Here is a 72,089-nt window from a genome sequence, read left to right as displayed (position 1 = left end):
GACACAAAATACAAAACATGGAATTTTTAAATTATTCCTTCACAGCCCTGCCTCTGGCAGAGCTTAATAGAAGCCTGTCAGAAATACTATATACTGCAATACATTAGTATTGCAGTATATAGTGCAAGCGATCCAACGATCGCTGGTTGAAGTCCCCTAGGGGGACTGATAAAAAAAAGTTAAAATTAGTGAAATAAAGTTGGTTTTTTTTATGTAAAAAAAAATAAAAAATGCAAAGTTAAAAAAAACCTTTTCCCATTTTCCCCCTACAGCATTGTAAAATAAATAAATAAAATAAACATAATTGGTATCGCTGCATCCACAAACGTCTGAACGGTGAACGCCGTAAAAAAAAAGATAAACGCCAGAATTGCAATTTTTTGGTTAACTCATCTCCCACAAAAAATGAAATAAAAAGTGATCAAAACCTTGCATGTACCCCATAATGGTATCATTAAAAACTACAGCTTATCCCGCAAAAATAAGCCCTCATGCCACTTAATGAAAAAATAAAAAAGTTATGGCTATCAGAATTTGGCGACACAAAATAAATTACATTTTTTACACTTAGGTTTTTACTTGTAAAAGTAGTAAAATATAGAAAAAAACGATATATATATTTGGTATCGCCGTAATTGTATTGACCCGCAGAATAAAGTTAACATGTTGTTTTAATTGCACAGTGAATTCTGTAAAATCGAAGCGCAAAAAACAATGGAGGAATGAGTTTTTTTCATTTTCTACCCCACAAATAATTTTTTTCGCATTTCCTAGTACATTATATGGCACAATAAATGGGGCTACAAAAAACTACAACTCGTCCCGCAAAACTCAAGCCCTATAGGACTATATCGACGAAAAAATGAAAAAGTTATGGCTTTTGGAAGGTGGGGAGGAATGTAGCCGGTTTCAATTAAGCAGTAAAGGGTAGTCTTTCCGTCACATTATTTTAATTTGTCCCATTAGACATTCCTATTTTGCCACACATCCCTTGTTCATACTTGGCCCACTTTACGCTATTGTGAAGAAAATTAAATGTTCGTTTATTTTTTGGGTGCGGCACATTAGTTGCAAAAGTACACAAAAAAAATATTATTTTCTCTCCAGATAATAACTGTTTGTGCTTACAAACCAACTTTGGATTCCAGGAAAAATCTGTTTACATAATAAAATCCTAATAAGAATGTGGTCAGTTTTGATAACTATTAATCTTATACATATTATGTAAACTGCATAGAAAATGTTGGTAATAACTACAGTTGAGGGGACAGCTTCAAGTTCCGCCTTGACGTTGTACTGTGAACAATCTGAACACCTACTGATAATATAAAAACTTCCTCGTTTTGGTAACATCAGATTTGATTCAGTCTGCAAATTGCAAATCAAAAGTGCCCCAGTTGCCCTGAAAAGTCGCGTATGACATTTTGAGGTCTCCTAGGCCTGTATCCAAACCCTTTCAAGCTCTTTAAGTCAATGTCCAAGTAACAGTAACATTTATGACTATGGGTAAACATATGGTAGCCGGTGGTAACTGTCAGCCTATTTAACGCAGAACAATTATTGGTGGCCCTATAAGATATATGCAACACAATGAGTGACATCATGCCCATGACATCTATTTCAGAAGAAAGCAGTACGCTATCCCTATTTCAGAAGAAAGCAGCACGCTATCAGCACCAGGATTAATATTATTTAACATTTGTGAATGATGTGGTGAAGATTGGTGATTCACAAATTAATGTAAGAATTGTATAGCTGCTGCAGCATTCACCCACAGCAATGGCTGCCTGTCTAACTAACAAACTCCTATCTGTGTCTAAAATTAAACTCTCTATCAAATTATTGTAAATTTAACTATCATTTCTCTTCCACTAGCTATGAAACACACTTACTTACACTAATCTACTATCTATCTGCAGCAACATTTCCAGTTTGGGCTGTTTATAGTGGCTATGACTCATATGACTGTCATACAGTGGCTCACCCCTATACCCCTCATACTTGGCTGTGCTAGACGGAGGGCTGCCTGAAGGGTTGGCCTTCGATCGGATGTGCCCTGTGCGGAACTCTCTATTGCTGCCCTCCACAAACCAAAAATTAACCACATATGCAGACACACACATAAATGAACATATATACTGCTCATACATATATATATATATATATATATATATATATATGTGCAGTATGTATGTTCATTTATGTGCGTGTCTGCATATATATATATATATATATATATATATATATACACACATTAATATTCTGGAATATATACATGCATAAAAGTAAATATATAGACACACAGACACACACACACACAAAGGATCATAAATACACAGGCAGGGACATATACAAATACATAAAAGGCACATATATACAAGCACAAAGACACATTCACATACAGACCCATATATGCCCACAACGACTAGGACTTTGTATAGACTGTTGTTTGGCCAGCTGCCACTCCGCTATGGTGGTACGGCCTAGTGGGTCCACATACCCACGGATCGTGACATTGTTTACATCTGATGGAGCGAAACGTGCAGTATGATTGCCCAAAAGTTTCAGATTTGTGAAAATCATATTATACAAGCTGAAGTACAGTTATGTTATATGTCGCCAAGGAATTAATATCGCGATCGCAATTGCCAGAAAAATGTCAAAATGTGCATTGAAATATTCACCCTTTTTGCCACGGTTTTTGCAGTGCATTAACCCCTTAGTGACCAGCCTATTTTAGGCCCTAATGACCAAGCTATTTTATTTGTTTTTCTATAGTCACATTCAAAGAGCTATAACTTTTTTATTTTTTCGTCGACATAGCTGTATGAGGAATTGTTTTTTGTGGGATTAGTTGTACTTTTTAATAACATAATTTTAGGGTACATATAATTATTTTATTAACTTTTATTAACTTTTTTTGGGGGGATTATAAAAAAAAACTGAAATTCCACCATTGTTCTATGCGTTTTAAATTGACGCCGTTCACTGTGCATAAATAACACATTACCTTTATTCTATGGGTCGGTACAATTACAATGATACCACATATGTAGAGGTTTTTTATTTTGCACAATAAAAACACTTTTGAACTAAAATTATTTGTTTTTGCATGGTCGCTTTCTAAGAGCCATAATTTTTTTATTTTTCCATCAATGTAGTGATTGTTTGGGCTTGTTTTTTGCGGGACGAGACGTAGTTTTGATTTGTACTATTTTGGGGTGCATGGGACTTATTGATTAATTTTTATTATGACTTTTTTGGGGGGCAATGGAAAAAAATTGCAATTTTGCCATTGTTTTTTGCGTTTTTTTTTTACGGTGTACACCTTGCGGTTTAAATTACAAATTAACTTTATTAACTGAGTCATAACGGTCGCAGCGATACCATATATGTGTACTTTTATTTATTTTTTACACATTTACTAAATAAAACCACTTTTTATGGAAAAAAAATTGATTTATTTTTTTACTGTAATTTTTATTAATAATCTTTATTTCACATTAATTACTTATTTTTTTAGTCCCACTAGGGGACTTTACGATGCGATCTTCAGATCGCTGCTATAATGCTTTGGTATACTTTGTATACCAGAGCATTATTGCCTGTCAGTGTAAATCTTACAGGCAATCTATTAGGACGTGCCTCTGGCAAGTCCTAATAGGCATATGTCCATGGCAGACCTGAGGGTTTTTATCAGACCCCCGGCTGCCGTGACACCCCATCTATACCTCCCAACAGTCCCGATTCCGGCGGGACAGTCCCGGTTTCTCACCGCTGTCCCGCTGTTCCGCCGGTCTTCAAAATGTCCCACTGGGCGCTGCATCAAAACAGCTGATCACTGCTGACAGCAGCAGCGATCAGAAGAAGGTAGGAGTCTTGCGGTGGTGTTCTCACTGGGATCGATGCCGGCCCGGGAGTGTACCAGTCCAGTCACTTTACCTGTCACTTGACCTGTCATCTGACCTCACCGGTAAGGTGACTGGACTGGTCCACTCCCGGGCTGGCATCGACACCAGTGAGAACGCTGCTGCAAGACTCTTGCCTTCTTCTGACGGTGAGTGAAAGCAGAGCGGAGAGTGGCAGCAGTAGGGCCGGCTAACTCTACCGCTCTCCGCACAAAGTATAATGGGCTGTGTGTTGCGCTATCTACAGGGGGGCTGTGTCTGGAGCTATCTACAGGGGGGCTGTATCTGGCACTATCTACAGGGGGACTGTGTCCGGCGCTATCTACAGGGGAGCTGTATCTGGCGCTATGTACAGGGGGCTTTATCTCGCGCTATCTACAGGGAGTCTGTATCTGGAGCTATCTACAGGGAGGCTGTATCTGGAGCTATCTACAGGGGGCTGTATCTGGAGCTATCTACAGGGGGCTGTATCTGGAGCTATCTACAGGGGGCTGTATCTGGAGCTATCTACAGGGGGACTGTATCTGGAGCTATCTACGGGGGGCTGTGTGTGGAGCTATCTACAGGGGGCTGTGTGTGGAGCTATCTACAGGGGGGCTGTGTGTGGAGCTATCTACAGGGGGCTGTGTGTGGAGCTATCTACAGGGGGGCTGTGTGTGGCACTATGTACAGGGGGCTGTGTGTGGCACTTTGTACAGGGAAGCTGTATCTGGAGATATCTACAGGGGGCTGTGTGTGGAGCTATCTACAGGGGGGCTGTGTGTGGAGCTATCTACAGGGGGGCTGTGTGTGAAGCTATCTACAGGGGGGGCTGTGTGTGGAACTATCTACAGGGGGGCTGTGTGTGGAGCTATCTACAGGGGGGGCTGTATCTGGCACTATGTACAGGGGGGCTATGTGTGGCACTATCTACAGGGGGCTGTATCTGGAGCTATATACAGGGGCTGTATCTGGAGCTATCTACAGGGGGCTGTGTGTGGAGCTATCTACAGGGGAGCTGTGTGTTTCACTATGTACAGGGGGGCTGTGTGTGGAGCTATCTATAGGGGGGCTGTGTGTGGAGCTATCTACAGGGGAGCTGTGTGTGGAGCTATCTACAGGGGTGCTGTGTGTGGCACTATGTACAGGGGGGCTGTGTGTGGAGCTATCTACAGGGGGGGCTGTATCTGGCACTATGTACATGGGGGCTATGTGTGGCACTATCTACAGGGGGCTGTATCTGGAGCTATCTACAGGGGCTGTATCTGGAGCTATCTACAGGGGGCTGTGTGTGGAGCTATCTACAGGGGAGCTGTGTGTTTCACTATGTACAGGGGGGCTGTGTGTGGAGCTATCTATAGGGGGGCTGTGTGTGGAGCTATCTACAGGGGAGCTGTGTGTGGAGCTATCTACAGGGGGGCTGTGTGTGGAGCTATCTACAGGGGGGCTGTGTGTGGAGCTATCTACAGGGGGGCTGTGTGTGGAGCTATCTACAGGGGGGCTGTGTGTGGAGCTATCTACAGGGGGCCTGTGTGTGGCACTTTGTACAGGGAAGCTGTATCTGGAGATATCTGAGATATCTACAGGGGGGCTGTGTGTGGAGCTATCTACAGGGGGTCTGGGTGTGGAGCTATCTACAGGGGGGCTGTGTGTGGAGCTTTCTACAGGGGGGCCTGTATCTGGCACTATGTACAGGGGGGCTGTGTGTGGCACTATCTACAGGGGGCTGTATATGGAGCTATCTACACGGGGGCTTTGTCTGGCTCTATGTACAGGTGGGCTGTGTGTGGAGCGATCTACAGGGGGGCTCTGGTGGATGATTTTTCCATTGACCGGTAGCAGAGTTACACAACTGGAAAAAAAAATCCCCATCATGTAACTCTGCTACCTGTCAATTGAAAAGTCATCCACCACAGGGTCTCCCTCTTGACTTTCATTGTTCTCAGCCTTTTGGTTTGTCCTGCAGCTGCCGCCGCCGTGGTGAGCAAATGTTATACCCAAGATAGGAAAAGTAACATAAAGACGATATAACCGGATCCATAATATCTGTGATATCCAGACAGTCTAGAGATCCGCAGTGACAATGCGCGCGCGTTATTTGCAGAAGGATCTGGCCGTGATTTGATGTGATTATACGGGATGTTGGGCGTGGTTGGGGGCGTGGCTTAAAATTTCCCTCTTTTCCGAATTCAAAAGTTGGGAGGTATGCCCCATCTGAGACCCGCGATTGCATTTGCGGGCCGCCGATGGGTGACAGAGGGAGCTCACTCCCTCTGCAAACAAGTTAAATGCCGCTGTCGCTATGGACGGCGGCACCTAACGGGTTAAACGGCCACAATCTAAGTAAACTTAACGGCCATTCGTGCTGCATGGGAATATACCCTTCATGGCAAAGGAATCAAATCTAACTTGTTGTAACTTCCTTGTCACATACATTGTAAATTAGGCCTCTTGCACACAAGCATATTATAGTTCAAGCATGTTTTACATGTGGATTTTGATATGGATTTTTATGCAGACTTGGCCCAGACTTGCAGCGCATTTCACCCTTTGAATGCGGATATTCGCATATAAATCTGCATTGAAATCTGCAAATAAAACATGCAGATTTTGTGGCGGATTCACTGCTGCCAAATAAGTGGCAGAAAAATATACCACATGTGAATCCAGCCTTATACATAGGCAAGATTACGTAGTTAATAGGGCTAGGCACATGTTCTTTTATTTCAATGTTCGCATTCCCATACAAAATCCTCATTATTTTATAATGCAGCCTGTTCCAGATATTGAACTGTGTTCTCCTCTTGAAGCAACGATTTTAGTACTTAAAGAAGAAAAATCGATCCATGAAACGGAACCTCACTTAGTTCAATATAGTTCATTTTTTCATCTTAATTGTAGTAAGTATTGGGAATTAACTGAATTTCTTTTCTTAAGCTGCACCACACATGCAGGTTTTTATAAGGTTTGTTTTTTTATGCAGTTTTCCATGCCACAACGAGCAGTGGATCCAAGCAATAGGAGAAGAAGTATCTGTCATTTATACTTTCTTTCGCTTTATGAACCACATTTGATTTTGGATTCAAAAACTGCACAAAAACTGATCAAATCTTGCACGTGTATAAGCACCCTAAAAATTAATGACACACGGCTTAAAAATTTTAAAAAAGTTAGTCCGAAATGGTGCTATTCCAAAATACAATTTGTCCCACAAAGAAACAAGTTCTCTTGCAGCTACATCAATGGAAAAAAATAATTATGGCTCTAGGAATGCGATTATGCAAAAACGAAAAAAATTAAAGGCCCAAAATAGGCTACGTGCTTAAAGGGCTTGTCCAGTAAAATAAAATTAACGGCCTTTCTTCAGAATAGGCCATCAATATCTAATCAGTGGGGGTCTGACATTTAGCACCCTGGCCGATCAGCTGTTTGAAGCTGTTTCATTGCGTTCAAGTACTTGGTAAAAAAAATGTAGTACTGTGCTCCGCGGCTAAGAATGAATCGGAGTTGTACAGTATGGAGCTGTGTACACAATGAAGGAGAAGCCGCACTTGCCGGAGCGCCACGACCCCTTTAAACAGCTGATTGGCGGGGGTCAACCCCCATCTATTTAGATATTGATGACTCATCCTGAGGATGGGCCATTTATTTTAAATTTACTGGACAACTTATTTAAGGGGTTATAACTATTGTGTAATCCTTTAGAAAAACAAAAATTGTTTAACTTTACAAATTTACCATATGTCTGACATTTATCTTTTAATAAAATAATCTTCATTCTGTTTACTATCACAACAAAATAAATTTGCAGCTCTCGTAAGAAGACATAAATAATATAGCTGGGCTTATTGAATGAAGGCCAAAGCTTATATCTTCGAACTTGAGAATATATGGATAATTGTGTGGTGGTTTATGCCTAAAACAATTCTCATTTAAAGTAAGTTTTTATCGCTTTAATCCTACAGAAATCGTAAATAGTGTTTGTTGTTTTTTTTATAAAAAGGTGTATCAATGTGGAAAATAAAGGGGTAGTTAGGTTAGAGAGGGGTAAGAATTTATTGGTGGGGGGAGAAACAGACTGTGGGGAGAGGACTAGACAACAGGATAAGGAGATCCTTTTGTTACAAAACAGCAGTGAAAATAAAAATGCCCAAATAATGTCAAATAATCACATTTCTGATAATAAAAGTGAAAAACTGAAAGGCAAGTTAAAGTGTATGTTTACAAATGCCGGAAGTCTAGCAAGCAAAATGGGGTAGCTAGAGGCCTTGGTACTGGAAGAAAATATAGATATAGTTGGTGTTGCTGAAACATGGCTAGGCTCTTCGCACGACTGGGCTGTAAATCAACAGGGTTTTACACTTTTTCCGGAAAGACAGGATAAATAGGAAAGGTGGTGGTGTATGTCTGTGTGTGAGAAGTGATATGAAGGCGAGTGTGAATGAGACAATAGTGGGTGAAGACTGTGAGGAGGTTGAAACCTTGTGGGTGGAACTAGAAAGGGAGGTAATCAGTAGTCAGCTATATAAAGAGATGGAGAGGGCTGCACAGGCGGGTACTGTAGTAATAATGGGGGATTTTAATTACCGGGATATAAATTGGTGTCATGGTTTGGCTTCAACTGCAAAGGGGAGACATTTCCTCAACCTGTTGCAGGAAAATTTTATTTTGATTTTCATATCCACTTTGGGTAATTATAAATAACAGCATGCAGTGTCAATCAGCTGCTTCAAAGGCCAGCAGGATATTGTCATGTATTAAAAGAGGAATGGACTCGCGGGACAGGGATGTAATATTGCCACTTTACAAAGCATTAGTGAGGCCTCATGTAGAATATGCAGTTCAGTTCTGGGCTTCAGTTCATAGAAAGGATGCCCTGGAGTTGGAAAAAATACATAGAATAGCAACGAAGCTAATAAGGGGCATGGAGAATCTAAGTTATGAGGAAAGATTAAAAGAATTAAACCTATATAGACTAGAAAAAAGATGACTAAAGGGGGACATGATTAATTTATATAAATATATTAATGGCACATACAAAAAAGATGGTGAAATCCTGTTCCATGTAAAACCCCCTCAAAAAACAAGGGAGCACTCCCTCCATCTGGAGAAAAAAAGGTTCAACCTGCAGAGGCGACAAGCCTTCTTTACTGTGAGAACTGTGAATCTATGGAATAGACTACCGCAGGAGCTGGTCACAGCAGGGACAGTAGATGGCTTTAAAAAAGGGTTAGATCATTTCCTAGAACAAAAAAATATTACCTCCTATGTGTAGAAATTTTTCCCTTCCCTTTTCCCGTCCCTTGGTTGAACTTGATGGACATGTGTCTTTTTTCGGCCGTACTAACTATGATTGGCGCAACTTTGGAATTACATTTTATTAAAATTTATTTTTACTATTTGAGATACAGCTGCTTTGTATCCTGTATACAGAGCAACTGTATCTAGGACTGAATCCTGTATCCGTCAGGTCAGCGGCACTGACTGGTTCAGTGTCGGGAGGTCCTGCCTGTGAACGTAGTGTTGTCGATCTCATCTATGTTCATAACTTAGATGTGATCGATAACAGGTGGATCCTGTGTGTCAGAGATCCAGATCAGACGATTTTAGTGCACGATACAGCTGCTCTGTATACCGGATACAAACATTGCAGTCATAAAATTGTTCAAACCACAACGCAGTTGTTTGTAATGCAAAAAAAAATGTAATGCAAAAAACACCATTAAAAACGCCAAGAAAAACACACACCGCTATATAGGAAAGGATAATAGTTTTTCAAACTTACCTATGTTGCCCATGTCAGTCCATCGTTAACCATAAACAAGTGCTTTTATTTCTCTGGGCGGCGTATGCAAATGAGCACAGAGGAGACCTGCAATCCAGGAAACCATGCAGAAACCTTTTAGAATGCAGGACAATTACTACAGTGCTTTTATTCCGCTGCAGCCAATCTGAGGTATCAGCGGTCAAGTGTTAGGGTATGTGCACACGGTAGCAGGCTTTTACGTCTGAAAAGACAGACTGTTTTCAGGAGAAAACAGCTGCCTCGTTTCAGACGTAAATGCTCCTCCTCGCATTTTGCGAGGCTTCTCTGACAGCCGTAAATTTTGAGCTGTGCTTCATTGAGTTCAATGAAGAACGGCTCAAATTACGTCTGAAAGAAGTGTCCTGCACTTCTTTTGATGAGGCTGTATTCTTACACGTCGTCGTTTGACAGTTGTCAAACGACGACGCGTAAATGACAGGTTGTCTGCACAGTACGTCGGCAAACCCATTCAAATGAATGGGCAGATGTTTGCCGACATATTGTAGCCCTATTTTCAGGCGTAAAACGAGGCATAATACGCCTCGTTTACGTCTGAAAATAGGTCGTGTGAACCCAGCCTTATATTTCTGGCATTATGCCAGAAATACGATTCATCACCACTGAACCCTCTGATTGGCTGCAGCATTCACATGTGCCGGATTGTCAGTGGAAAAGATAGGTGAGTACTGATTGTTTTTTTAATTCATGTCATTTGCAGCCATTAGTAAAAAAAAATAGGAACTCTGATAACCCCTTTAACTGGTTGCCGACACAGGACGAGTATGCGCGTTCAAAGAGGGGGGACTGCACATTGATCGCGTCACAGAAAATAAGTATGACGCGATCAAAGCCCACAACTCGTATGGCCAGACAGCCCAGGGTCCAGTGAAGGACCCCAGGGCTGTCTGAACATATTTCCTGTTATTAGGGCATACTGAGGTATGCCCTAACAACTGCCTGTGTACAATCAGTACAGAGGCTAATGTACTGGCATATAGATCTATGCCAGTACATTGCAGTTACAAAATCAAAATGATAAATCCCTTTATGGGATTAAAAAAAAAAGTTAAATGAATGTAAAAAAAAAATAATGGTAAATAAATAAATAAAAAGTAAATAAAATACACAGAAACACACATTTTTTATAATAAATCAACTTTATTAAATATAAGTCCCAAAACATGAAATAATATAGACATATTTGGTATCGCCACGACCGTAATAACATGTAAAACAAATGTATAACATTATTTATGATGATCGTGTATGGTGTAAAAAAAAAAAAATTAAAACTGCTGCGCAAAATGGTACGTACATAAAGTACAACTCGTCCCGCAAAAAACAAAGTCTCATACAACTACGTCGTACAAAAAATAAAAGCGTTATGAGCGTCGGGATGCAAAGAGAGAAATGTAAAAAAAATTGATCTGTCCTCAAGGCCAAAATTGGCCGTGTCCTTAAGTGGTTAAATGTACTGTCCTGATGTTGATGAATCAGTATCATAACAAATTCAGACACTACAAATTTAATTAACCCCTTAACGACCGCCCACCGTCTTTTGACGTCGGGCGGTGCATGTACTCAGTCTACAACGACGCCTTTTGGCGTCGCTGTAGTAGAGTGGGTTTAACGGCACCCTGGTCAAGTCTGCACAAAAAAACCGGCTGTAAGTAACAGGTCCGGTTCTTAGTGCAGCCATCAGGACCTGCCGATTTCGTCGTAACAGCATGTGACCGCTGTGACAGCCAATCACAGCGGTCACATGCTGTTACTGTGTACAGAGCCGCCGGGAGTGTCTAAATGACAGCTCCTGCTCTAAGAACGAGCTGTTGCTACCAGCTCAGTTCTTAGAGTAGTGATCAGGAGCCAATAGTATTGGTTCCTGATCTTTTGTGTTCACTATGAGATCCAATCATAGTGATCACTACTGTAAAATAAAAGTAAAAACATGTATCTGTTTCTCCTCACTCTGTTCTAGCTGTGGAGAGAAACAGATACAAGTGTGTCAGTGTCCCCTCACAAAATCACTTGTTCCTCACACACTTTAAAAAAACAACAACTTTTCTTCAGTATTTTATAGTATATAGTATATACATATATATATATAAATATAAATATATTTACTGTATATACTAAGAATCGTACTATATACGACTTTGTTTTTAGGGTACGCTGTTAGACGGCGTGTACGCTGTTAGACGGCGTAGGGTGCTGTTCTGGGCTTGGGTTTACAGTTTGTGTTAGGCGTAGGGTTTAGGTTTAGGTTTGAAAAAAAAAAAAGTTTATAAAAAAGAAAAAAAAAGTTTCATTCCTTTACTGTGATTAGTTGATAAAAAAATTGAAACCGCTAGTTATGTTTATTATTTGCGGTTTAGACTGTATAATCATCAGAAGATGGGACGTTGAGGAAGCCTATCAGATGCTATGCTCCAATACGGATTCTGCATCTGAAGTTGAGCTTTTACTTGAAAGCGACAGCGAAAGTGTCGCTTCAAGGGATTCTATGGATAAGAGACCCAGCACCAGTTATATGGGAGACGGCGCAGTTGCCACAACGTCCGTTCAAAGTGCAGCCCCTGACATTGCACAACCCCAACAAACCGATTTAGTGTGGGAACCCACAAGTCTATTTTCTCCCACCATAAATGACTTTATTGCTACTCCTGGCATAAGTCCCAATGTCAGTAATTTTTCACCACTAAATTATTTTAATATTTTTATTACGGACCAAGTTTTGGAACATTTTGTGCAGGAAACAAATTTGTATGCCAGGCAGTACATTGCCAATAAGCCTTCGTCCCCTTATGCCAGGTTGTGGAATCCCACAAATGCAACGGAAATAAAAAAAAATCTGGGCCTCACCCTTAACATGGGAATTATAAAAAAAACTCTCTATTAGGTCATATTGGGCATGAAGCCATAGGGCCACCCCCATTTTTTCTGGCATTATGTCACGCAGCAGGTACGAAATACTTATGCGATTTCTCCACTTTAGTGACAACTTACAGGCACCCCCTTCCAGCGACAGAAGTCGTGACCGGCTGTATAAATTAAGGCCTTTGCTAAATTTTCTTAATTCCTCCTTTTTAGGAGCATATACCCCTGAACAAAATTTAGCAGTGGATGAATCGCTAATGAATTTCAAAGGGTGTCTCTCATTCCGCCAATTCATACCCTCAAAAAGTGCAAAATACGGGGTAAAGATCTACAAATTATGTGAAAGCATACACATGTGCATTTAAGATCTACGAGGGTAAAGACAGTGAATTTAATCCACCAGGGTGCCCTCCAAATATTGGTACCACTGGTAAGATTGTGTGGGATTTAATTGGCCCTTTCCTACACAAGGGGTATCATGTATACACGGACAGTTTTTATACCAGTGGGCCATTGTTTAGCGCCCTTCATTGTGCCAACACCGGAGCCTGTGGCACAATACGCAGGAATCACAAAGGTTTCCCACGTCAACTTGTGGATAAAAAACTACCAAAGGGAGAGTCATGCACTTTTCAAATTGAGAAGATGCTGGCTTTAAAATTTCGTGACCGCAAGGACGTCTACATGATCAGCACTATCCATACAAGTGCAACAGCAACTGTTAGAGAACGTGGGGCCTCTGCAGATAGACAAAAGCCTGTGTGTGTCATCGGCTATAACAAATTCATGGGTGGGGTAGATTTGTGCGACCAGATGTTACAACCTTATCTGGTTAAATGGAAAACCAGAACGTGGTATAAGAAAGTGGCAATATACCTCATCCAGGTTGCAATGCACAATGCATTTGTCCTGTACAAAAAATCAGCGGGCAGGGCGACATTCTTTGAATTTCAGGAGAAAGTGATTGAAGATCTCCTATTTCAATCTGCAGACCAGAGAGTAGTCCATGAGTCAGAGCATGTACGCCGACTTGTTGAAAAATATTTTTTACACCCCATCCCTTCAACACCTAACCAAAAATACCCCAAAAAACGGTGTCGGGTCTGGAGCAAACGAGGACAGCGAAGTGAGTCACGATATTATTGTTCCGCTTGTCCTTCCAACCCTGGTCTATGCATAAGTCCCTGTTTTGAAATCTATCATGCCGTCGCACATTACTAATTTTCTTTTGTGAGCTCTAAAAGTTAAAATGCAGGATTTATTTAGGATTTTATTTTTCTGTACACCTCTTTTTTTTTTTTTAGGGAAGCAGCTTCGCTGTATATTTAGGAGATGCCAAAATATAGGGTTCTTTTAGAGATTTCTTTTTTTAATCACTTTTTTTGGGAGGGAGGGAAATATACTTTTCTAGATTGAGTCATTTTGGGATATAACCCAGTTATATAAAGTGGAATAAGGCCCTGAAATTCATTCAAGATAAAATTGTGCCCTGAAAACTTTTTATTTCCTTTTCCGTTATGACTATGTCCTGCCATAAATAGCTGTTACTGACTGGGGATACGGCATAATTTTTTCTTTTTATTCTGAGGATTTCTAATAAGCGAGCTGTTCCTTATCAATACACTATGTGCTTTATTACAGTTTTGTTCGGGTTTTTGGTGGACCTCTTACACCCGACAATACTTCTAGAAATAGCGACATTAATTTGGGGAGTAGTGGTCCTTTACTGTATCTATACATACGGTGTGGGACACTGCCCCTTTATATATTCTACAGGTGATTAGTTGTTTTGTGCACATGGCGGTTCCTACCTTGCCGGGCAGGGGCTTGTTATGGTGTACCGCGTCACTTAGCACATTCGTCCCTTATATAGGGATTGATGGAGCTAAAGAGACGTTGTATGACCAGTCACTTTGAATAATAAAGTCATTACAGCCCTACAAATTTTCTTTAATCCTGTGAACATGCTCTAGTTTTCCACATAGCTGGATACATTCTTCCTCCTTTTTTTTTGGGATATATTGCCTTTTTCCGCCAATAGTTTAATAAATTTTCCCACTCTAACTTACTATATATCAGAGCGGGTTGATATACATAATGTCTATGGACTGACATGATTTCAGGACAGCTGCTTTCTTAGCACGAGATAGTCATAGGGTGTAGAAACTGTTAGGGACATATATTTCTCAATCTAGAAAAGTAGAATCCTCCCATTTTCAAGCAAAATGTGTGTCCTGAAAGCCTCCGGGTGCTCCCTTCCTTTTGGGTCCTGCCGTGTGTCCAGGAAACACAATGGGGATATTTTTGAAAACAGGAGAAACCGGGTGATAGATTTTGGGGTGTGTTTCTTCATTCTCATGGTCGCTTTACAAAGAAATCGGTCTTCAAAGTGATACTTTTATATAAAGAGTGTTGTTTTTTTTAATTTCACCTGCTATGCATTAAATTTAGCAAAACCTGTGGGGTCAAAATACTCACTACACCCCTAGATAAATACCTTAAGGGGTCCAGTTTTCTAAATGGGGTCGTTTATGGGGAGTTTCTTTAGTTCTGGTAGTTCAAAACCCAGGGGCGTAACTAGGAAAGACTGGGCCCCATAGCAAATATTTGACTGGGCCCCCCCCCTTGTAGATAGTGCCTTTTTTACAAAACCCCCTTTTGATAACGCCATACAGCCCCCTGTAGATAACGCCATACAGCCCCCCCTGTAGATAACGCCATACAGCCCCCTGTAGATAACGCCATACAACCCCCTGTAGATAACGCCATAAAGCCCCCCCTGTAGATAACGCCATACAGCCCCCTTTGTAGATATCTACAGTGGGGGTTGTATGGCGCTATCTATAGAGGGGGCTGTATGGCGTTATCTACAGAGAGGGCTGTATGGCGTTATCTACGGGGGGACTGTATGGCGTTCCCTACATACAGGGGGGACTGTATGGCGTTCCCTACAGGGGGGGACTGTATGGCACTATCTACAGGGGGGCTGTATGGCACTATCTACAGGGGGGGGCTGTATGGCGTTATCTACAGGGGGGCTGTATGGCGTTATCTACAGAGGGGGCTGTATGGCGTTATCTACGGGGGGACTGTATGGCGTTATCTACAGAGGGGGCTGTATGGCGTTATCTACGGGGGGGCTGTATGGCGTTATCTACGGGGGGACTGTATGGCGTTCGCTACAGGGGGGGCTGTATGGCATTCCCTACAGGGGGGGACTGTATGGCGTTCCCTACAGGGGGGACTGTATGGCACTATCTACAGGGGGGGCTGTATGGCACTATCTACAGGGGGGGCTGTATGGCGCTATCTACAGGGGGGACTGTATGGCGCTATCTACAGGGGGGGCTGTATGGCGCTATCTACAGGGGGCGGTATGGCGCTATCTACAGGGGGCTGTATGGCGTTATCTACAGGGGGGCTGTATGGCGCTATCTACAGGGGGGGCTGTATGGCGTTATCTACAGAGGGGACAGTATGGCATTATCTAGAGGGGGTACTGTATGGCGTTATCTATGGGGGGGCTGTATGGCGTTCCCTACAGAGGGGGCTGTCTGGCGTTATCTACAGGGGGGGTCTGTAGGGAACGCCATACAGCCCCCCCCTGTAGGGAACGCCATACAGCCCCCCCTGTAGGGAACACCATACAGCCCCCCCTGTAGGGAACGCCATACAGCCCCCCCTGTAGGGAACACCATACAGCGTCCCCCCCTGTAGGGAACGCCATACAGCGTCCCCCCCCTGTAGGGAACGCCATACAGCTTCGTCGTCCCCGTAGCGAACGCCATACAGTGCCGTCGTCCCCGTAGGGAACGCCATACAGCGTCGTCGTCCCCGTAGGGAACGCCATACAGCGTCCCCCCCTGTAGGGAACACCATACAGCGTCCCCCCCTGTAGGGAACGCCATACAGCCTTCCCCTGTAGGGAACGCCATACAGCGTCCCCCCTCCCAAAAAAATGCGACCTACAGTGTGTCCTAATAAAATACATGTATCCCCTCTACACAGGATAGGGGATACATGTGTGATCACTTGCAGCGATAGGGAGAACGGGGGACTGAAAGTCCCCTGAAGTTCTCCATGACTAACCTCTGACTTCCGGCGTCTGCGCAGCTCACTAAAAATGAAAGGAGCGCTGATCACGCATGCGCACAAGCGGGACCAGCGCTCCATTCATTTCTCCGGAGCTGCTGACACAGACCCCGGAAGTCCGAGGTTTGTGATGGAGAACTTCAGGGGACTTTCAGTCCCCCGTTCTCCCTGTCGCTGCAGGCAATCACACATGTATCCCCTGTCCTGTGGATAGGGGATACATGTATTTTGTTTAATGGCAGAGCGGGGAGATACCTCCCTGCTCTGCCGTACTGTTCAGTGGCGTCCCGCTGTAGCAGCCATAGCGGCTGCAAGCGGAGCCTGCAGCCAAGGTGGAGGCCCGTGCCGGCGGGCGACACGGGCCCCCTCATGCCGCGGGCCCTGTAGCAGCCGCTACTGCTGCTATGGCGGTAGTTACGCCACTGTCAAAACCTCTCCAAATGTACAGTGGGGCCTAAAACATTTTCAAGCAAAATATGAGACCTGAATGCCTCCGGTTGCTCCCTTCCTTTCGGGCCCTGCCATGTGTCCAGGCAACGCATTAGGGTCACAATGCGGGCATTTTTGAAAACAGGAGAAACAGGGTGATAGATTTTGGGGTGTGTTTCTTCATTCTTATGGTCGCTTTACAAAGAAATCGGTCTTCAAAGTGATACTTTTATATAAAAAGTGTTGTTTTTGTTTATTTCACCTGCTATGCATTAAATTTAGCAAAAACTGTGGGGTCAAAATACTCACTACACCCCTAGATAAATACCTTAAGGGGTGTAGTTTTCTAAATGGGGTCGTTTATGGGGAGTTTCTTTCGTTCTGGTAGTTCAAAACCTCTCCAAATGTACAGTGGGGCCTAAAACATTTTCAAGCAAAATATGAGACCTGAATGCCTCCGGTTGCTCCCTTCCTTTCAGTCCCTGCCGTGTGTCCAGGCAACGCATTAGGGCCACAATGGGGGCATTTTTGAAAACAGGAGAAACAGGGTGATAGATTTTGGGGTGTGTTTCTTCATTCTCATGGTCGCTTTACAAAGAAATCGGTCTTCAAAGTGATACTTTTATGAAAAAAGTGAAATTATATTTTTTTACACCTGCTTTGCATGAATTCTTACAAAAAAACTGTGGGGTCAAAATACATACAATACCCCTTAATAAATACCTTAAGGGGTGTAGTTTTCAAAATGGTGTCACTTGTGAGGGTTTCCACCATTCTGACACCTATGAGCCTCTGAAAACCTGGCTTGGTGCAGGAAAACAAAATGTACTTCAAAATGTATAAAATTATTACTAAACTTGTAAATCTTCAAAATTGCTCAAATTTTTTTAAATTTTTTTCAAAAATGCTGCCAAAATAGAGTAAAGCGATGGAAATATATATTTAATAAAAAAATTGTACAGTATGTATGTACATATGTCGCATATTGCAGTTAAAAATAGGGAAAAATGATAATTTTTACAAAATTTCTTCCATTTTTCTATTTTTTTATTAATTTCCGCAAATCGTATCAGTCTACTTTTACCACTAAAATAAAGTACAACATGTGACGAAAAAACAATGTCAGAATTACTTGGATATTCAAAACTTTCGCAGAGTTATTCTCTGATAAAGTCAGACATACCAGATTTAACAAATTTTCAGGCCCGGTCATTAAGGGGTTAACAAAACCCTCAAATTTCAACCTATATATTTGTGTAGCCTACAAATAGTTGCAAATATTTGAAAAATGTTGTGTAATAACATAAAACAGCACTGAGGAAATATCCTGCGTGGTTGTAAGTGAATATTTCTGTATTATTATTTATCTTTATTAAAGTGGCTGCAGGGTGGCAACTTTTAACCCCTTCCCGACATTTGACATATCCATACGCCAAAGTCGGGTAGGGGAAGTATGGAGCGGGCCCACGCAGTGAGCTCGCTCCATACGATGACGGTGTCGGCTGTATGTTACAGCCGACACTTCAGAGTAACTAGTGGCATCGCGCTTGAGCACGATCCCGCTAGTTTAACTCGTTAAATGCCGCGGTCAATACTGACCGCAGCATTTACATCGTCAGAAAGAGGGGGACGACCCCCTCTAACAGCTCATCGCGCCCCCCGCAATGCAATCACGGGGGAGCGATGGTTGCTATGGCTGCCTGGGGGCTTAATGAATGCCCCCAGGTCCGCCATGTTTGTACATCTATTAAGCCTTGCCTCCGGCAGGGCTTAATAGGTGCCTGTCATTATCACGATATACTGAAATACATTAGTATTGCAGTATATCGTGCAAGCGACCTAACGATCACTGGTTGAAGTCCCCGAGGGGGACTAATAAAAAAAGTAAAAATAAGTTAAAAAAAGTTTTTTTCGGTGTAAAAAAATAAATATATATATTAAAATTTCAAAAAACCGGTCCTGTCAGTGTGACTGGAACGTCACAATGACAGTTGGAATAAATTACACTACGTAGGTAGTGTAATGTACCCTAGCAGCGATCAAAGCTGCAAGACTAAATGTCCCCTCGTGGGACAAGTGAAAAAAGAAAAAAAGTAATAAAAATGTTTTAAAAAGAGTGTAAAAATAAAAGTTAGAAGTTATATAAACAAACAATGGAAGGAATAAAAACAAGAAAGGACGGGTACTTTCCAGGCTCTACCGATCGGAATAATCATCCGTGATGAGTATAATCCATATGTCTCAAGGCTGGAGACAAGGTCAGTAGTTGAAGGATTTATTGGTGCAGGTATATATAAAACAACAGCAGACTGTTTAACAGCGGACTGTTTCGAAACCGGACCGGTTTCTTCCTCAGGTAGAATACAAATGAATAGGTGGGTGGGGTGTCGGTTAAATAACAGAGTTAAAGGTCGGTTAGAGGTAAGAACTACCGGGTCAGGTATACAGGTCAAATCTGATAAACATACATATGAAACAATGCAAATAATTTTACAAATAATTACAAACAATTAGATAAAAAACAGTTAGATAAAAATGTTAGCTAAAAATGTGTCTGTGTGGTGTTTCAAATTTTTTTTATATTTGACTTCCAATTATTATATTATAAATAACAAACAACAATGAAAAAAATCTTTTATTGTTTTGGTTAAAAAAAAAATATATATATATATATATATATTATCTTAAAAGGTGTATGTGAGTTGGTAAAAGAATCTATAAAGATATCTCCGATAATTTTCTTATTATATTAATGATTTAAGAAAATCTATCTGTGGTGTGTGATCTTGTTTATTTCGCATCCGCGATTATCATAGAAGAAGCTCAACATACAAATGGAGTATCATCTTATTTTTCAATTATTGTTGGGATGGTACTGAAATTTAAATTCCACTTTGCTAATTTTATTATGTTCTTAAATTACTTATGTAGATTCGTAGGTATTAGGCTAAGAAAACTGATTTAATCGTTTTTTGTATGTTATGTGCATATATATATATTTATATGTGCTTTCACTGCAAATGTGCTTTGGTAATAGATGTACTGATTCTTTTCTGATCTCAATCTTGCTTTCGAGACTGTTTCAGTATTTCTTTGAAACGGAGTGGTCATATTTTGTGTCTTTTGTTATGAGAGGTGTATGTTTTCTTCGTTCATACAGTCTTTGTCGGTTATTAAAAGATATTGTGATATCTCTAAGTGCGCTACACATTTGGAAGCATCTAGGAAAATAATGTATAGGTGGTATTACACTCCTAGTCGTTTGTCGCAAATATATCCAACATCATCAGATAGGTGCTGGAGGTGCCTCACTTCTAAGGGTACCATCCTCCATATTTTCTGGGAGTGTACAGTATTGTCCAGCTTTTGGCAGCAAGTAGAACATTTCTTAAGATCTCTTTTAGGGGTTGACATTCAGCTCGCCCCTGCTCTAGCCCTACTGCATGTGGGATTGGTGGATTTCTCTCCAGGTGTCAGAAACGTACTTTTTCATTTATTGCTGTCTGCAAAAATATTGATTGCAAAATACTGGAAATCTACAAAAGTGCCTAGTATGAGTGAAGTGATTTTATATGTTAACAATAAATGTGTTATGGAACGCACTTTAGCCTCTATTCAAGGGTCCTACGCTCGTACTTCCTTATGGGATCAATGGACTTACTCTACTTACTCCGACATACTCTTATGATTACCTTAGTCGAATATGTGGTCAATTTGTTGTGTCTGGATCCGGAGTTTTGTTTGTTTCCTTTTTTTTTTTTTTCTGTAAAAAATGTGATCCTTATCCCAATGCTTTGTTTGCAATGTTTCATTGCTGTATGTAATGATTAGATGTATACTGGATCAATAAAAATCTGTTTATTAAAAAAAAAAAAAAAGATATTGTGGTATATAACGAATTTATTAGCTATTTATGTCCGATGGACCTCATCTAAGATAAATTCGTTTTATTAAATTATTATCTCTGTGATTTCATTAACCCCTTAACGCACCATGACGTAACTGTACGTCAAGGTGAGCAGTAAGTTCGCGCACCTTGACGTACAGTTACGTCAGTGCTTTGACAGTTAACTGCCGCGCGGCGCTACACCGCAGCGGCGGTTAACTGTACAGGGTGTCTGTCCTGCATTCCCCATTGCCGATCAGCGGCCCATCGCCGCTGATATCGGCAGTTAACCCCTTAATTGCGGCGCTCGATTTTGAACGCCACAATTAAGGTGTTTAGCGCCCATAGGCAGCCCCCACGTGAAATCACGGGGGCTGGCGATCGTACCCATGGCAACCGGACGCCAGATAATGGCTTCCGGGTTGCCATGTACAGAAGCCTATGAGGACCACCCCGAGGGTGGTCGTCGTAGGCTTCCTGTCAGTGTGACTGTCACGTCACAATGACAGTTGGAATGCATTACACTACGTGTGTAGAGTAATGTATTCCAGCAGCGATCAGAGCTGCAAGTCTAAGTGTCCTCTAGTGGGACAAGTGAAAAAAGTAAAAAAAAGAATAAAAATGTTTTAAAAAAAGTGTAAAAATAAAAGTTATAAGTGATATAAACAAGAACTGCTTTTTTTCCTATTATAAGTCTTTTATTATAGGAAAATAATGAATACGTAAAAAAAAAATACACACATTTGGTATCACCGCGTTCGTAACGACCCCAACTATAAAACTATAATATTATTTTTCCCGCACGGTGAACACCGCAAAAAAAATAAACGAAAAATAATGCCAGAATCACTATTTTTTGGTCACCACCCCTCCCAAAATATGTAATAAAAAGTGATCAAAAGTCGCATGTACGCCAAAATAGTACCGATACAAACTACAACCCGTCCCGCAAAAAACAAGCCATTACACAGCTTTTTTGACTGAAAAATAAAAAAGTTATGGCTCTCAGAATATGGTGACACAGAAAATGAATTATTTTCTAAATAAGTGATTTTATTGCGCAAACGCTGCAAAACATAAAAAAACCTATATACATATGGTATCGCCGTAATCGTACCGACCCGCAGAATAAAGTATAATGGTCATTTATAGCCCAGGGTAAACGCCGTCAAAAATAAATAAAAATCATTGTCAGAATTGATGGTTTTTGGTCACCTGGCTTGCCGAAAAATTGAATAAAAAGTGATCAACAAAATCGCATGTACCCCAAAATGGTACCAATGAAAATTACAGATTGTCCCGCAACAAATAAGCCCTCACACGGCTCCAGTGGTGAAAAAATAAAAAAAGTTCCGGCTCTCAGATTATGGCGATGCAAAATTTACAGAGCGTTCCAAAAGCGGATTGGATCGGGTGCCATTTATAACTGCGACACTGGCCACATATCTGCGGATTATTTATTTACCGCATTATTATACCCTCTTATTATGCCCCTGATGTACTCTGCCCAGCCTACATTTGCCCCCACATTATAAACTGAAATACCAGCAAAACGCCAGAGCTACTACCAAGCAAAATCTGCGCTCCAAATGGCGTCCCTCCCTTCTGAGCCCTACAGCGTGCCCAAACAGCAGTTTACGTCCACCGATATGGCATCGCCATACCCGGGAGAACCCTGTTAATATGTTATGTGGTATTTGTGGCACAAACTGGGCATAACATATAGTGCACTAAAATGACACATCAGTGGAAAATTTTAATTTTCACTCTGCACCATCCGCTGCGCATTAAACCCTTTGCGCACCATGACTTAATAGCATGTCGTGGTGTGGGGGGTGATATATGGAGCATCTCACTCGCTGAGCCCGCGCCATACGCTGCAGGTGTCGGCTGTGTATTACAGCTGATACCCGGGACTAACGGGCAGAAACAGCGATCACGCTGTAACAGGAGCCTACGCTCGTACTTCCTTATGGGATCAATGGACTTACTCTACTTACTCCGACATACTCTTATGATTACCTTAGTCGAATATGTGGTCAATTTGTTGTGTCTGGATCCGGAGTTTTGTTTGTTTCCTTTTTTTTTTTTTTCTGTAAAAAATGTGATCCTTATCCCAATGCTTTGTTTGCAATGTTTCATTGCTGTATGTAATGATTAGATGTATACTGGATCAATAAAAATCTGTTTATTAAAAAAAAAAAAAAAGATATTGTGGTATATAACGAATTTATTAGCTATTTATGTCCGATGGACCTCATCTAAGATAAATTCGTTTTATTAAATTATTATCTCTGTGATTTCATTAACCCCTTAACGCACCATGACGTAACTGTACGTCAAGGTGAGCAGTAAGTTCGCGCACCTTGACGTACAGTTACGTCAGTGCTTTGACAGTTAACTGCCGCGCGGCGCTACACCGCAGCGGCGGTTAACTGTACAGGGTGTCTGTCCTGCATTCCCCATTGCCGATCAGCGGCCCATCGCCGCTGATATCGGCAGTTAACCCCTTAATTGCGGCGCTCGATTTTGAACGCCACAATTAAGGTGTTTAGCGCCCATAGGCAGCCCCCACGTGAAATCACGGGGGCTGGCGATCGTACCCATGGCAACCGGACGCCAGATAATGGCTTCCGGGTTGCCATGTACAGAAGCCTATGAGGACCACCCCGAGGGTGGTCGTCGTAGGCTTCCTGTCAGTGTGACTGTCACGTCACAATGACAGTTGGAATGCATTACACTACGTGTGTAGTGTAATGTATTCCAGCAGCGATCAGAGCTGCAAGTCTAAGTGTCCTCTAGTGGGACAAGTGAAAAAAGTAAAAAAAAGAATAAAAATGTTTTAAAAAAAGTGTAAAAATAAAAGTTATAAGTGATATAAACAAGAACTGCTTTTTTTCCTATTATAAGTCTTTTATTATAGGAAAATAATGAATACGTAAAAAAAAAATACACACATTTGGTATCACCGCGTTCGTAACGACCCCAACTATAAAACTATAATATTATTTTTCCCGCACGGTGAACACCGCAAAAAAAATAAACGAAAAATAATGCCAGAATCACTATTTTTTGGTCACCACCCCTCCCAAAATATGTAATAAAAAGTGATCAAAAGTCGCATGTACGCCAAAATAGTACCGATACAAACTACAACCCGTCCCGCAAAAAACAAGCCATTACACAGCTTTTTTGACTGAAAAATAAAAAAGTTATGGCTCTCAGAATATGGTGACACAGAAAATGAATTATTTTCTAAATAAGTGATTTTATTGCGCAAACGCTGCAAAACATAAAAAAACCTATATACATATGGTATCGCCGTAATCGTACCGACCCGCAGAATAAAGTATAATGGTCATTTATAGCCCAGGGTAAACGCCGTCAAAAATAAATAAAAATCATTGTCAGAATTGATGGTTTTTGGTCACCTGGCTTGCCGAAAAATTGAATAAAAAGTGATCAACAAAATCGCATGTACCCCAAAATGGTACCAATGAAATTTACAGATTGTCCCGCAACAAATAAGCCCTCACACGGCTCCAGTGGTGAAAAAATAAAAAAAGTTCCGGCTCTCAGATTATGGCGATGCAAAATTTACAGAGCGTTCCAAAAGCGGATTGGATCGGGTGCCATTTATAACTGCGACACTGGCCACATATCTGCGGATTATTTATTTACCGCATTATTATACCCTCTTATTATGCCCCTGATGTACTCTGCCCAGCCTACATTTGCCCCCACATTATAAACTGAAATACCAGCAAAACGCCAGAGCTACTACCAAGCAAAATCTGCGCTCCAAATGGCGTCCCTCCCTTCTGAGCCCTACAGCGTGCCCAAACAGCAGTTTACGTCCACCGATATGGCATCGCCATACCCGGGAGAACCCTGTTAATATGTTATGTGGTATTTGTGGCACAAACTGGGCATAACATATAGTGCACTAAAATGACACATCAGTGGAAAATTTTAATTTTCACTCTGCACCATCCGCTGCGCATTAAACCCTTTGCGCACCATGACTTAATAGCATGTCGTGGTGTGGGGGGTGATATATGGAGCATCTCACTCGCTGAGCCCGCGCCATACGCTGCAGGTGTCGGCTGTGTATTACAGCTGATACCCGGGACTAACGGGCAGAAACAGCGATCACGCTGTAACAGGAGCCTACGCTCGTACTTCCTTATGGGATCAATGGACTTACTCTACTTACTCCGACATACTCTTATGATTACCTTAGTCGAATATGTGGTCAATTTGTTGTGTCTGGATCCGGAGTTTTGTTTGTTTCCTTTTTTTTTTTTTTCTGTAAAAAATGTGATCCTTATCCCAATGCTTTGTTTGCAATGTTTCATTGCTGTATGTAATGATTAGATGTATACTGGATCAATAAAAATCTGTTTATTAAAAAAAAAAAAAAAGATATTGTGGTATATAACGAATTTATTAGCTATTTATGTCCGATGGACCTCATCTAAGATAAATTCGTTTTATTAAATTATTATCTCTGTGATTTCATTAACCCCTTAACGCACCATGACGTAACTGTACGTCAAGGTGAGCAGTAAGTTCGCGCACCTTGACGTACAGTTACGTCAGTGCTTTGACAGTTAACTGCCGCGCGGCGCTACACCGCAGCGGCGGTTAACTGTACAGGGTGTCTGTCCTGCATTCCCCATTGCCGATCAGCGGCCCATCGCCGCTGATATCGGCAGTTAACCCCTTAATTGCGGCGCTCGATTTTGAACGCCACAATTAAGGTGTTTAGCGCCCATAGGCAGCCCCCACGTGAAATCACGGGGGCTGGCGATCGTACCCATGGCAACCGGACGCCAGATAATGGCTTCCGGGTTGCCATGTACAGAAGCCTATGAGGACCACCCCGAGGGTGGTCGTCGTAGGCTTCCTGTCAGTGTGACTGTCACGTCACAATGACAGTTGGAATGCATTACACTACGTGTGTAGTGTAATGTATTCCAGCAGCGATCAGAGCTGCAAGTCTAAGTGTCCTCTAGTGGGACAAGTGAAAAAAGTAAAAAAAAGAATAAAAATGTTTTAAAAAAAGTGTAAAAATAAAAGTTATAAGTGATATAAACAAGAACTGCTTTTTTTCCTATTATAAGTCTTTTATTATAGGAAAATAATGAATACGTAAAAAAAAAATACACACATTTGGTATCACCGCGTTCGTAACGACCCCAACTATAAAACTATAATATTATTTTTCCCGCACGGTGAACACCGCAAAAAAAATAAACGAAAAATAATGCCAGAATCACTATTTTTTGGTCACCACCCCTCCCAAAATATGTAATAAAAAGTGATCAAAAGTCGCATGTACGCCAAAATAGTACCGATACAAACTACAACCCGTCCCGCAAAAAACAAGCCATTACACAGCTTTTTTGACTGAAAAATAAAAAAGTTATGGCTCTCAGAATATGGTGACACAGAAAATGAATTATTTTCTAAATAAGTGATTTTATTGCGCAAACGCTGCAAAACATAAAAAAACCTATATACATATGGTATCGCCGTAATCGTACCGACCCGCAGAATAAAGTATAATGGTCATTTATAGCCCAGGGTAAACGCCGTCAAAAATAAATAAAAATCATTGTCAGAATTGATGGTTTTTGGTCACCTGGCTTGCCGAAAAATTGAATAAAAAGTGATCAACAAAATCGCATGTACCCCAAAATGGTACCAATGAAAATTACAGATTCTCCCGTAACAAATAAGCCCTCACACGGCTCCAGTGGTGAAAAAATAAAAAAAGTTCCGGCTCTCAGATTATGGCGATGCAAAATTTACAGAGCGTTCCAAAAGCGGATTGGATCGGGTGCCATTTATAACTGCGACACTGGCCACATATCTGCGGATTATTTATTTACCGCATTATTATACCCTCTTATTATGCCCCTGATGTACTCTGCCCAGCCTACATTTGCCCCCACATTATAAACTGAAATACCAGCAAAACGCCAGAGCTACTACCAAGCAAAATCTGCGCTCCAAATGGCGTCCCTCCCTTCTGAGCCCTACAGCGTGCCCAAACAGCAGTTTACGTCCACCGATATGGCATCGCCATACCCGGGAGAACCCTGTTAATATGTTATGTGGTATTTGTGGCACAAACTGGGCATAACATATAGTGCACTAAAATGACACATCAGTGGAAAATTTTAATTTTCACTCTGCACCATCCGCTGCGCATTAAACCCTTTGCGCACCATGACTTAATAGCATGTCGTGGTGTGGGGGGTGATATATGGAGCATCTCACTCGCTGAGCCCACGCCATACGCTGCAGGTGTCGGCTGTGTATTACAGCTGATACCCGGGACTAACGGGCAGAAACAGCGATCACGCTGTAACAGGAGCCTGTAAAAATGACAATATACTGCAATACATTAGTATTGCAGTGTATTCTACCAGTGATCTAACGATCGCTGGTTCAAGTCTCCCAGGGGGACTAATAAAATATGTAAAAACAAAAGTAAATAGTTATTATTAGTGGAAAAAATTAAATAAATATTTAAAGTCCAAAAAGAAACCCTTTTCACATTTTTTCTCTAAAGTAATGTAAAAAAAATAAAAAAATACACAAAATTGGTATCGCTGCGTCCGTAAAAGTCCAAGCTATTACAATATACCATTATTTAACTCACACGGTGAACGGCGTGAAAAATAAAGAATTTTAAACTGCAAAATCGCAGTTTTTTGGTCACCCTGGCTCTACCAAAAAATGTAATAAAAAGTGCTCAAAAACTCTTATGTACCAAAAAATGGTACCAATAAAAACTACAGCTCGTCCCGCAAAAAATATGCCCTCACACCGCTCTATTGACGGAAAAATAAAAAAGTTGTGGCTCTCGGAAAGCGGGGAGGAAAAACGAAAAAGCAAAACATGAATCAGTTCGTAAAGGGTTAATTACTTTCTAATGAAAGAACATTTATGACCACATGTGGTTTATAGCCGTACTCGGGAGAAATTGCTTTACAAATGTTGGGGTGCAGTTTCTCCTTTATCCTTTGTGAAATTGAAAAAATTCAACATTTTAGTGGAAATAATGTTGATATTAATTTCACGGCCTAATTCTAATAAATTCTGCAAAAGACGTGTGGGGCCTAAATGCTCACTATACCCCTAGATAGATTCCTTAAGTGGTGTAGTTTCCCAAATGGGGTTACTTTTGGGGGGCTTCCACTGTTTTGGTCTCTCAGGGGCTTTGCAAATTCAACATGACACCCAAAAACTATTCCAGCTAAATTTGAGCTCCAAAAGCCAAATAGCGCTCCTTCCCTTCTAAGCCCCGGTGTGGGTCCAAACAGCAGTTTATTACCACATATGGGGTATTTACGTAATCAGAAGAAATTGTTTTACAAATGTTGGGGTGCTTTTTCTCCTTTATTCCTTGTAAAAATTAAAAATGACTACCTTTTTTCAGAAAAAAAAGTTGATTTTTACCTTTACAGACTAATTCCAATGAATTTAGCAAAACAACTGTGGGGTCAAAATGCTAACTTTACCCCTAGAAAAATTCCTTGAGGGGTGTAGCTTCGAAAATAGGGTTACTTTTGGGGGGTTTCCGCTCTTTTCATCCCTCCAGTGCATTGCAAACGCGACACGGCACTGAAAACTATTCCAGAAAAAACAGAAATCCAAAATCCAAATGGTGCTCCTTCTCTTCTGAGGCCTGCTGTGGGTCCAAACAGCAATTTATTACCACATATGGGGTATTGCTATAATCGGAAGAAATTGCTTTACATATGTTGGGGTGTTTTTTCTACTTTATTCCTTGTAAAAATTTAAAATTTCTAAGTTTTTTCACAAAAAAAGTAGATTTTCATCTTCACATACTAATTGAAATAAATGTAGCAAAAAAACTGTGGGTTCAAAATGCTAATTATACCCATAGATAAATTCCTTGAGGGGTATAGTTTCCAAAATGGGGTCACTTTTTGGGGGTCTTTATTGTTTTGGTACCACAAGACCTCTTCAAACCTGATATGGTGCCTACAATATATTCTAAAAAAAGGAGGCCCCAAAATCCACTAGGTGCTCCTTTGCTTCTGAGGCCTGTGTTTCAGTCCATTACCGCACTAGAGCCACATGTGGGATATTTCTAAAAACTGCAAAATCAGGGCAATAAATATTGAGTTGCATTTCTTGGGTAAAACCTTCTGTGGTACAGAAAAAATGTATTACAAATGAATTTTCAAAGAAAAAAAATGAAATTTGTAAATTTCACCTCTACTTTGCTTTAATTCCTGTGAAAAGCCTAAAGGGTTAAAACACTTTCTGAATGCTGTTTTGAATACTTTGATGGGTGCAGTTTTCAAAATGGGGTGACTTCTGGGGACTTTCTAATATATAAGGCCCTCAAAGCCACTTCAGAACTTAACTGGTCCTTGAAAAAATAGCCTTTTGAAATTTTCTTGAAAATGTGAGAAATTGCTGCTAAAGTTCTAAGCCTTGTAACGTCCTAGAAAAATAAAAGAATGTTCAAAAAACGACGCAAACATAAAGTAGACATATGGGAAATATAAACTAGTAAGTATTTTGTGTGGTATTACTATCTGTTTTACAAGCAGATACATTTAAATTTAGAAAAATGCAAATTTTTGCTAATTTTCTCTAAATCTTGGCGTTTCTTACAAATAAATATTGAATTCAATGACGAAATTTTTCCAGTATCATAAAATACAACATGTCACGAGAAAACAATCTCAGAATCGCTTGGATAGGCAAAAGCATTCTGGAGTTATTACCACTTAAAGTGACACATGTCAGATTTGCAAAAATGGGGCTGGTCCTGAAGGCCAAAACAGGCTTAGACACTAAGGGGTTAAGACCTTCAGGTTTTAAGGTCTTAAGTTTATATATCCAGTAGATTTCTCTTTTACAGAGTGAGTCGAACCTCTCCACTCGGCTTTCGTTTATATGTTCAATGGGTATGATATTAAAACATTTAAAATCATCATTGTGAAATAAAGTGCAGTGTTTAGAGATACTATGTAGAAGGAATTTTTTTCTACAGTTAGAGCGATGCTTATTTAAACGACAATGTAAAGGTTGTATGGTTCTTCCCACGTATTGGAGACCACAAATACAATTAATGAGATATATTACATAATTTGACTGACAGTATAGATGTGTTTCAATTTGATATTCATTTTTAGTTTTATTTGATCGAAAAATGTCTGTAGTAAGTATACTGGAGCAGCATAGGCATCTCTTTTTTCTACATTTTGAGCTCCCTTTTGTATACAAACATGAATTCACGGTAATTTGTTGAGGTATTTTTTGTTTACCAGAAAAATTAATCCGGCTAGGTGCCAAGATGTTTTTGACAGTCTTTGCTCTTTTAAATGTTATTATCGGTTTCATTGGTAGACTATTTTTTAAAAAGGGGTCAACGTGTAGAATGTGCCAGTGTCTATTCATAATATCTTTTATGTTTTTATGTGCTGCATTGTATTTTGCTATAAAATTGAAGGAAAAATAGTTTTTTGCTGTTTTTCCTTCACCTTTTTTGTACCTATTGTGTCCTTCTCTGTAGTTCCATTTGATGTTATATCGTTAGAAGGTAAGCATTCTTCTTGGCTTAAAGCTACTGTCTTTTTATATGCATCTGAGAGGAGTGTCTGTGGGCAATTTTTTTCTTTAAACCATTTTTGCAGAATACGGCTTTGATTATTGAAGTCTTTGTTTAATGTACAGTTTTTTTCGAATCCTCTTGTACTGGCTATATGGTATATTTTTTAGCCACTTCAGGTAGTGACTGCTTTTGTAATCCAGATAGCTGTTGCTATCAACTTTTTTAAAATGTGTGCGGGTGATAATTTTATTTGTAGTTTTTGCTATGGTAAGATCTAAAAAATCAATTTCAATCGGCTGTATATTGAAGGTGAATTTTATCCCCCAGGTGTTGTTATTTAACGTCTGACAGAAATCTGTCGCTGTTGCAAAATCACCTTCCCAAATCAGGAACAGATCGTCTATGTATCTCCTAAATAATAAAATATTAGTAGTTGCCCACGGGTGTTGCCAAATATGTTCTCCCTCAAACATTCCAATGAAAATGTTTGCATAACTGGGTGCTACTCGCGTTCCCATAGCTGGGCCTTTTATTTGATGGTACAGTTTCTGGTCAAATGTAAAGATGTTATTTTTTAGGATGAATTCCATACTCCTGCATAAAAAGTCGGTTTGTGCAGAAAATAATTCAGTATCCCTTTCTAATCTTATTTTCAGGTTTTCCAGGCCTAATGTATGTTCGATATTGCTGTACAATGAGGTCACATCTAAAGTGATAAACAATAAGTTTTCTTTAATTGAAATTTTGTTTAAATCCCTTATCAATTGTGTTGAATCTTTGAGGAAGCTGGGGAACTCCATCACATATTTTTGTAAAATTAAATCCAGAAAATGGGAGAGATGGCAAGTGGGAGATTGCATACCAGATATAGTCGGTCTACCTGGGGGATTGGTTGGGTTTTTATGTATTTTTGGTAAATGGTAGAAAAAAGGCATGTTGGTATTTACTGGGATCAGATAGTTTTTTTCAATTTTATTGAGAATGTGATTGGAAAAGGCTTGGTTGACCATGATTTTGAGGTCTTCCATAATTGTCAATAGTGGATTATCTGTAAGGTTAATATAATAGTTCTTGTCTGATAAAATTTTCATGGCTTCTGCATGATAATCCATAATGTTTTGTACTACTGTACCCCCTCCCTTGTCTGCTGATCGAATGACTATTTGATCATTGCTTTTTACATTTTTTAGAGCTATTTTCTCTTTATGAGTTAGATTATTTTTACCACGGATTTTATATGAGTCTAGCTCCTCCAGATCTTTGAGAACTAGGTGGTGGAAGGTGTTAATGACATTTTCTTGGTTTCCCACAGGATAGAACTTAGATATGGGTTTGAAATCTGTGTATCTAAATACATCAGGTGTCTCTGTATCTAGGATTGCATTTACCTTATTAACATTGTCTGAGTTAGAGGAATTGTTTTTTGTAGTTGTGACTTGAAAATGTCTATGTAGTGTTAATTTCCTAGTGAATCTGTGTAGATCTAGGAATAAGTCAAAGCCATTAGTACTGGCAGTTGGACAGAAAGCCAAACCTTTGTTCAGGAGTGACATTTCCGAGTCGTTTAGAATGTGATTTGAGAGATTAAAGATAGAGGTTTGTTGTGTGGGGGAGGTGGTTATTTTTTTATTTTTTTTTGCCTCCCCTGGTTCCTCTGTATCGTTTTTTCTTTTTTGGGGGTGAAAAAAATGAGTGATCGTTAACATTTGTGAGTTGGATGGGGGGGTTGATTCTAAAAAAAGAGAAGGTTGAGAGCTGGAAGGTATAGGCTCTTCTAATTGAGTAGAAAATGCAGAAGCTAGGAATGGAATGGACATATTCGAACCAGCTCTGGTGTTATCAATAGTATTGGTTCCCGAGGGGAGGGAACAGTCAATGGGACACAGCGATAAAGGGTTGGGAGAAGATATAGGTGTATTGGGTTGGTAGGAAAGGGAGGGGTTCAATTGAGTTCTAGTTGGGGAATTGTCGGGTGAATTGTGAACTGTCAGTATAGACATGTCAATTGATGATTTTCCTGTGGATAGATTCTGAACTGCAGAAGAATCAGAGAGATTGGGGTTAACTGAATTTGCATTTTTGATATTCTGTTCTATTGGTTTGGGTTTATAGCTTGGTGAATTTCTATGATTTGCTTTGCCAAATTTGCTGTTAAGGAAAATTCTACGTGATTGGATAATATCAAAACTTTTTTCTAATTCAATTTTTTTAGGGTCTAATTGGGGAAGGGTACTAGTTGGTTGAGGGATAATATTCATTGTATGTGTTCGTTCAGGGCGAATGTATTGGGAAGGGTGTTTGTTCCAAGATCTGATTTGGTTAGTTTGATAGTCTGTTCTATCTCTGGTGAGTTTATTTGCTTTTTTTTCAATTAAATCTTGTTCAGCTTTGAAAATTCTATTATTGATATTATGGTTGATGTGATGGAACTCTTGATGTTTGGAGTAAGTTTTTAGTTGTTCTATAATTGTTTCAATTCTACTGGTGAGTTTGGCACATAGCATTTTCCTTTTGGATAACAATCTATTGATCATCCCCTTAGTACATTCTTCCATATACTCTTCCCAATCTGTTGTAAAAATAATATCATCTTTGAATGTAGATGAGAAAGGCATTCTAAGCCCTCTGAGTGTAATTTTTTCTTTTAAATATATAGATAAAAAGATTACATCAATATGATGTTGCATTTCTAATCTAGATGTATCTTCTAGCTCATTAAAAAGATCGGTCATTTTTTGTAAATCCTCATTATTAAATTCTACAGTCTCGAAATCCGTTTGTGGACGGATAGAGGGATTACTTGCAGTCAGTAGTTTTATTAGTCTCTCTCGGGACTCTTTTCGGTGTTTAAAATGTTCCATCGTTGTAGAGAGTCAGCTGTAGGCTGGTATAGATAATTTTTCCTTTTTCTTTGATATGTTCCAAAGACTATTTTTTGCAGCTTCGTAGAGAACACTTGGGTTCAATCTATGGGTTCCTAGGGCAATCCCATAGACGTGGCTAGACAACGACAGAAAAAACAACTACAAAGCGCACAATAGTGCATGAAACTGTGTATACAAGTGTGAACAGAGTGCAAGTGATTCTAACCTGGTGCGGTTATGCTGGGAGCATAACATCCAGTGGTGCAGAATCCGAGATGCCTCGACGATATAGTGTTATTGGAGTTAGGTTGCAGCCCAGGACCCGGTTTGAGAACTTAGCAAGAAGTCTCAATGTTGATATGGAAGGAATAAAAAGAAGAAAGGACGGGTACTTTCCAGGCGCTACCGATCGGAATAATCATCCGTGATGAGTATAATCCAAATGTCTCAAGGCTGGAGACAAGGTCAGTAGTTGAAGGATTTATTGGTGCAGGTATATATAAAACAACAGCAGACTGTTTAACAGCGGACTGTTTCGAAACCGGACCGGTTTCTTCCTCAGGTAGAATACAAATGAATAGGTGGGTGGGGTGTCGGTTAAATAACCGAGTTAAAGGCAAGATTGAGATCAGAAAAGAATCAGTACATCTATTACCATCTGTCACGAAAAAAGCACATTTGCAGTGAAAGCGCATATAAATATATATATATATGCACATAACATACAAAAAAACTATTAAATCGGTTTTCTTAGCCTAATACCTACGAATCTACATAAGTAATTTAAGAACATAATAAAATGAGCAAAGTGGAATTTAAATTTCAGTACAATCCCAACAATAATTGAAAAATAAGATGATACTCCATTTGTATGTTGAGCTTCTTCTATGATAATCGCGGATGCGAAATAAACAAGATCACACACCACAGGTAGATTTTCTTAAATCATTAATATAATAAGAAAATTATCGAAGATATCTTTATAGATTCTTTTACCAACTCACATACACCTTTTAAGATAATATATATATATATATATATATATATTTTTTTTTTAACCAAAACAATAAAATAATTTTTTCATTGTTATTTGTTATTTATTATATAATAATTGGAAGTCAAATATAAAAAAAAAATGTAACACCACACAGACACATTTTTATCTAACTGTTTTTTATCTAATTGTTTGTAATTATTTGTAAAATTATTTGCATTGTTTCATATGTATGTTTATCAGATTTAACCTGTATACCTGACCCGGTAGTTCTTACCTCTAACCGACCTTTAACTCGGTTATTTAACCGAGGAAGAAACCGGTCCGGTTTCGAAACAGTCCGCTGTTAAACAGTCTGCTGTTGTTTTATATATACCTTCACCAATAAATCCTTCAACTACTGACCTTGTCTCCAGCCTTGAGACATATGGATTATACTCATCACGGATGATTATTCAGATCGGTAGCGCCTGGAAAGTACCCGTCCTTTCTTCTTTTTATTCCTTCCATATCAACATTGAGACTTCTTGCTAAGTTCTCAAACCGGGTCCTGGGCTGCAACCTAACTCCAATACCACTATATCGTCGAGGTATCTCGGATTCTGCACCACTGGATGTTATGCTCCCAGCATAACCGCACCAGGTTAGCATCACTTGCACTCTGTTCACACTTGTATACACAGTTTCATGCACTATTGTGCGCTTTGTTGTTGTTTTTTCTGTCATTGTCTATATAAACAAACAATGCCTTTTTTCCTATAATAAGACTTTCATTATAGGAAAAAAATGAACACGTTAAAAAAAGTACACATATTTGGTATCACCGCGATCGTAACTACCCAAACGAAATAAAAATATATTATTAACTATAACTATAAAACTATTATATTATTTTTCCCGCACGATGTACACCCCAAACAAAATCAATAAAAAACTACAGGAGAATCGCTATTTTTTGGTCACCACCCCTCCCAAAATAGAGAATAAAAAGTGATCAAAAAGCCGCATGTACCTGAAAATAGTACCGATAAACTACAACCCGTTCCGCAAAAAACAAGCCCTTACACAGCTTTTTTGACTGAAAAATAAAAAAGTTATGGCTCTCAGAATATGGTGACACAGAAAATAAATTATTTTATAAAAAAGTGATTTTATTGCGCAAATGCTGCAAAACATAAAGAAACCTATATACATATGGTATCGCTGTAATCGTACCGACCCGCAGAATTAAGTAAAATTGTCATTTATAGCACACGGTGAACGCTGCAAAAAATAAACTAAAAAACATTGTCAGAATTGCTTGTTTATGGTCACCCGGCTTGCAAAAAATGTAAATAAAAAGTGATCAAAAAAATCGCATGTACCCCAAAATGGTACCAATGAAAAGTACAGATTGTCCCGCAACAAATAAGCCCTCACACAGCTCCGGTGGTGAAAAAATAAAAAAGTTCTGGCTCTCAGAATATGGCTATGCAAAATGTGCAGAGTGTTCCAAAATCGGATAAGATCGGGCGCCATTTATCAGTGCGACACCGGCCACACATCTATGAATTATTATTTATTTACCGCATTATTATACCCTATTATTATGCCCTGATGTTCTCCGCACAGATTACATATGCCCCCACATTATAAACTGAAATACCAGCAAAACCCCAAATAGAACAACTGCCAAGCAAAATCTGCGCTCCCAAAGCAAAATGCCGTCCCTCCCTTCTGAGCCCTGCAGCGTGCCCAAACAGCAATTTGCGCCCACATATATGGCATCACCATACCCGAGAGAACCCGCTTAACGTTTCTGAGGTATTTGTCTTCAGTGCCACAAACTGGGCACAACATATTATGCACTAAAATGGCATATCAGTGGAAAATTGCAATATTCACACCATCCGCTGTGCATTAACCCCTTTGCACACTATGACTTAGTAGCATGTCATGGTGCGGGGGTCGATGTATGGAGCGGGTGTCAGCTGTGTATTATAGCTGACACCCAGGACTAACAAACAGGAACAGCGATCGTGCAGTTATAGAAGCTTGTAAACATAACAATTTACTGCAATACATTAGTATTGCAGCATATAGTACCAGCGATCCAATGATCGCTGGTTCAAGTCTCCTAAGGGGACTAATAAAATATGTAGAAGAATTATAGTTATTAGTAGTGAGAAAGAAAAAAGTTTAAAGTTAAAAAAAAAACCTTTTCCCATTTTTCTTCTAAAGTAATGTAAAAAAATAAACAAAATTGGTATCGCTACGTCCGTAAAAAGCCGAACTATTACAATATACCATTATTTAACTCGCACGGTGAGCACCGTAAAAAACTTAAATAATTTAAACCGCCAAAATCGTTGTCGTTTTCGTTTTTACCGCACGGCGACAGCTGTAAAAACGAAAACCCCAAGAAATGGAATCAGATTTTTTTTCCTATATTCCTATATTTTCCTATTTTTTAAATTTCCCAGTACATTCTACAAATCCTCCCGCAAGAAATAAGCCCTCACATCACTCTACTGACGGAAAAAGAAAAACGTTATGCTTCTTGGAAGGCGGGGAGTGAAAAACGAAAATAAGAAAGCAAAAAAGGGATCAATCCTGGAAGGATTAATTCATTTCTAATGAAAAAAACTTTTGACCACTTGTGGGGTATTTCCGTACTCGGGATAAATTGCTTTACAAAAATTGGTTGTTTTTTTCTCCTTTATCCCTTGTGAAAATAAGAAAATTCAACATTTTAGTGGAAAAAAATTGTGATATTAATTTTCACGGCCTAATTCTAAGAAATTCTGCAAAAAACCTGTGGGGTCTAAATGCTAACTATACCCCTAGAAAAATTCCTTAACGGGTGTTTCCAAAATTGGGTAACTTGGGGGGTTTCCACTATTTTGGTCCCTCCAGGGAGTTACAAAAGCGGCATGGCACCGAAAAACAATCCAGAAAAATCCATGCTCCAAAATCCAAATGGCACTCCTTCCCTTCTGAGCGCTGCCATGGGTCCAATCAGCAGTTTATTACCACATATGGGGTATTGCCGTAATCAGGAGAAAATGCTTTACAAATGTTGTGGTTCTTTTTTTCCTTTATTCCTTGTAAAATTTAAAATTTCTATGCTTTTTCAGAAAAAAAGTCTATTCTCATTTTCACTGCCTAATTCCACAAAATTCTGCAAAAAACCTGTGTGGCCAAAATGCTAACTATACCCCTACATAAATTCTTTGAGAGATGTAGTTTCCAAAATGGGGTCACTTTTGGGGGGTTTCCCCTGTTTTGGTCCCTCCAGGGCGTTGCAAACGCGAAACGGCACCTAAAACCAATCCAGCAAAATCCGTGCTCCAAAATATAAATGGCACTCCTTCCCTTCTGAGCTCTGCTGTGGGTCCAATCAGCAGTTTATTACGACATATGGGATATTGCCGTAATCGGGAGACATTGCTTTACAAATGTTGGGGTGCATTTTCTTTATTATTCCTTGTAAATATTAAAAATGTCTATGTTTTTTCAGAAAAAAAGTTGATTTTCATTTTTACAGACTAATTCCAATATATTTAGCAAAAAACCTGTGTGGTCAAAAGGCTAACTATACCCCTAGATAAATTCCTTGAGAGGTGTAGTTTCCAAAATGGGGTCACGTTTGGGGGTTTCCCCCTGTTTCCTGTTTTGGTCCCTCCAGGGTGTTGCAAACGCGACATGGCACCGAGAACCAATCCAGCAAAATCCGTGCTCCAAAATCCAAATGGCGCTCCTTCCCTTCTGAGCCCTGCTATGGGTCCAATCAGCAGTTTATTACCACATATGGGATATTACCGGAATCAGGAGACATTGCTTTACAAATGTTGGGGTGCATTTTCTTTATTATTCCTTGTAAATATTAAAAATTTCTATGTTTTTTCAGAAAAAAAGTAGATTTTAATTTTTACAGACTAATTCTAATAAATTCTGCAAAAGACCTGTGGGGTCTAAATGCTAACTATACCCCTAGAAAATTCCTTGACGGGTGTTTCCAAAATTGGGTGACTTGGGGGGTTTCCACTGTTTTGGTCCCTCAAGGGCGTTGCAAACGCGGCATGGCACCGAAAAACAATACAGAAAAATCCATGCTCCAAAATCCAAATGGCGCTCCTTCCCTTCTGAGCGCTGCCATGGGTCCAATCAGCAGTTTATTACCACATATTGGGTATTGCCGTAATCAGGAGAAAATTCTTTACAAATGTTGTGGTTCTTTTTTTCCTTTATTCCTTGTAAAATTTAACATTTCTATGCTTTTTTAGAAAAAAAGTCTATTCTCATTTTCACTGTCTTATTCCACAAAATTCTGCAAAAAACCTGTGTGGTCAAAATGCTAACTATACCCCTACATAAATTCCTTGAGAGGTGTAGATTCCAAAATGGGGTCACTTTTGGGGGGTTTCCCCTGTTTTGGTCCCTCCAGGGCGTTGCAAACGCGAAACGGCACCTAAAACCAATCCAGCAAAATCCGTGCTCCAAAATATAAATGGCGCTCCTTCCCTTCTGAGCTCTGCTGTGGGTCCAATTAGCAGTTTATTACGACATATGGGATATTGCCGTAATCGGGAGACATTGCTTTACAAATGTTGGGGTGCATTTTCTTTATTATTCCTTGTAAATATTAAAAATGTCTATGTTTTTTCAGAAAAAAAGTTGATTTTCATTTTTACAGACTAATTCCAATATATTTAGCGGAAAACCTGTGTGGTCAAAAGGCTAACTATACCTCTAGATAAATTCCTTGAGAGGTGTAGTTTCCAAAATGGGGTCACGTTTGGGGGTTTCCCCCTGTTTCCTGTTTTGGTCCCTCCAGGGTGTTGCAAACGCGACATGGCACCGAGAACCAATCCAGCAAAATCCGTGCTCCAAAATCCAAATGGCGCTCCTTCCCTTCTGAGCCCTGCTATGGGTCCAATCAGCAGTTTATTACCACATATCGGATATTACCGTAATCAGGAGACATTGCTTTACAAATGTTGGGGTGCATTTTCTTTATTATTCCTTGTAAATATTAAAAATTTCTATGTTTTTTCAGAAAAAAAGTAGATTTTAATTTTTACAGACTAATTCTAATAAATTCTGCAAAAGACCTGTGGGGTCTAAATACTAACTATACCCCTAGAAAAATTCCTTGACGGGTGTTCCCAAAATTGGGTGACTTGGGGGGTTTCCACTGTTTTGGTCCCTCAAGGGCGTTGCAAACGCGGCATGGCACCGAAAAACAATACAGAAAAATCCATGCTCCAAAATCCAAATGGCGCTCCTTCCCTTCTGAGCGCTGCCATGGGTCCAATCAGCAGTTTATTACCACATATTGGGTATTGCCGTAATCAGGAGAAAATGCTTTACAAATGTTGTGGTTCTTTTTTTCCTTTATTCCTTGTAAAATTTAAAATTTCTATGCTTTTTTAGAAAAAAAGTCTATTCTCATTTTCACTGCCTTATTCCACAAAATTCTGCAAAAAACCTGTGTGGTCAAAATGCTAACTATACCCCTACATAAATTCCTTGAGAGGTGTAGTTTCCAAAATGGGGTCACTTTTGGGGGGTTTCCCCTGTTTTGGTCCCTCCAGGGCATTGCAAACGCGACACGGCACCTAAAACCAATCCAGCAAAATCCGTGCTCCAAAATATAAATGGCGCTCCTTCCCTTCTGAGCTCTGCTGTGGGTCCAATCAGCAGTTTATTACCACATATGGGATATTGCCGTAATCAGGAGACATTGCTTTACAAATGTTGGGGTTCATTTTCTTTATTATTCCTTGTAAATATTAAAAATGTCTATGTTTTTTCAGAAAAAAGGTAGATTTTAATTTTTACAGACTAATTCTAATAAATTCTGCAAAAGACCTGTGGGGTCTAAATGCTAACTATACCCCTAGATAAATTCCTTGAGGGTGTAGTTTCCAAAATTGGGTAACTTTTGGGGTGTTTCCACTGTTTTGGCACCACAAGATCTCTTCAAACCTGACAAGGTGCCTAAAATATATTCTAAAAAAAAAAGGAGGCCCAAAATCCACTGGGCGCTCCTTTGCTTCTGAGGCCTGTGTTTCAGTCCATTACCATACTAGGGCCACATGTGGGATATTTCTAAAAACTGCAGAATCTGGGCAATAAATATTGAGTTGCATTTCTCTGGTAAAACCTTCTATGTTACAAAAAAAAATGTATTAAAAATGAATTTCGGCAAAAAAATAATAATTTGTACATTTCACCTCTACTTTTCTTTAATTCCTGTGAATCGCCTAAAGAGTTAAAACACTTAGTGAATGCTTATTCGAATACCTTGAGGGGTGCAGTTTTGAAAATGGGGTGACTTCTGGGGATTTTCTAATATATAATGCCCTCAAAGCCACTTCAGAACTGAACTGGTCCCTGAAAAAATGGCCTTTTGAAATTTTCTTTAAAATATGAGAAATTGCTGCTAAAGTTCTAAGCCTTGTAACGTCCTAGAAAAATAAAAGGACATTCAAAATATTATGCAAACATAAAGTAGACATATGGGAAATGTTAAATAGTAACTATTTTGTGTGGTATTATTATCTGTTTTACAAGCAGATACGTTTAAATTTAGAAAAATGCTAGTTTTTGCAAATTTTTTCTTAATTTTGGTGTTTTTGAGAACAAAATACCAAAATTATCGACCACATTTTTTCACTATCATAAAGTACAACATGTCATGAGAAAACAATCTCAGAATCGCTTGGATAGGTAAAAGCATTTTAACGTTATTACCACATAAAGTAACACATGTCAAATTTGAAAAAATCGGCTGTGTCCTGAAGGCCAAACAGGTTGGGTCCTGAAGGGGTTAATGACCACAGTATTTTTTACGTTTTCCATCGTCTCATTCCAAGAGCTATAACTTTTTAATTTTGGTGTCGACATAGCTATATAAGGTCTTGTTTTTTGCGGGACAAGTTGTATTTTTTAATAGCACCATTTTTAGGTACATATTATTTATTGATTAACTTTTATTAACTTTTTTTAAGGGGGGAACTCTTTTTCGCGTCCCAAATCTACGCCGTTTACCGTGTGGTATAAATAACATAACTTTATTCAGCGGGTTGTTGCAATCGCAACAATACCAAATTTGTATAGATTTTGTATGTTTTACTACTTTTACACTGTAAAACCTCTCCATATTTGAAGAGCCATAACTTTTTTATTGTTCCGCCGATGCAGTTATATGGGGGCTTTTTTGGGGGTGGAAGACTTGTAGTTTTTATTGGTACCATTTTGGAGTAGATGCGACTTTTTGATCACTTTTTATCTAATTTTTTTTAAAGACAGGATTCACAGAAAACAGCAATTTTTTCATAGTTTTTCATTACATTTTTTAAGGCGTTCACCATGTGGGTTAAATAATGTAATAGCTTTATAGTCTGGGTCGTTACGGATTCGGCGATTCCAAAAATGCGTAACTTTTTTACTTTATTTTGTTTTTTTAATAGTAAAGCAGTTTGTAAGGGGAAAAAGTGGGCTTTTAATTTTTTTTTAATTAACTTTATTAAACTTTTTTTTACTTTTTTACTAGTCCCACTAGTGGACTTTAATATGCGATCATCCGATCGCTATTATAATACACTGCAATACTTTTAAAACGTTTAAAACGGACGGGCATCTGCTAGGACATGCCTCCAGCATGACCTAGCAGGCATTCACTACAGGCAGACCTGGGGGCCTTTATTAGGCCCCCGGCTGCCATCAGAGGCACATACACTCGGTGATCTTATCACCGGGTATCGGTGGGAGAGAGAGGGAGCTCCCTTCCTCTCTCCAAAACAACTCAGATGCAGCGCACACTATTGAGCGCCACATCTGAGGGGTTAAACTGGTGGGATCGATACTGATATTGACCTCACACTTTCGAGCAGGGATGTCCCCAGCCCTCAGCTACATCTGGCAGCTGAGAGCAGGGAGATTTAACGGCTCCCTGCTCTGTTACTTATACTGATGCAGCGCCGTAAAAAGGCTTATGCATCAGAATAAAGCCCATTAGTGGCCGCCGTGAAAAGGCGTATTGGCGGTCACTAACGGGTTACACTTTTTTGAAAGTTTAGTTACCCTTTAAGGAAATATCTGCAAATGACTCCACATAACGTGCATTCAAAGAGTAAATATTTCAAAAACGTAAATATTTAGATAAATTATATGATAGATAGCAAAAGGATTAGTCATGCATAAAATGATTTCACAAGCTATGAACATGTGCAAACCCTTCAGCATGTACTTGTAGAAAATCTTGCTTACTCTGAGCATACAAGGCCTAGGGGCCAATTTACCAGCAACCAGTCTTTTGCTGTCCGGATTCACCCAGTACGAGATTTTGATTGATAATCTAGATTACTGATGCTGTTTAAATGGAAGTTGCTCTAGTTATCCAAATTAACCCCTTCCCGACATTTGCTGTATGGATAAGTCATGGAAAACTAGTACTTGCCGCATTTTGCCGTATCCATACGACAAATACATGGCACCGGCTCAGAAACTGAGTCGTTGCCATCATCACCGGATGTCAGCTGTGTATTACATCTGACATCCGGCTGTAATGGCGGGGACCGAAATCAGCTTCAATCCCCGCTATTAACCCCTTGCGTACCTTCGCCGTAATAGTACGTCGCTGGCCGCTTATTCCAGCGTACCTTCGCCGTACTATTACGGCGCAGGAATAAACTGTCACTATGTGAAATCACATAGTGACATAACAGCGGCGGCAGCTGTCATTGACAGCTAACCGTCTCTGCTACCGGCCTGGGGACCAATTAGCAGTCCCCAATGCCGGCGATTGCTGTGATTGGTCAGTCTCTGAAGACTGACCAATCACAGCCGTCTGTGACGTCGTCTGCAGGAGAAAGCTCCTGTCACTTTCTCTGATCTCCTCACTTCTGTGAGATACGTGAGGAGATCAGAGAAAGCGGTGTAAAAAAACAAAACACTATTTTTATTAGCACCTTCCCGAAAATGGGCGTATAGTAACGCCCTGAGGATGAAGCGGGCACAGGAGCTGTGCTCGCTCCATCTTCATCGGATGTCGGCTGTAATATACAGCCGACATCCCACTGCAACTACAGCGATCACTGTCCTCTCCGATCGCTGTAGTTTAACCCCTTAAATGCCGCTGTCAATAGCGACAGCGGCATTTAAGTGATTGATACAGAGGGAGTGGGCTCCCTCTGCACCCCATTGCCCCCCCCCGCGAAAAATCCGGCGTCATCAACGGTGGATGTCAGCAGTACGTTTTAGCTGACATCCACCTATAATGGCAGGAACCGGAGCTAGCTCCGATCCCTGCCATTAACCCCTCTAAACCGATCGATGCATCATAGAAGTTGCTAGCAGATCGGCAGCCCTGCCATGCAATTAGGGCTGCCAACTGCTGCTATGGAAACAGGAGGCCTAACAAAAGCCTCCAGCTCTGCCATTATGGAATCCGATTAGGCCCCGCCAGCAGGCGAAGCCTGATTGGTTTGCTGTCAGTGAATGACAGACAGATCTAATACATTCCACTACACAGGTAGTGCAATGTATTAGAAAAAAGTAAATCAGATAGTTGGACCTTCAAGTCACCTAGTGGGACTTAAAAAAAAGTATAAAAAAGCGTAAAAAAGAAAATAAAAGTTTTAAAACATAATAAAAGTTTCAAGTAATAAAATAAAACACAATCGCCCTTTTCCCTTAGCACGTCCTTTATCATTGCAAAAATAAACCATACATATTTGGTATCGCCGCAATCGTAATGGCCTGAACTATAAAAATATTATGTTATTTATTCCACGCAGTGAAAGGCGTAATTAAAACAACTTACATAGTTAAATAGTTACATAGTTACATAGTTAGTACGGCTGAAAAAAGACACATGTCCATCAAGTTCAACCAAGGGACGGGAAAAGGGAAGGAAAAATTTCTACATATAGGAGCTAATACTTTTTTGTTCTAGGAAATTATCAAACCCTTTTTTAAAGCCATCTACTGTCCCTGCTGTGACCAGCTCCTGCGGTAGGCTATTCCATAGATTCACAGTTCTCACGGTAAAGACGGCTTGTCGCCTCTGCAGGTTGAACCTTTTTTTCTCCAGACGGAGGGAGTGCCCCCTTGTTTTTTGAGGGGGTTTTACAAGGAACAGGATTTCACCATATTTTTTGTATGTGCCATTAATATATTTATATAAGTTAATCATGTCCCCCCTTAGTCGTCTTTTTTCAAGGCTAAATAGGTTTAATTATTTTAATCTTTCCTCATAACTTAAATTCTCCATGCCCCTAATTAGCTTCGTTGCTCTTCTTTGTATTTTTTCCAACTCCAGGGCATCCTTTCTATGAACTGGAGCCCAGAACTGAACTGCATATTCTAGGTGAGGCCTCACTAATGCTTTGTAAAGTGGCAATAGTACATCCCTGTCCCGTGAGTCCATGCCTCTTTTAATACAAGACAATATCTTTCTGGCCTTTGAAGCAGCTGATTGACACTGCATGCTGTTATTTAGTTTATGATTTACAAGTACACCCAGATCCTTCTCAACAAGTGAATCCACCAGTGTAGCTCCCCCTAGGACATATGATGCATGCAGGTTGTTGGTACCCAGATGCATAACTTTACATTTATCTACATTAAACTTCATCTGCCAAGTGGACGCCCAAACACTTAGTTTGTTTAAATCTGCCTGCAATTCATGAACATCTTCCATAGACTGAACTATATTACATAGCTTGGTGTCATCTGCAAAAATAGAAATAGTGCTATTAATCCCATCCTCTATATCATTAATAAATAAGTTGAATAATAGTGGTCCCAGCACTGAACCCTGGGGTACACCACTTATTACCGGGACCATTCAGAGTAGGAATCATTGACCACAACTCTCTGGATACGGTCCTTGAGCCAATTCTCAATCCAATTACAAACTCTATTTTCTAAACCTATAGTCCTTAATTTACCCATTAGGCGTCTATGGGGGACAGTGTCAAATGCCTTTGCAAAGTCCAAAAACACTAAATCCACAGCGGCCCCTCTGTCTAGGCTTCTGCTTACCTCTTCATAAAAACAGATTAGGTTAGTTTGACAACTTCTGTCCTTAGTAAAACCGTGCTGGCTGTCACTTATAATACTATTTTTGTCACATAATCCTGTATATAGTCCCTCAATAGCCCCTCAAACATTTTCCCCACGATGGATGTTAAGCTTACTGGTCTATAATTACCCGGGGAAGACCTAGAGCCCTTTTTGAAAATAGGCACCACATTTGCGCTGCGCCAGTCCCTAGGCACTATACCAGACACTAGAGATTCTCTGAATATTATGAAAAGGGGGACAGAAATAACTGAACTAAGCTCTTTAAGAATTCTAGGGTGTAACCCATCTGGTCCCGGGGCCTTGTGCACATTTATTTTATTTAATTTAGCTTGGACCATATCTACATTCATCCATTTCAGTATATCAACTGATATATTAACAGCACTGGCACCGGCTACATCAGCTGCTCCTTCTGTTGTATATACAGAGCTAAAGAACCCATTTAGTAACTCTGCCTTCTCTTGATTACCATTATCTAGGGGTCCTACATGTTCAGACCTTGGCTTTTTAGCATTTATATACTTGAAGAATTTTTGGGGATTTGTTTTACTATCCTTGGCCACCTGCCTTTCATTTTGTATTTTTGCTAATTTTATTACCTTTTTACAGATTTTATTAAGCTCTTTATATTTTACAAAGGCTGCAGATGTACCCTCAGATTTGTATTTTTGAAATGCCCTTTTTTTGAGGTGTAAGCCATGTGGGATTTAATTTGAGTCGTTTATACTTGTTACCTATAGGAATAAATTTTGCACTATAATAACTCAAAGTAGATTTGAAAATCTCCCATTTATCATTTGTCCCATTATATGACATTAGTTCTTCCCAGTCTATATCCTGAATTGCAGCCCTCATCCTGGGGAATTTGGCTTTCTTAAAATTAAATGTTTTTGCCCTCCCAGCCTGCGTTTGTTTTTTACAGTATAGGTAAAATGTAACTATATTATGATCACTGTTACCGAGGTTTTCACGAACATTGACATTCCCAACAAGATCTGCATTATTAGAAATGACCAGATCCAACAGAGCTTCACCTCTAGTCGGGTCTTCCACAAACTGGCCCAGAAAATTTTCCTGCAACAGGTTGAGGAAATGTCTCCCCTTTGCAGTTGAAGCTGAACCATGACACCAATTAATATCCCAGAAATTAAAATCTCCCATTATCACTACAGTACCCGCCTGTGCTGACCTTCCATCTCCTCAGTTATATTGGGGGGTCTATAGATTACACCAAAAGTAATTTTTTCAGTGTTTACCTCCCTTTCTAGTTCCACCCACAAGGTTTCAACCTCCTCACAGTATTCACCCACTATTGTCTCTTTCACACTCGCCTTCATATCATTTCTCACATACAGACATACACCACCGCCTTTCCTATTTGTCCTCTCTTTCCGAAACAGTGTAAAACCCTGTAGATTTACAGCCCAGTCATGTGAAGAGCCAAGCCATGTTTCAGCAACACCAACTATATCTATATTTTCTTCCAGTATCAAGGCCTCCAGCTCCCCCATTTTGCTTGCTAGACTTCTGGCATTTGTGAACATACACTTTAACTTGCCTGTCAGTTTTTCACTTTTATTATCAGAAATGTGATTTGACATTATTTGGGCTTTTTTATTTACACTGCTGTTTTGTAACGAAAAGATCTCCTTATCTTGTTGCCTAGTCCTCTCCCCACATTCTGTTTCTCCCCCCACCAATATAGTCTGACCCCTCTCTAACCTGGCTACCCCTTTTTTTTCTACATTGACCTCCCTCCTCAGCCCTAGTTTAAATACTCCACCACCCCAGCTAGAATTCTCTCCCCCAGCACAGCGGACCCCCTTCCATTTAGGTGCAAATCATCTGCAGAATACAGTTTGTACCCCAATGAAAAGTCAGCCCAGTGCTCTAGGAACCCAAAGCCTTCTCCTCTACGCCAAGACTTAAGCCATGCATTTAACTCCCTGAGCTCCCGCTGTCTTTCCTGTGATGCGCATGGCACAGGCAGTATTCCTGAGAATATAACCTTGGAGGTCCTTCCCTTCAGCTTGTAACCTAGTTCTTTAAAATTATTCTTAAGGCTCCTCCACCTACCATTTATTCTGTCGTTGGTACCGACATGGACTATATCTATACTAGGATTTCTGTTTTTTGGTCACATTGCACTACAGATATTGAAATAAAAAGTGATCAAAAATTATGTATCATGTATCCAAAAATGGTACCTATAAAAACTATAGCTCGTCTCGCAAAAAAAAAAGCCCTCATACAGCTCTGTCAACTAATAAAATTAAAACATTATGGTTCTCAAAACTTGGCGACAAAATACATTCTTTTTACAAAAGTAATTTTATTGTGCAAAAAGTTGTAAAACATAAAAAAGTGCTATAAATTAGGTATCACCAGAATTTGACTGAACCGCAGATTTATACCACAAGGTGACCGCTGTATGAAAAAAAAACAACTAAAAAACTATGCCAGAATTGCAGTTTTTTGATCACCTGGCCTCCCAAAAAATAGGATAGAAATGATCAAAAAGTCCCATGTACCCCAAAATGGTACAAATAAAAACTACATCTCGTCCCGCAAAAAAACAGTCCTCATACCACTACGTCTATCAAAAAATAAAATCAGTTAAGGCTCCAAATAGCCAGGAAAGAAAAAATATGCAACTGTGCAGGTCCGAGGGGAACATTTCTTCTATTTCAAGAGGCGAATTATCAAGACCCTAAAATTAGGGAACCAGGAACGATAGGGCCCAAACATATCTGCTGGAAGCGAGCACACCCGTATTATACCAGGACAACACTTTCCAAGCAAAATTCCCCAAACTGCAAAGGTGTGGAGTGTGGAACAAAAAGGGGGATAAGAAACTACACCATTTATACCACCTGACTATGCCCCTGAGGTACTTTACCCAGCTTACATATACCCCCACATTATAAATTGAAATACCAGTAATAATCCAAACAAAACTACTACCAAGCAAAATCCACGCTCCAAAAGCCAAATGGCTATCCCTCCACTCTGAACCCTACAGCGTGCACAAACAGCTGTTTAATTACACATATATGGCATCGACATACCCGGCAGAACCCTTTTAACAATTTTTAGGCAGTGTGTCTCCAGTGGCACAAGCTGGACATAACATATTTGCCACTGAAATGGCATATCTAGGGCGAAATTTAGATTTGCATCAAATCCGCAGCGCAATCATTTATGGAAAAGACCTGTGGGGTGAAAATGCTCACTATACACCTTAATTAATGCCTTGATGGGTGTAGTTTCCAAAATGGGGTCACTTCTCAGGGGTTTCTTTTATTACTACACATCAGAGCCTCTGCAATTGTGAACCAATACTTTGTAAATCGTCAAATTAGGCCTCAATATCGCATGGTACCCTTTCACTCCTGAGCCTGGTCGAATGTCCAGGCAAAAGATTAGGGCCACATGTAGGGTGATTCTAAAACCGGGAAACACAGCATAATTTTAGAGAGCTGTCTTGTTGTGGTGGCACAAGCTGGGCACCACACATTGGCATATCTATGAAAAAAAATTAAATTTTCACTCTGCAACATTGAGTGCAGGGGTTAACATGCTCACTACACCCCTAGCTGAATACTTTGAGGGGTGTAGTTTCCAAAATTGGGTCAATTCTGGGGGTTTCCACTGATTTGTTCCCACAGGTGCTTTGCAAATGCTACATAGCACCCAGAAATCAATCCAACAAAATCTACACTCCAAAAGCCAAATGCCGCTCCTTCCCCTTTGAGCCCTACTGTGTGCCTAAACAGCAGTTTATGACCACATATGTGGTATTGCCATACTCAGGAGAAATTGCTTGACAAATGTTGGGGTTCTTTTTTTTTCCTTTATTTTTTGAGAAAATTAAAAATGTTAAACTAAAGCTACATCTTATTAAAGAAAAGGGATAGTTTTTATTTTCACTGCCTAATTCTAATAAATTCTATGAAATGCCTGTGGGGTCAAAATTCCCACTACGCCACTAGATGAATTCCTCAAGGGGTGTAGTTTCCTAAATGGCGTCACTTGTGGGGAGTTTCCACTGTTTTGTCACTGCAAAGGCTTTGCAAATGCAACATGGCCTCCGCAAACCATTCCTGCTAAATTTGATCACCAAAAGCCAAATGGCGTTCTTTCCCTTCTAAGCCCTGCTGTGTGTCCAAACAGCCTTTTATGACCACATGTGGGGTATTGTTTTACTCGGGAGAAATTTATTTTACAAATGTTGTGGTGCTTTTTGTCTTTTAGTCCTCGTGGAAATGAGAAGAAATAGCTAAACAAACATTTTCTTTGAAAAAAATTTTCATTTTCACGGCCTACTTCCAATAATTTCTGCAATAAACCTGTGGGGTTAGAATGCTCCCTATACCTGTAGATTAATTTCCTTGAGTAGTGTAGTTTCCCAAATGGTCACTTTTGGGGGATTTCCACTGTTTTAGCACTGCAAGAGCCCTTCAAACCTGACATGATACCCAAAATATATTCTAATAAAAAGAAGGCCCCAAAATCCACAAGGTGCTCCTTTGCTTCTGAGGCTGGTCCTTCAGTCCATTAGCGCACTAGGGCTACATGTGGGATATTCCTAAAACTGCAGAATCAGGGCAATAAATATTGATTGCATTTCTCGGGTGAAACTTTCTGTGTTACAAAAACAATGGATTAAAAATGAATTTCTGCAGAAAAAAAATGAAATTTTTAAATTTCACCTCTACTTTGCTTTAATTCCTGTGAAACGTCTAAAGGGTTAATAAACTTTCTATATGCAGTTTTGAATACTTTGAGGGATGAAGTATTTTAAATGGGGTGACTTATTGAGGGTTTCTAATATATAAGGCCCTCAAAGCCACTTCGGATCTGAACTGACCCCTTTAAAAATAGCAATTTGAAATTTTCTTGGAAATTTAAGAAATTGCTGCTAAAGTTCTAAGCCTTGTAACATCCTAAAAAAATAAAAGGATGTTCAAAAAAACTATGGCAATCTAAAGAAGACATATGGGGGATGTTAATTGGCTACAATTTTGTGTTGTATTACTATTTGTCTTACAAGCAGATACATTAAAATTTAGAAAAATGCTAATTTTTGCAATTTTTCGCTAAATTTTGGTGTTTTTCACAATTAAATACTGAATGTTTCGAGCAAATTTTGCCAGTAACATAAATTCCAATTTATCAGGAGAAAACAGTCTCCGAATCGCTTGGATAGGTAAATGCATTCCGAAGTTATTACCACATAAATTGAAACATGTCAGATTTGAAAAATGAAGCTCTGTCAGAAAGGCAAAAATGTCCAAAGAGGGAAGGGGTTAATACTCACTGCTTATTGATTAACACACTACAGTTTCCTAAAAGGATGGTACACCTGTTAATTTTGTATTTTTAAGCAATGCTTCTAAAATGAAAAATGAAGCAACTTTGCATATAGACTTAATTACAATCTCATAGTTTTGTGCCTTCAGCTCATTTGCAGGCTTATGTGTTTCTATAGTAACAAACTACAAACAAACTCTGTAGTAATATAGTGCAGTAAAATTACCATTTATCTGTCCCCCATTTCTTTAACAGGTTCCCGACCGCTGGCCGTAAATATACGGCCAGCGGTCAGGGTCTCTAAAGTCCGCCGTATAGACTATTTACGGCGGCACTTCAGAGACTGTGCACGCGCGATTGCGTGCACACAGCTCTGTGCCCTGGCTGTTGCTAACAGCCATGGGCACTGGGCAGATTGTCAGGGGTCAATCTTTTGGCCCCTGAACATGTGATCGCTGTGACAACCAATCACAGCGATCACATGCATTTCTGCATAGAAAACAGTGTGCACGCGATCGCGTGCACACAGCCCTGTGCCCACGCTGTTACCAACAGCTCTGGGCACTGGGCAGAGTATCAGGGACCAATCTGATGGTCCCTGAACATGTGGTCGCTGTGAAAACCTATCACAGCGACCACATTTGTTTTATTTTGACTTTTCTGGCAGTAAATCTCCTGCCTCTTTTCTTCTCCTCAAACATTGTTTCAGTTTGAGGAGAAGAAGAGACTCAGGAGAATTGCTGCCAGAAGATTACAGTGAAAAAAAATACAGTTACACTATAAAACATTCTCTGTATAGATAGATTTCTATCTATCTATACAATCTATCTATCCATCTATCTTTTTTTTCTATATATCTACCTTTCTATCTTTTATTCTATTAGAATAGGCAGGTAGGGAGTATATAATTATATATATATCCACATATATATAATATATATAGCAATAGCGGTTTATTTTTTTGTTAGCGGTAGTGTAGATATATATAGCAGTTAGTTTGTGTGTTTTATATAAAAAAAAACAAAAAAAACAAACAATTTGTTTAGTTAGTGTTAGTTACGTTATGGCGAGGAAGTTGTTTAGCGCCGAGGAGGCATACGCCATGCTGTGGTCTGAGTCGGAGACCGCATCAGAGATGGCGTCCGAGATGGAACCTGTTTTAGGTAGTGACGATGACAGCGTCACTTCAGGTTCATCTTCAGGGGACGTTGTCCCTGATGCAGTTGAAACTGCAGAACTTGAAAGCGCAGGGCCAAGTAACGCTGTAGCACGGGACAGCCTGGTCCCTTCAGTCCAGGCTCTTGTATGGGCACCTGCCCCATCTTTTGGGCCTAGAATCCACGGATTTACTGCCACTCCTGGCATAACCGTGGACAATACAAATTTTGTCCAAATGGATTACTTCCATTTATTTATAACGGACGACATCCTAAATCAGATTGTCCACGAAACAAATTTATATGCCACTCAATATATAAGGCAGAAACCTTCATCCACCCATGCCAGAGATTGGACGCCCACCAATTTGCTGGAATTAAAAAAAAATTGGGGGCTCACCCTAAATATGGGTATTGTCAAAAAGCCCTCCATTAGGTCTTACTGGTCAACAAGACCCGCCCAAGCCACCCCAGTATATTCTGCAGTAATGCCCAGGTCTCGTTATGAGACAATAATGAGGTTCCTCCACTTCAATGACAACGCACAGGCCCCCCCAAGTACCGATGCAAACCGGGATCGGTTGTTCAAAATAAGACCGCTAATAAATTCCCTGAATAATTTATTTCTGCAACTCTACACCCCTGAGCAGAATGTAAGTGTGGATGAATCCCTCCTCAACTTTCATGGCAGACTTAGCTTTCGCCAATATCTACCTTCAAAAAGGGCAAGATATGGAGTTAAGCTCTACAAATTGTGTGAAAGCGGGTCAGGATATACCACCGCCTTCAGAATTTATGAAGGGCGGGAGCGCACAATAAATGTTCCTGGATGCCCCCCTGATCTTTCCACCAGCAGTAAGATCGTGTGGGAGATAATGCAGCCTCTGCTTCACAAGGGGTACCACCTGTACTGTGATAATTTTTATTCCAGTGTGCCCCTGTTTAGGCATTTGCATAATGCAAGGACTGGGGCATGTGGTACCATGCGCAAAAACAGAATTGGTTTTCCACAGCAATTAGTGGGGAAGCGCATGGTAAAGGGGGACTCCTGTGCTTATGCATCTGAAGAATTGCTGGCGGTCAAGTTCAGGGATCGCAAAGATGTGTATGTGCTAAGCACGATTCATACCGCAGGAACAGTGGCAGTGAGGGAAAGGGGGGCAACATCGGACAAGCACAAACCAGTGAGCGTGTCCGAATATAACAAGTACATGGGGGGGGTGGATTTAAGCGACCAGGTTTTACAGCCCTATTTAGTAAAACGCAAAACTAAAACCTGGTACAAAAAAGTGGCCATTTATTTGTTACAGGTGGCCATCCACAACTCATTTGTGCTCTACAAAAAAAACAGAGGCAGAGACACATACCTGGATTTCCAGGAAAAAATTATTGAAGGCCTCATTTTTGATGTTCAGGACACCCGAGAATGCCCCCAGTCTGAGGATGTCACGCGACTGACTGAAAGACACTTCATCAGTCGGATTCCCCCAACACCAACCAGAAGCAACCCTCAGAAAAAGTGCCGCGTCTGCAGAAAAGACGGGCACCGCAAAGATTCCTGATATTTCTGTCCCTCATGTCCCTCACAACCAGGCCTGTGCATTGAGCCATGTTTTAAAAAATACCACACTGTTCTGAATTATTAGATTTTAGTAAATTCGTTGAAAATATATTTGCCCTACATTACGTTTTTATTTTTCCCCTGATTTTACTCCAAGGGTGAGGGAGGGAATAGGTGGGTGGGGGGTGGATGTCATGTTTGCATATTCTCTAAAGTTCATCTGCTGGAGAGCTCCATTTGCATAAACCTGCAATTTCTTATTTTAGAAAACCCCAAAAAATAAATTCCCATTATACCCCTAGATGAATATTTTGGGATTTCTGCTTCAAGAGAAGATATTTTGTAAAGTGTTATAGAAACTCTGTTGAGTTTTGTAAAACCAGCTTTGAAAAAAAGCGATTTGTGAAATAAGCTTCTTCTATCGTCCGCCCTCCTACTTCTCTATGTGATAAATAAGACACACATATTTGGTATCCCCATGCTCAGGAGAAGTGGAAGAATGTGAAAGGAGATGAATTTTGGCCGTGGTCTATGCCGTGTGTGAAAAATGCTGGTATAAACTGACACATTTGCTAAAAAATTGCTAATTTTATTTTGATCCATCTTATTCAAGAAACTTTCAGAAGAAAACTGGACTGTCTAAAAATATGATAAACTCCTTGAAGAAAACCTTGTGGGGTCTACTTGCGTGAATGAAGTAATTTATGGGGTGATTCTAATCTTTCAGCAGCATTAGGCCCCCCAGAAAACAGTATGCGGCTATAAAATCAAGTGCAGAATTCCTGGACCGAAAAGGCCAAAAAGCCTCCTTTTATGCCAAGCCCTGGCACATGCCCGTGAATAAAGCACACATATTTGGTATCCCCATGCACGGGAGAAGTGTAAGAATGTGAAAGGAGATGAATTTTGTCCGTGGTCTATACCGTGTGTGAAAAATACTAGCCTAAACTGACGCATTTGCTAAAAAATAGCTGATTTTTTTTTGTTCCATCTTATTCAAGAAACTTTCAGAAGAAAACTGGACTTGCTAAAAATATGATAAACCCCTTGAAGGAAACCTTGTGGGGTCTACTTGTGCGAATGAAGTCATTTATGGGGTGATTCTAATGTTTCAGCAGCATTAGGCCCCCCAGAAAACAGTATGCAGCTATAAAATCAAATTCAAAATTCCTGGACCGAAAAGGCCGAAAAGCCTCCTTTTATGCCAAGCCCTGGCACATGCCCGCACAGTGAATAAGGCACACATATTTGGTATCCCCATGCACGGGAGAAGTGGAAGAATGTGAAAGGAGATTAATTTTGTCCGTGGTCCATACCGTGTGTGAAAAATGCTAGCATAAACTGGCGCAATTGCTAAATTCTTGCATTTTTTTCCAATTTTGCCCACTTTAGAGAAAAAAATAAAAATGATATATACTGACAAATGCCACTAAAACAAAGCCCTATCTGTCCTTTAAAAAGAGTGTAAAATTCAAAGATGAACTTTATTCACCTGCTGAGTTAGGGGGGATTCACACGAGCGTGTATTCGGTCCGTGCGGGCCGCGTGGTTTTCACGCGGCACGCATGGACCAATACAAGTCTATGGGGCAGTACAGACAGTCCGTGCTTTTTGCGCAGCGTTTGTCTGCTGCGCAAAATGCGCGACAGGTTCAATAACTCTGCGTATTTCGCGCATCACGCACCCATTGAAGTCAATGGGTGCGTGAAAATCACGCGCACCACACGGAAGCACTTCCGTGGGACGAGCGTGATTCGCGCAACAGCAGTGAAAAGGATGAATGAAAACCGAAAAGCACCACGTGCTTTTCTGTTTCCGAACATCCAAACGGAGTGTCTTTGCGATGAGCGAAGCCGGACAAGCGTACCGAACTTCACCGGGTTCGGCCAAACTCGTTTTGGCCGATCCCGGCAAAAAAATTATCGGTACGCGACGTCAGGAGATAGTCACTGTCCATGGTGCTGAAAGAGTTAAACTGTTTCAGCACCATGGACAGTGACTTGCGATCCCAAAATACATTAACCTGTAAAAAAAAAACGAAGTTCTAACTTACCGATTACTCCTGTCTCCTTCCTGCAGTCCGACCTCCCGGGATGACACTTCAGTTCAAGTGACAGCTCCAGCCAATCACAGGCCAAGCACAGGCTGCAGCCAATCACAGGCTGCAGCGGTCACTTGGACTGCTGCGTCATCCAGGGAGGTGGGGCCCGATGTCAAGAGAGGCGCGTCACCAAGGACGCGTCACCAAGGACGCGTCACCAAGGCAACGGCCGGGAAGTTCGCGGTAAGTAGGAACTTTATCTTTTTTTTTTACAGGTTTTTCGCTGTTGTGTTCGGCATTCACTGTCGAGGGTGCTGAAAGATTTAGCTCTTTCAGCACCTTGGACAGTGACGGGCGTTGACAAGCCTCATCTCTATGATGCCGGCTGCGCGAAAATCACGCAGCCGCGCATCAGACACGCATGACACACGCAGCTGTCAAATGGTTTTTGCGCTCGCAAAACGCTGCGTTGTTTGCGCGCGCAAAAACGCAACGTTCGTGTGAATCTCCCCTTATAGTCATCTAAAGAAGCGCATAGCAAAATTGTGAAATTTGCTCTGGTCATTTAGCTGTAAAACAGCCTAGTCCTTAACCGGTTAAAGTTAGTAAGAATTTGGGGACAGGTGCATGGGAGTGCAGAATCAGATAACACAATCCTACATTTTCATCGAAGTTCAGGGCCCCATGACAGCCACAATATCAGAATTGCAAGAATCTAACTATGTAGAGTTCATTGAAATTTTGTAGTTCTTTGTAGTTCTTGTAATTTGCTGCATTCTGTGTTTAAGTAAATTTTTCATCAGCAAACTCTTTTCATTTAACCCCTTAGTAACCAGCCCATTTTAGGCCCTAATGACCAAGCAATTTTATTTGTTTTTCTATAGTCGCATTCAAAGAGCTATAACTTTTTTATTTTTTCGTCTACATAGCTGTATGAGGACTTGTTTTTTGCGGGATTAGTTGTACTTTTTAATAGCACCATTTTAGGGTACATATAATTTTTTTATTAACTTTCATTAACTTTTTTGGGGGGATTATAAAAAAAACTGAAATTCCACCATTGTTCTATGCGTTTTAAATTGACGCCGTTCACTGTGTGGCGTAAAAAACACATTACCTTTATTCTATGGGTCGGTACGATTACGGCGATACCACATATGTAGAGATTTTTTTTATGTTTTACGACTTTTGAACAATAAAAACACTTTTGAACTAAAATTATTTGTTTTTGCATTGTTGCTTTCCAAGAGCCGTAACTTTTTTATTTTTCCATCAATGTAGTGATTTTTTGTGCTTGTTTTCTGCGGGACGAGACGTAGTTTTGATTGGTACTGTTTTGGGGTGTATGAAACTTATTGATTCATTTTTATTATGACTTTTTTGGGGGGCAATGGAAAAAAATTGCAATTTCGCCATTGTTTTTTGCATTTTTTTTTTATGGTGTTCACCTTGCGGTTTAAATTACATATTAACTTTATTAACTGAGTAATTACGGTCGCGGCGATACCATATATGTGTAGTTTTATTTACTTTTTTCACTTTTACTAAATAAAACCACTTTTTATGGAAAAAATGGTTTTATTTATTTTTTTACTGTCATTTTTACTATTAATCTTTATTTCACATTTATGACTTATTTCATTAGTCCCACTAGGGGACTTTACTGTGCGATCTTCAGATCGCTGCTATAATGCTTTGGTATACTTCGTATACCAGAGCATTATTGCCTGTCAGTGTAAGGCTGGGTTCACACGAGCACATTAACGTCCGTAATGGACGGACGTATTTCGGCCGGAAGTCCCGGACCGAACTCAGTGCAGGGAGCCGGGCTCCTAGCATCATAGTTATGTACGATGCTAGGAGTCCCTGCCTCTCTGCAGGACAACTGTCCCGTACTGTAATCATGTTTTCAGTACGGGACAGTTGTCCTGCAGAGAGGCAGGGACTCCTAGCATCGTACATAACTATGATGCTAGGAGCCCGGCTCCCTGCACTGAGTTCGGTCCGGGACTTCCGGCTGAAATACGTCCGTCCATTACGGACGTTAATGTGCTCGTGTGAACCCAGCCTAAATGTGACAGCCAATCTATTAGGACGTGCCTCCGGCGCATCCAAATAGGCATATGTCCAAGGCAGACCTGGGGGCTTTTATCAAGCCCCCGGCTGCCATGACACCTCATCGGAGAACCGTGATTGCATTTGTCGGCCACTGATGGGTGACAGAGGGAGCTCACTCCCTCTGTAAACAAGTTAAATTCCGCGGTCGCTATTGACTGCGGCATTTAACAGGTTAAACGGCCACGATCTAAGTAAACTTCGATCGCGGGTGTTGGAGCAGGAGCCCAGCTGTCATCAGACAGCAGAGCCCCGGCTCCTGCCTGCACGGGACACCCGTGCAGGACTTAGACTCGGCTCACGTGAAAAGGCGTCAGCCTAGCCTAAGGCCCCTTAGTGACCAACGTGAAAAGGCGTATTGGTGGTCACTAAGGGGTTAAGGGTATGTTCACATGGCTTAGCAAAATACGTTTGAAAATACGGAGCTGTTTTCAGATTAAAACCGCTCCTGATTTCCAGACGTTTTTGTAGCAATTCGCGTTTTTCGCGGCGTATTTTACGGACGTTAATGGAGGTGTTTTTCAAAGGAGTCAATGAAAAACGGCTCCAAAAACGCCCCAAGAAGTGACATGCACTTCTTTTTCGCGGGCGTCTTTTTACGCACCGTCTTTTGACAGCGATGTGTAAAATAATACCTCGTGGGAACAGAACATCGTAAAACCCATTGAAAGCAATTTTAGGGTGTAGGCATAATGGAGCCGTTTTTTCAGGCGTAATTAGAGGCGTAAAACTCCAGAATTACATCTGAAAATAGTGCGTATGAACATACCCTTAGGGTATGTTCACATGGCCTATTTTCGGTCGTTTTTTGGCCCATAAACGCCCGAAAAATGGACGAAAAATCGGAAGCAGAACGTCTCCAAACATTTGCTCATTACAGGTCACTTTTTGGGATGTTTTTGGAGCCGTTTTCCATAGACTATTGAAAAAAGCTCCAAAAACGGCCGTAAAAAGCGCAGCGAAAAACACCCAGAAAATCGTGAGTGGCACAAAAAATGTCTGAAAATCAGGAGCTGTTTTCACTTGAAAACAGCTTCGTATTTTGAGAAGTTTTTGACTCTGCGTGTGAACATACCCTAATACTTGAAATTACTTTTTATGATAATGAGCCAGTGCTGCATATGCCCAATACGAATCTCTTATGAACATACTGCCAATATATTCTACAACACTGTGCAGTCATAGTTTAACAGTGAACATAGAGTACAAAAGAAAATGAATGAATGTAGTTAGGGCGATTCAGTATGCACTTAGTTCCTGAAGGAGACAAATAAAAATAATGATTTTTTTTTTCTGACTAATAAAGACATTGCAGTTTATATTATATTTTTCAGTTTATATTAGATTAAATGAAATAACTGACTTTTCTCTTAGTTTCTGCTAAATGTACCATCAAGGGCATCTAGTTGGAAAAATACGGTACCCTGAGTCCTGTAGGCAAAGACTGTCATGATCAGTTTAAAGTACATTAAGGGCAAAGCCACACGTGACGGAATTCCTCTTGAATTCCGCAGCGGACACTCCGCAGCGTTAATCCGCAGCGGAGCCGTTTGTCCATTGACTTCCACTTTTATTTAGCAGTGTTCGTTTAGACGATGCGTAAAATTCCGCTGCAGAGCATAGGCTGTGGAGCGGAATTTGGTGTCCGCAGCATGCTAGGGCTGTTGCGGAGTTGTGGCGGACTGGTTGCGGACTCATGGCGGAATTTCTCCATTGACTTCAATGGAGATTCTAAATTCCGCAATGAAGTCCGGAGCTGTCATGAAAATGTTATATGGGCTGCGGATGCGTCTTGCTTTTTTTACATGACATTTCTTCATTCTGGCTGGACCTATGTATTTCTAGGTCTACAGCCAGACTGAGGAAGTCAATGGGGCTCCCGTAATTACGGGAGCGTTGCTAGGAGACGTCAGTAAATAGTCACTGTCCAGGGTGCTGAAAGAGTTAAGCGATCGGCAGTAACTGTTTCTGCACCCTGGACAGTGACTACCGATCCCAATATACAGCAACCTGTCAAAAAAATAGAAGTTCATACTTACCGAGAACTCCCTGCTTCTGTCTCCAGTCCGGCTTCCCAGGATGACGTTTCAGTCTAAGTAACGGCTGCAGCCAATCACAGGCTGCAGCGGTCACATGGACTGCCGCGTCATCCAGGGAGGTCGGGCTGGATGCCGAAAGAGGGACGCGTCACCAAGAAACCGGCCGGTAAGTATGAAATTCGATTACTTTCACTAGGGAAACTGCTGTCCCTTCTCTCTATCCTGCACTGATAGAGAGAAGGGTAGCACTTTTCCCGCAGTCCGCAGCAGCTAGTCCGCATCAATTTACTTCACATTTTGGGCAGATCCGCCGCAGAATCTGCAACGCAGATTCTGTGCGGCATTGATGCGGACAGTTGCGGAGGAAATCCGCCACGTGTGGGCATGCCCTAAAAGGTATTACTCACTTTCCACAAATGTCTGTGGAGACACGATACATTTGAAGGTTTTATAAGACACTAAAACTAAACATATATGCAAACAGGGTGAATTAAAAAAAGAAAAGTAGACCTGTAAGTTACATATATACAGTATATATACACAGAAAATGACACGATTTATTTTGTTTGTCCTTCAAGCTATGTTGTTTCCATGACAATGAGAATTCTTTGCCCCGTGTTAACTATAATCTTGTGATTTATAGAAATTCTGCTTATGTTGATGATTTGAAGAGTAAAGTATATATAGCACACAGCATGTCAATCATAATACACAAGAAAATAATCAAAGACAAGTGCACATTGCTTCATGGCAAATCTAGAATATTGTTTTATTACATCTGGTCCTCCTAATTCACCCAACAATTTAAAATATACCAGAATCACGCACTAAAAATAATAAATTTTCTTCTTTTTTTTTTTCTTATTGCTAACTGTGGTGGTAGGAAAAAAAGCAGTCAGAGAGTGACACAAAAGCTCTTTTTCAAACAGGTGCTTTGCCTGTCCTTAAGGCCTCTTTTACATGAGCGTGTGTGTTTTGCGCACGCAATAAATGTGGCGTTTTGCATGTGCAAAAGCCACTTAACAGCTGTGTGTGTCATCATGATGCGCGGCTGCGTGATTTTATGCAGCCGCCATCATTATGACACTACGTTTGGAAGTTTGTAAACAGAAAAGCATGTGGTGCTTTTCTGTTTTCATTCATCCTTTTCACTGCTGTTGCGCGAATCACGCTGTTCGCACGGAAGTGCTTCCATGTGACATGCGTGGTTTTCACGCACCCATTGACTTCAATGGGTGCGTGATGCGCGTACAGCGCACAAATATAGAACAGGTCGTGAGTTTTTTGCAACGGACTCACGTTGCACAAAATTCACGGACTGTCTGCACGGCCCTATAGACTATTATAGGTCCGTACGACACGCGTGAAAATCACGCGCGTCGCACGGACGAATAACACGCTCGTGTAAACAAGGCCTTATTTTGTGGCAGAATACAAAGTAAAACAGACTTGTCACAGACCACCGCCGTTCCTTACCTGGCGACACCCGCGACCATAGTCTGTTAACTTCCTCCTAGGAGACGCCAGCACTCGTGGCGGGCCGGCCCTGCTCTTCCTGTTAAGGTGCGCGTGGGCTCGAACCCGGCATTAAAGGGCCAGCGCTGTTAAAGTTCCCTAATTAACGCCTGTCCATCCTGGACTATAATAAGGGCTCCACAATTCCACTCCTTGCCTAAGTGTTGTTGTAGTTTTCCTGTGTCTGTCTTGGAAATGGTCCCTTAGTGGTTTCCTGCTCCCAGTGTTCCCATGCCCAGCCTCCTATTTCCTGTATCACGTGCTGTGCCTTGCTTCCGAGCCTGTATCGTACCTGAGCCGTGCCTTGCCTCGTCTGCTGGAATACTCCACGTCTGCTGTTGCCTGTCATTCCGGATACCATCCGCCACGTATGGTGCAACCCACTACCTCCAGACCCATCTGTGCCAGAGCCCTTGCTGCCGTCCGGACTATCCCAGGTACCCTTATGCTATACTCCACCACTTTGTGAATAGACTGTGAGTTGGTCAGCTTCCTCTCCACTACGGCGGAGGGGCCTAGTGGGTCCACTTACCCCTAGATAGTGACTGTACACTCAGGCCATGGAACCCACTGGCCAGCCTAAGACCGCAGTTCAGAGGATACAGACGGATATGCATGACCTACGGGCACGTCAGGATCAACTCCTTGAGGCTGTAAACTTCATCATGGCCCAACTGGATCAACTCCCTGTTCCCCCTCCAGAGAATGCTGCCGTTCCACTGCCCGTTACTCTTCCTGTTTGTTCTGGATCTACAGTTTCGCTGTCTCTTTCTCCTCACTATGACGGTGACCCTAGAGCCTGTAGAGGCATCATCAATCAATGCACCATTCATTTTAGACCACAAGCTCCTCTCTTCCCCTCTGAGGAGGCCAAAGTAGCATTTATTATCTCCCTCCTTGCTGGCAAGGCCCTCGCATGGGCGTACCCCATCTTAGAACAACAGGGACCTGAATTCTCGGACCTAGCCTTAGTCTTTTCATGCCGAGATCGAGGAGCCGGGGCAAACATCTTCTGCAGCAGGCACCCTGCTAAACCTCAAACAAAGAAGCTCCACAGTAGGAGAGTATGTTATCTTCTTTCGTACCCTGGCAGCAGAGTTGGAATGGAAAAATGAGGCATTGGTCGCGACCTTTTGGCAGGGACTGTGCTCACACATTAAGGACGAGCTAGCAGCCCGCGACATGAGGATCCAGGACCGCACTCAGGAGATTCAGCAGGAGAGACGGTTTCACAGACTAGCACCCTCGTTCCAGAGACCACTATTGCCTTACCCTGTTGCGCTACCTGAAGAACCGATGCAGGTAGACAGTCAAGTTGTCTGAGCAGGAGAAACAGTGCAGACGCTCTTCTGGTTTATGTCTGCATCGCGGCCTTAAGGATCAATTTGTGCGCCAATGTCCACAGAAGCTGGGAAACTCCAGCACCTAGGGTTGGTTGGAGAGGCAACTCTAGGGGGGACGACTCTAAATGTCAAAACCTCTTCCAAATTATCTATTCCTGTGACCATCATCTCTGAAGACACATCACATTCCTCCTCTGCCTATCTTGATTCCGGAGCAGGATTTAGTGGTTCGTCCAGGGGCGTAGCTAAAGGCTCATGGGCCCCGATGCAAAAGTTCTTATTGCCCCCCCCCCGCAAACTTCTCATGACCGACGGTCCGCAGCTTTCAGTTGCATCGTTGGGTCTCATAAGTGACCCAAAAATGCAGCACTAGCAGCCAAGGGCGTTACTAATGTTTTGAAACGTCAGGGGAAATAGCCCCAATACATATACCCCCAAAAAAAATGTGTGTGCGTGTATGTATGTGTATATAGGAGACAGCATATCTATAGCACTACGACTATATAGCTATGGATAGGATTAGATACAGTGGCTCAGCAGTAGGCGGTATCACACATGATAGAATTAGATACAGTGGCTCAGCAGACAGTATCACACATGATAGGATTAGATACAGTGGCTCAGCAGACAGTATCACACATGATTGGATTAGATATAGGGCCCAGCAGACAGTATCACACATGATAGGATTAGATACAGGACTCAGCTCGCTGACATTACGGCTCCAGCGCAGGACCCAGGAAAGGTAAGAATAATAATTTTGCTTCTTTATGTGTTACTGATTATTTTTGTGTGTTTGTGTTTTTTTACAGGTTCGGTTGTTGGACTTCGGATTCGAGGACTTCAATGGCGGCGTTGTTTTATTCTCAATAAAATGGTTAATGAGGGTCATGTTTTTTTATTTCAATAAAATATTTTTTCTATGTGCTTGTATCTTTTTAAACTTTATTATCACCGCCTTAGTAATGGCCGCTGGCTGATTGACAACCTCCATTACTAAGGCGGGGCTTAATGTTAGCAGGTGCAGAGGCTAACACTAACCCCCATTATTACCCTGGTACCCACCGCCACCAGGGGTGCTGGGAAGAGCCGGGTACGAACCAGTACCCGACTATCTGCAGTGATGGTCAGGCACCAGGGTGGCCGCAGGCTGGTAGTATTAGGCTGGGGAAGGCCAAAAACAGTGGCACCTACCACCCTGGTAATGCTCCCTGCTGCTGCTGTGTTGTATCTGGCTGGTTATGAAAATTGGGGGGGGGGGACCCCACATCGTTCTTTCTAATTATTTTTTATTGTCTTTTTTTTAAATGACGTGGGGTCCCCCCCATTTTTCATAACCAGCCAGATACAATAAAGCAGCAGCAGCCTAGCATCACCAGGGTGGGAAGGGCCACTGTTTTTGGCCTTTCCCCTCGTGATAATAGCAGCCTGCGGCCACCCCATTGGCCGACCATCACTACAGATGGTCAAGTACTGGATGGTACCCGGCTCTTCCCAGTACCCCTGGTGGCGGTGGGTACCGGGGTAATAAAGGGGGTTAGTGTTCGCCTCTGCACCGGCTAACACTAAGCCCCGCCTTAGCAATGGATGCTATCAATCAGCCGGCGGCCATTACTAAGGCGGTAGTAATATAGTTTAAAAAAAAACACAAAGACATAGAAAAAATATTTTATTGAAATAAAAAAATACCGACACAACCCTCATTAACCATTTTATTGATAATAAAAAAAAAAGCCATCATCGAAGTAGTCCTGGAATCCACCGTAGTCCAACGACCGAACCTGTACGAAAACACACAAAAAAAACAATTAGTAACACATGTTTTAGGCTTAGATACAGGGCCCATGTGTGATACTGTCTGTGGGACCCTGTATCTAAGCCTACCACAAGGTAGGCTTAGATACAGGGTCCAGCAGACAGTAATCTTATACAGTATAAGATTACTGTGTGCTGGGGCCCTGTATCTAAACCTACAGTGTGGTAGGCTTATATACAGGGCCCATCAGACAGGATCACACATGGGCCATGTATCTAAGCCTACCATGTGATTGGCTTAGATACAGGGCCCAGCAGACAGGATCACACAATCTGTGATCCTGTCTCATGGGCCCTTTAAGCCTGGTACATCGTAGGCTTAAAGGGGTTGTACAGTCCCTAAACATCCTATCCTCAGGATAGGCCATCAATAGCTGATTTGTCGGAGTCCGACTCCCGGGACCCGCAAATCCGCTGTTTTGAAGGGGCCGCAGCGCTCGTACAAGAGCTGCTTCACCTTCATTTCACTACTCGCTCACACTGTGAATCGCCGACACCGATTCACAGTGTGACCGGAATGAAGGGGAAGCAGCTCTCGTACGAGTGCTGCGGCCCCTTCAAAACAGCTGATTGGCGGGTCCAGGGAGTCGGACCCCGCCAATCAGGGCTACTAGCCCAGTCAGGGCTACTAATCTTACCTTCCCCTTCAGCCTCGGCAGGAGTCCTGTCCTCTCGATGTTGTGCGCGGCGCATAAGGCTGTGACGTCAGGACCCCCGCTGCGATCCGGAACCAGGAAGGTAAGTACAGTCTGTTACTATAGTAACAGGGGCCCGCGGCCCGAGTTACTATAGTAACTTTTTATTGATGTGGTGCGGGGGGCTGTGGGTCCCCCTGGCTTCGGGGCCTGGTCGCCTATAGCTACGCCAGTGGGTGGTACTTATGGCATATACTGTAAATAGGAATACCTCTTTAAGAAAGTAATAAAATACTTGTTGAATACAATTGCTGAGGAGAACTACAACTCACAGCAGGTCCTGAAAAGCTACAGGTATCATGGCATGCTTGGAGTTATAGTTCCCTTAGTAAATTCCAATGGTAACAGGATAATTAGTATATGTTTAATATTGAAAAATATGAAGTCCTGCCTAAATAAAAGTTTAAAATGTCTTTATTAATTAGTATTTAAAATAGGGCCCTCATGCCAATTTATACTGTGAATAGGCGTTTGGCAAAACAGAGACACAGTTCCCTGATGAGGTGTAAAAATAAGATGATGATTGGTACACCTTAGTGTCGATACAACACCCGACAGGAGTAGTGATACACACCACTTGCCGCAACGATACAAAGTAGCTCAGTCCAATATGAATGTTCCACAGGCACCGATGCTAGGTGCACCAATTGAAACATGAACAGAGAACTTAGCAAAAATAAATGTGGTCTGTTTGCCACAAGTTAGCAATTTTGAGCAGTCTCCCAACGCGTTTCTGAAACCCTCTGAACCAGAGGGGAACGTCCTCAGGGGTATTTGTAAATTGCGTATATTAGTTTGAGCAGCTACCATACAGCACATATTATGCTGCTGAATTTGTGTATTCTCAGGAGCGCAATGAGACACTAATGCCTGGTCTGACTCGCGCCAGAGACTCTCACAAGATTTATACAGCTAGCCCCGCCTAGCAGATGGGCGGAATGGAACGGACATAGCCAATCGGTGTATCACAACGTATAAGTAATGCCCACCGATCGGGCCTGCCCATGGTAACATAGACGCCAATCAGGTAGATGCATAAAGCATCAGTAGTTACTAGGGGAATACAGGCGGTTGGTTTATGCGTACGTTTGATAAATAAACGGGTAGGTGTGAATATGTGCCAAGCATAGAGCAGACTGACTATGTAAATGTGGCGGTAGTCACCTACAATTTGAAGCTGATGACCATTTCTTATATACACAATAAAGGAAGGGTGCACGTGGGATGGGTAAATGGAAAAAAAAAAAAAAAAAATCTTTCAAAAGAGGTCGGAATATTAAAGATAGGCTAGTTCATAGCCATCTTGAAGTAAAAAATACTACCTGGCTGTCATCTAACACGAAAGGGACGTTTAAATGTGGCAGATGCAAAGCCTGCTGCTCCATTCTTAGTACCCGTAAATTTGCAAGTACAACCACAGGCGAAAACTTTTACACGAGATCCTTTATCAATTGCTTAACTAAGGGAGTAGTGTATCTTATCACCTGTGTCTGTGGTATCCAGTATGTTGGAAAGACTATACGCGAATTTAGACGGAGGATTAGAGATCACATTTGTGACATAAATAGGAAGGAAGATACCTCTGTCTCTAGACATGTATGGGAGCATCATTCTGGTGATTTCACTGTCCTGAAATTCCAGGGGATGGAACACATTGTGCCACCAACCAGAGGAGGTGATTGGGATAAAAAAAATCCTCCAGAAGGAAGCCCAATGGATATTCAGACTGAAAACAGTTAGTCCATCTGGACTTAATGAATATCTGTCCTTTCTTTCCTTCCTTTAGTTCTCTTACTCGTCTATGCCAACAATAACATTGTTAGTCGCTCATCTACAACAATGTATTAAATACAGCTTGGTCTTTTGCGAGCGATGTATACTCCCAATAATAATAATAATTATTTTTTTCCATTTACCCATCCCACGTGCACCCTTCCTTTATTGTGTATATAAGAAATGGTCATCAGCTTCAAATTGTAGGTGACTACCGCCACATTTACATAGTCAGTCTTCTCTATGCTTGGCACATATTCACACCTACCCGTTTATTTATCAAACGTACGCATAAACCGCCTGTATTCCCCTAGTAACTACTGATGCCGATCGGTGGGCGTTACTTATACGCTGTGATACACCGATTGGCTATGTCCATTCCATTCCGCCCATCTGCTAGGCGGGGCTAGCTGTATAAATCTTGTGAGAGTCTCTGGCGCGAGTCAGACCAGGCATTAGTGTCTCATTGCGCTCCTGAGAATACACGAATTAAGCAGCATAATATGTGCTGTATGGTAGCTGCTCAAACTAATAGACGCAATTTACAAATACCCCTGAGGACGTTCCCCTCTGGTTCAGAGGGTTTCAGAAACGCGTTGGGAGATTGCTCAAAATTGCTAACTTGTGGCAAACAGACCACATTTATTTTTGCTAAGTTCCCTGTTCATGTTTCAATTGGTGCACCTAGCATCGGTGCCTGTGGAACATTCATATTGGACTGAGCTACTTTGTATCGTTGCGGCAAACGGACGAGTGATGTGTATCACTACTCCTGTCGGGTGTTGTATCGACACTAAGGTGTACCAATCATCATCTTATTTTTACACCTGATCAGGGAACTGTGTCTCTGTTTTGCCAAACGCCTATTCACAGTATAAATTGGCATGAGTGCCCTATTTTAAATACTAATTAATAAAGACATTTTAAACGTTTATTTAGGCAGGACTTCAGAGTTATAGTTCCCCATGCAGGGGAAGGGCATAACAGATAGTAGTTTCTTTGCAAAGTACTGGGGACACTTTTTTCTCATAAGCTGCTGCAGTGCTCCCTGGCTCTTACCTTTGAGTCTGACTATTTCTCTGCTCAGCTCTGTGAGCCGTGATGCAATATGATGGGACCGGGGGATGGGGTGGGGGTTGAAAAGTTAAGTCCACCACGACTCATGAGGCACCTCCTGCTGCTGCTAGGACCATGACAATTCCCCCCTATGCAGTGCACAGTCTACATGCTGGCTGCTGTAGTACACAGCCTAGTGCAGCCCAGCCAATCAGTATGACCCACACTAATTGGCTGGACTGCAGCAGGCTGCGTAGTATAGCGTCCAGCAAGTGGGCTGTGAGCTGCTCAGGGAGGGGAAATGTGTCACACTACAGAGCAGGGCCCGCCGCTGGGGATAAAGAGGTGGGCGGGTAGCAGCAGCAGCACACTACATACACCGGCATCTAGCATTTGCCAGATAGGCTGTCCGGCCCTGCAGTCGGTGTTAGTGTGGCGAGGGGGGCCTGCGGGCCCCCCTGGCTTACGGGCCCGGTCGCAACTGCGACCGCTGCGACCCCTATAGCTACGCCACTGGGTTCGTCTACAGCTACCCACAGTTCTTCTAGAGAGACCCCTGGCTGTTGCCTCTGTAAATGGACTACCATTGCCCGATCCTATTGTGTCTATCACTAAACCGTTGACCTTGCAAATCGAGGTTCTTCACTCGGAACAGATCACCTTTCTCGTCCTACCTAAAGGCGTTAATACTGTCCTGCTGGGCCTGCCTTGGCTCCGCCTACATGCTTCAGTTCCTGACTGGAGTTCTGGAGAGGTCCACTCAATGGGGTCCCAAATGCCTTTGCCGCTGCCTTCCACAGGTTCGTCCTGTTTTGCCACCGCTGCCTCAGTTACTCTCCCCTCTACCGTCACAATATGCCAGTTTTGCAGACGTCTTCAGTAAGAAGGAGGCAGAGATGCTTCCCCCATCACATTAACGATTGCCCTGTTGAATTACTTCCTGACGCCTCGACACCTTGAGGTCAATTTTACCCTCCCTCCCTGCCAGAGACCCTAGCCATGTCTGCCTACTGTCACGAGGCAGGGTGTGGACCCACTGGACCGTACCACATAGCGGGATGGCAGCTGGCCAAACAAGTATGGTGCAGAGTCTAAAGTCCAGAAAAGGGTACCTGAGGCAGTGCAGACAGTAGCAAGGCAGGCTCGGCTGGGACCAGGCAGTAGGTAGACGTCAGGCGTGGAGTAGTAGAACAGGCGTGGAAATGCAGCACAACACGACAACAGCTCAGCACGGCAGTAGTCCAGGATGGTACAGATAGCACGGGAAACAGGATACAGGAACAGGAAGCACTGGGAAGCTGGAAGACACTTAGGAGACCATTTGCAAGACAGACTAAGGGAAACAACAACAACGCTCAGGTGAGGATAAGAAGGGCGGTGACCCTCTTATAGTCCAGGAGTTTATGAGTTGATGATGATGATTTTCAGGTGCGCGCGCTCGACCTTTAAGAGCGGGCACTAGCGCGCGCACCCTCCCAGAGGCAGGCTCGATACCCGGAAGTGAAGGCCGGCGCCTCACAAGGGGACAATGCAGCACAGCAGCAGGACGTCCATAGCCGCGATCATCAAGGGCTAAGAATGGAAATAAAAACAAAAAGCACGGCGCCACATGTGCAGGTCAATTGGGTTTAGGTGAAATGTCAGTAGTAGTGTAGCATGCTCACCCAGGTAGTGCTTGGATAAAGTGATACGAAAATCCACAAATGCTGCTGCCGGGATCCAAACCGGTAAACCGTGCGGTCACCGCTTGTTGAGATAAGGAAGGATAAGTGGAAACGGGAGGATCCTACAAGGTGCTGCTGCATGGCTGTTGGAAGATATTGACGGTGGTAGACAAAGTGATATGAAAAAGTGTCTGTTTATTGTAAAACAATGGTGGCTACGCGTTTCAACGCTGTACCAGCGTCGTCCTCAGGCCTGTCTACCACTGTCAATATCTTCCAACAGCCACGCAGCAGCACCTTGTAGGATCCTCCCTTTTCCACTTATCCTTCCTCATATCAAGGGCTAAGAAGGAACGACAGACCACGGCCATAGACGTTACACCTATCGACTACCGGGGCATGAACCAAATTCCGGTCAGCAATAAGTACCCCTACCACTCATCTCAGAACTTTTTGATAGAATTTGTGGGGCAAAGGTGTTCACAAATCTGGATCTACGCGGAGCTTATAACTTCATCGGTATCCGCAAAGGTGACGAGTGGAAAATCGCATTTAACACCCGAGACGGCCCTTATGAATGTCACGTAGAGTACGTGGACCCACTCGGCCATACTGCCTTAACGGTGTGGCAGTTGGCCAACAGGACACAGGTCAAAGTCTATAGTTCAAATAGGTGTACCTGTGGTAACTTTGGACAGTAGCAAGACAGGCTCGGATGGGACTTTGGCAGCAGGCAGGCACCAGGCGTGGTGTAACAGGACAGGCATAGTACTCAGCTCAGCATGACTCCAACTCTATACGGCACTTGGACCAGGATAACACAGGATACAGGTTACAGGTAGCAGGAACGGGAACACTGGGAACTGGAAGACACTTAGGGAACCATTTTCAGAGACGAACATAGGTAACGACAACAACGCTCAGGCAATGCGGGAAGGGGCAGGGTCCTTCTTACAGTCCAGGGTGCTCATGGGCTAATTTGGTTCTTTAATTCAGGTGCGCACGCTGGCCCTTTAAGAGTGGGCACAGCAGAGTGAAGCGGAAGTGAGCGCTGGCGTCTTATGAGGAGGAGATGCGTGCCAGCGCTCACTGATCCATGGCTGCCAGGAGGTGAGCAAACCTGATGGCCCGTGGCCATGGGCATTACAGTATCTCCCCTCTTACGCCCCCTCCTCTTGGGACCAGAGCGAGAGAGAAACTTTTTCAGGAGGATAGGGGCATTGATGTTCTCCTCTGGCTCCTAGGACCTCTCTTCAGGACCAAACCCCCTCCAATCCACCAAATAAAAGGTTCTTCCACCCACTCTCTTTGTGTCCAGGATCTCTTTAACTTCAAATGTATCTGATGAACCGTTGGGAGCCACTGCAGGTCTAGGATTCTTGGTGTAGCAGTTCAGGACCAAAGGCTTCAGAAGGGAGACATGGAAGGAGTTGGGGATCTTGAGGGTAGGAGGCATCCGAAGATTGTAGGAGACAGGGTTGATCTATTGCAAGATCTCGAAGGGTCCGAGGAACCTGGGAGCAAACTCGTATGATGGCACCCTCAGCCGGATATTTCTGGAGGATAGCCAGACCTTGGTACCTGGAGAAAACTGGGGGGTTCTCTTCTCCTTGTGTCTGCCTTACGTTACATGCGGTCCACCGCCAGCAGAATGGAGGATTGGGTCTGCTGCCAGATCTGGAGGAAGTCCCTAAAAGTAGAATCTGCTGCGGGTACTTCGGACCAGGGGCGTAAATAGGAAAGACTGGGCCCCTTAGAAAAATTTTGACTGGGGCCCCCCTCCCCTGGGTGTCACACAACCCCCCCCCCCTTGTAGATAGTGCCTTTTTTACAGCCCCCTGTAGATAACGCCATACAGTCCCCCCTGTAGATAACGCCATACAGCCCCCTCTGTAGATAACGCCATACATCCCCCTGTAGATAACGTCATACAGCCCCCCTGTAGATAACGCCATACATTCCCCTGTAGATAACGCCATACAGCCCCCTCTGTAGATAGCGCCATACATCCCCCTGTAGATAACACCATACAGCCCCCTCTGTAGATAGCGCCATACAGCCCCCCTGTAGAAAGCGCCATACAGCACCCTCTGTAGATAACGCCATACAGCCTCCTCTGTAGATAGCGCCATACAGCCCCCTCTGTAGATAACGCCATACATCCCCCTGTAGATAACGTCATACAGCCCTCCTGTAGATAACGCCATACATCCCCCTGTAGATAACGCCATACAGCCCCCTCTGTAGATAGCACCATACATCCCCCCTGTAGATAACACCATACAGCCCCCTCTGTAGATAGCGCCATACAGCCCCCCTGTAGAAAGCGCCATACAGCCCCCTCTGTAGATAACGCCATACAGCCCCCTCTGTAGATAGCGCCATACAGCCCCCCCTGTAGATAGCGCCATACAGCCCCCCCTGTAGATAGCGCCATACAGCCCCCTCTGTAGATAGCGCCATACAGCCCCCCTGTAGATAGCA

This window comes from Rhinoderma darwinii, chromosome 4 (genome assembly GCF_050947455.1).
Source record: "Rhinoderma darwinii isolate aRhiDar2 chromosome 4, aRhiDar2.hap1, whole genome shotgun sequence".
NCBI lineage: Eukaryota > Metazoa > Chordata > Amphibia > Anura > Rhinodermatidae > Rhinoderma > Rhinoderma darwinii.
The sequence above is the reverse complement of the archived record's forward strand: the minus strand, read 5'-3'. Positions refer to the sequence as shown.